Raw genomic sequence first — 72089 nt, forward strand, 5'->3', positions numbered from 1 at the left:
CAGAGGGACCTGGGTGCCCCAGTGAATCACAAAAGACTAGTATGCAGGTACAGCAGGTAATTAGGAAACCTAATAGAATGTTATCATTTATTGTGAGGGGAATTTAATGCAAAAGTAGCGAGGTTATGCTTCAGTTGTACAGGGCATTGGTGAGACCACATCTGGAATATTGTGTACAGTATTGGTCACCTCATTTAAGGAAGGATGTAAATGCATTGGAAGCAGTTCAGAGAAGGTTTACCAGACCTGGAATACCTGGAATGGGTGGGTTCTCTTATGAGGAAAGGTTAGACAGGCTAGGCTTGTATCTGTTGGAGTTTAGAAGAGTAAGAGGTGATTTGATTGAAACATACAAGATCCTGAGGCGTCTTGACAGGGTGGATATGGAGAGGATGTTTCCTCTTGTGGGGGAATCTAGAACTAGGGGTCACTGGTTAAAAATAAGGGGTATTTAAAAGAGAGGCAAGGTGAAATTTTTTCTCTGAGGGTTGTGAGTCTTTGGAACTCTCTTCCTGAAAAGGTGGTGGAAGCAGAGACTTTGAATATTTTTTAAGGCAGAGGTGGATAGATTCTTGGTAAGCAAGGGGATGATAGGTTATCTGCAGTAGGTGGGATGCAGATTTCAGATTACTATCAGATCAGTCATAATCTTATTAAATATTGTAGCAGGTCCGAGGGGTTGAATGACCTATTCCTGCTCCTTGTTCATATGTTCGTATAGTTCCAGGGATGGGGGATTTCAAAAAGGTCAGGGCAGGTGGGTAGGTGGCAGGAAGGCCATTCGCTGGATTTTACAACCCCACCCCCCCACCCCCCGCCCCCCCCACCCTCCCCACCTTCAAACCCGCTGGCTATGGAGCATAGAGTCCATCCTTATGACTCTATGAAGGGTTGAGGTTCCATCCTGCAGGATATCACTGAGATGGGGAGATTAATAGCTAGTGACAGCAAGGTGCAGCAAAGCTTAGATTTTGGAACGCAAGTCTGAGGGAAGGAATGAATGAAGGAAGGAATGAAGGAAGATACGAAGATTCTGAGAAAGAATAATTCAGGACGTAGTGCAATGCAGCCTTGATTTGGACACAACCATCATGTTTTAAAGAGAATGGAAATGGAAGAAAGAGCTTTTGGCACTTAGAAGGATGAAGAAATTTCAGGGCTAGGATATAAGAAAAGTTACTTTGACAATACTCTATAGTTCTTGCTGAGTCTGTTGGTTGCCATGGCACTGTTATTCATTTTAAACATCTATTATATTTTACTATTATGTGGCTCAGTGGATCTAACCCCTGCATCAGAAAGTTGTGGGTTCAAGTCCCACTCAAGGACTTAAGCACAAAAAATCTAGGCTGCCACCCCAGTGCAGCACTGAGGGAGTGCTTGTGCATGAGCAGTTAATTATCTTCTGCTACCAATTTTAGGAAATTTGGTCTACCAGGTGAATGGCACTTGGGGTGCCAGCATAATGCACATCAGGTTTACTGGAAGACCGTTTAGATCAGTGCGCCTCTGTGACCCTTATTGACTGTCTCCTTTCCGTGTGCTGCTCATATCAGTTCGTGAAAAGAAACAAGGAAGATTTCCATTTATATAAAGCTTTTCATGACCTCAGGACGTCCCAAAGCTCTTTACAGCCAGTGAAGTACAGACACTGCAGCAATGTAGGAAGCATGGCAGCCCATTTTCACACAGCAGGATCTCATACACAGCATCATGGTCAGAAATTCTGTTTTAGTGCTGTTGGTTGGGGGCTAATTATTGGCCAGGACTTTGGGGATAACACCACTGAACTTCTTCAAAATATTGCCATGGGGTCTTTTATGCCCACCTGAGAGAGCAAAGAGGGCTAGAGGCCTTCAGTTTAACATCTCACCCAATAAAACCGTCCGACAGTGCAGGGCACCCTCAGTACTGCCCTGGTTGTGTCAGATTAGATTTTGCGCCAAAGCCTCTGGCATGGAACTTGAAGGCACAACCTTCTGACTCAGAGACGAGGTGCTATTAATCTCTTTGTTTATTGTTGTACAATGCTGAAAATGACAGCCGCAAGTAATGTAATGATAGTGGTGGTGAATACACTCATAGCCCAGCTGTTTCTCATCAACAATGGCATCACAAAACAGTATAAAAATTAGAACAATGTGGCCCTAGCAGGAAAGACTGAATAATTTCTCATTTCTCAATTCCTCACAACATGCGGTCTGCAGTTTTTATAAAAGATAAGTTCAAAACAGCCATCAAGCACTTTAATGGTTCCCTGAGCAGGGCCATGCTTCTTTGAATATACAGATCGCAGCTCCACTGATATCGCCAGGCGCCCATGCGATCTTATCTTTGGCTTTGTTGGAGAATCCGTGATCGACGCAATCTCCCCGCCCGTTTTCCCCATTACCAGTTAAAATTGGGGCTTAAGTTAGCGTTTGAGGGTCGCCTGACCGAATTTTGCATTCTCAACAGTAAACTGCTTCAAATGGGATTACAAAGTGAGCTGGATTTGGCAGAGGCTGGGAGTTTGAGGTGGAGTGGCATCATGGCTTTAATTCTGCTGGTTCATCTGTGGCTGGTCATGTCAAACCTTATAAGCCTTGATAATTAATGGCCCAAGGCACAGCAGCGATTGAATGAATAGGACATCAGTTTCAAAAGATTTTGGGAGGAGAAATTTGACTTTGGCCAAACATGTAAGTTTGTTCTTTTGTAATTCATTCATGGGATGTGGGCATCACTGGCTAGGCCAGCATTTGTTGCCCATCCCTAATTGCCCTTGTTCTGAGAGCATTTTAAGAGCCAACCACATTATTGGTGGTCTGGAGTCACATGGAGGCCAGACCAGATAAGGTCCTTCCCTAAAGGGGCATTAGTGAACCAGATGGGTTTTTACAACAATCAATAATGGTTTCATGGTCATCATGAGACTTTTAATTCCAGATTTTTATTGAATTCAAATCTCACCATCTGCCGTGGCAGGATTTGAACCCAGAGCATTACCCTGGGTTTCTGGATTATTAGTCCAGCAACAATCCCACTACGCCAGTTGAGCAAAAGCAGATCCGTCAGCCATTATACATCCCTCCTGATTTTCCTTTTTATTTGGATATAAAATGGGCAGCTGACCCATCACCCGATTTATACTGTTACCCAAAGGTAAAATTATCCCCACCAACTTTTCAGGGTAAATATTTGACATGGCCAAGCATGGAACTTTCAATGGGAAACCAATGTCCTCCACGGCCTGGTATCTCCCTACCTCTGTAACCTCCTCCAGCCCTACAGCCCTCCACGATCCCCGTGCTCCTGCAATTCTGGCCTCACGCGCATCCCCAATTTTAATCGCTCCACCATTGGCCCTAAGTAACCCTCTTCCTAAACCTTTCTGCTTTCCTACTTTAAGATACTCCTTAAAACCTATACCTGTAAACAAACTTTCGGTTATTTGCCTAATATCCCCTTATGTGGCTGGGTGTCCAATTTTACTTGATGTCGCTCCTGTGAAACACCTTGGGGTGTTTTACTATGTTAAAGGCGCTATATAAATGCAAGTTGTTGTTGCTGCTATAGAAACCAGCCCGCTTTCCCCTTCAATTTAAACCGCAAACATCATTGTCGTGTCCAAAGTGGCAAGGTGAAAAATTCCCTTTCACGCATTGTTCTGACCAGGGGAGATGGAATGGACTGGGCAGTTTAGGAAAGGGTTAATTAAACTTCAGCGACACAACACAAGAGCCTCTTTTGTACAGCTACAGCTACACCCAGTGAGGAATCGTCTGCAGAAAAACCACAAGCGTATCTGGAGGGATGGATTCAGAGAAACAGCGGCAACAGACTGCACTCAAAAGCACACAGTTCACCCCACTTGAAAGAATCGCTGCAGGTATTTCTTTAGGCAAAATGATTGATTTAGCCCAAACAAAGACTGCTACTATTGAAGGCGTATCAGAGATAATTGAATGCATTTGCGCCACAAAGAAGTATTTTCATACAAACACTTGGCCAAATTAAGTGGCGTTAAAGAAATAGAGGAGGAGCCCGCAACTTTGAGCGGAATCTCACGTTTGGAAATGTTCTTCCATTGGACACAAACACAGGAACAACCCGAATGCTCTGTGGGTCCTACCCACCGGTGAGATCTTCCTGGAGGCGCTCAATTAAGAGGCTGTCTCCGGGTGGGGCCTTCCTTGTCCACAGCCCGTCGTTGGGGAATGGAGTCCGTGGCTTCCGTGGCCCCACAACCTGCTGCCGGGAGGCCGTCTCCATGACTGGGTGGCTGCCTGCATTCTTCACCCACCTCCAACAAGATCGCCCAGGGGCAGGAACGTGCCGGCCCATGGACCTGATGTCAGCGTTTCCAAGTTTGCTCCCGGTTCCACCTTCAAGCCATCCTCCCTGCGACGGGGAAGATACCGCCTTTTGGGTTTACTTATTGCTAAAGAGATGGATGAATTGAGAAAGAAAAATGGAAGAGCTTGCATTTATAAAGCACCTCATCCTACCTGTAAGAAGTATCGAGGTTCATTTCCTGTGCAGTGAAGTGCTGGGACTATGGAGGCAAATACAGATACAAAGCAAGATCCCGCAAACAAAAATCAGAAGAGTGAGCAGATAATCCGTTTCCACTCTTGGCCGAGGGAGGAATGGTGGTCAAGACACCAGAGAAACCCTTTGCTTTTCTTCCAATTAGATTGTGGGATCTCTGACATCCAGCTGATCCCTGATACAGATGGACAAGACCTAATGTCTGAAAAGAGACCACTCCTGCATGATGGAGTGCTACCGGGGTCATATGACAAATTTGGAAGTGGAGCTTTGAAGTTGCCATGCTCTGGTGCTGAAGTGATCATCCTATCAATCCGTCCAAACTTACACTCAGCTGTTAGCTGCTTTGATAGAAGTCTTTTCCACATATCCAATGCTCCATGGGGAAGAAGTAAAATCCTTTCAACCTCCACTCTTGCCTGAGGGCTTCCCAATTTTGTGCTGGTGTTTTGCGCCAGAGTTTGAGATAGATGATCTAATTACACTCACATTCTCCATGTCCTTCAGCAGTGTAAAAACCCAGATCATATCCCCTTTCAGTTTAGTTCTATCAACCTCTGCTCCTCAATTACAGATTTGAGGCCTTAAATCAACTTTGTTGTTCTTTTTTTATGCGCTTACCAATATATCAATATATTTAGAAGGTAACATGCCCAAAGTTACAAACACGTATTTGCCAATTAATTTTAGTAGGTTTAAAGCATTGATTCAATTATGGAGCACAGAAGGAGGACATTTGGACTATCGGCGTGTGCCAGCTCTTTGAAGGAGCTATCCAATTAGCCTCACTCCCCTGCTCTTTCCATAGCCCAGCAGGCTTTCCCCCTTGAACTATTTATCCATTTTGCAAGTTAATATTCCAGCACCCTTTCAGGCATTGGATTCCAGATCAGAACTACTCACTGTGTAAACAAACAAAAAAAAATTGCTGAAAAAAAAGAGACACGTTAAAGCTTTTTATCTTGCACTCATCAGGACACTTCACAAGAATACCAATATATGGGGCATTGCCATGGCGAATGCTTTGACCAATCAGAGTCAAGCTGCCCGGTTTAAGTTTCAAACAATGCTTGGCAGTTCACTGTCAGTCACCATCACTGGTGCAATCTCCATGGTAACGACTCTACCAATCAGAGTCCACTTGTCAACCAATCAGCACTCTCTCTTCATGCAGTATAAATTGTTGTTTTCCCCTTATATTGGTATTCTTGCAATTGTCCTGATGAGTACAAGATGAAAACTGTTGACATGTCTCTTTTTTTTAGCAATACTCAAATTCTGTTCTACCAAACGACTACATAAAAAAATCTACATCTCCCCTCTGGTTCTTTGGCCAATTATCTTAAATCCATGTCCTCTAGTTACCGACCCTTCTGCCATGGTTTCTCGGCATTTAGATTTTTTTTCTCTCTCTCAGAGGGCTGTTAGTCTTTGGACCTTTCTTCCCCCAGAGACCAGTAGAGGCAGCGTCATTGAATATTTTTAAGGTGGAGATAGATAGATTCTTGACTGACAAGGAAGTATTTTGGGGGTAGGGGTGGGAATGTGGAGTTAAGGCCACAATCAGATCAGTCATAATCTTATTGAATGGCGGAGCTGGTTCCAGGGGCCTGAATGGCCTACGCCTGTTCCTAATTCGTATGTTCCTATGCTTGTTTGTATGATTTTGAACACTTCCATTAAATCTCCACTGAAGTTTCTCTCCTCCCTGTTTCTCTCGTCTCTCCATGTGAAAATGCAGACTAGCCCACCCCAAGCTCCCGTTAAAGGTGTGAACAGCTTGGTTTGAATAGTGTGTATTCTCTTGTTCTATCGGATATTGAGGGGGTTAGTCGAGAGGCTTACGAAATTCACTCCACAGAACCGCGCTATTGAGAAACGGAGCTGAGGTATGATGCGTGCCATGCTTTCAAGGAACTCACCACCTAGGCTCACACATGAAGATTTAGTTCAAAAGGATAAGAAACCAGAAGCTGTCGGCCTGTGATTTCCTGATGAGCACCTTCACCAGGGGGCCCAACTGAGGCATTAGCTCTAAAAAATCAAAAATAAAACAACTGTGACAAAAGCAAATAAATTATTATTTTGTTGTGCATTTTTGGGATTTAGGGGCTGGTAAGAAAGGGCAGTATTTATTGCCCTTCCTTAGTTGCTTTTGAGGAGGTGCTCCTTCTTGAATCACTGCAGTCCATGCGGTGTAGGTACACCCACAGTGCTGTTAGTTAGGGAGGTCCAAAATTTTGTCCCCTTGAGAGTGAGGAGATGGCCGATATAGTGCCAAGTCAGGATGGTGTGTGACTTGGAGGGCAACTTTCAGGTGGTGGAGGTGTTTCCAGGCATCTTCTGCCCTCATTCTAGGTGCTAGAGTTTGTGGGTTTGGAGGCTTGGCAAGTTGCTGCTCTGCATCTTGTAGATGGCACACGTTGCTGCCACTGGGCATCGGTGATGGAGGTGCTACTCTGTTCTGGATGGTGTTGAGCTTCTTGAGTGTTGTGGGAGCTGTACCAATCCAGGAAATTGCAAATGCTTCTATCACACTCCTGATCAGTACCTTCTAGATGGCATAAAGGCTTTGAAGAGTCAGGAGGTGAGCCACTATAAAGATCGAGACTTCAGTGAGCAGAGCGGGGTTGTTAAGAGTGAGACCTTGCTGAGCAGAGCAGGGCTTAAATTTAAGGAAATAGTCTTTTAAATAAATCAACAAAAAGTATGGAAATGGAGCTCAGTCCCGTGTGTTGTACGGCCTGCAGCAAGTGGGAATTTTTAGACACTCCTTGTAGTCTGGATGATCACGTGTGTAGAAAGTGCGACCGGCTTGACCAGCTTGAGCAACGGGTTTCGGAGCTTGAGGTTCAGCTGGAGACACAGCGGTGCATCCGCGAGGCTGAGGGTTACATCAATAGCATGTTTTCAGATGTGGTCACTCCGCAACTTAAGGAAACACAGTCAGAGAGGGAATGGGTGACCACTAGTCAGAAGAAGGGAGGCAGGCAGGTAGTCAGGAAAGCCCCAGAGTGCATCTCACTCAAGAACCATTTTTCTGTGTTGGAGAAAGGTGAAGGTGAAGGTTCCTCTGGAGAGTGCAGTCAGAGCCAAGTTCACGGCACTGTGGGTGGCTCAGCTGCACAAGGGGAGAGGAGTAACAGTGCAAGAGCAATAGTGGTAAGAGACTCTATAGTGAGGGGTGCAGACAGGTGCTTCTGTGGCTGTAAACATGACTTCAGGATGGTGTATTGCCTCCCTGGTGCCAGGGTCAAGGATGTCACAAAGCGGCTCTGCAGGGCATTCTGAAGGGGGAGGATGAACAGTCAGAGGTCATGGTTCACATTGGTACCAACGACATAGTAGAAAGAGGGATGAAGTCCTGCAACAACAATTTAGGGAGCTAGGTAGCAGATTAAAAAGCAGGACCTCAAAGATTGTAATCTTTGGATTACTCCCTGTGCCACATGCTAATGAGTATAGGAATAGGGGGATAGAGAGGATGAATGCGAGGCTGAAGAGATTGTGCAAGAGGAAGGGCTTCAGTTTCCTGGATCACTGGGTCTGTTTCTGGCGAAGGTGGGACCTGTACAAGTCGGACGGATCGCACCTGAACTGGAACGAGACCAATGTCCTTGCAGGGAGGTTTGCTGGTGCTGTTGGGGGTGGTTTAATCTAATTTGGCAGGGGGGTGGGATACAGAGTGGAGGGACAGAAGCTGGTGATTCACAGCCAAATATAGAAGAGAAACTAAGTTAGTCTGGAAGGCAGAACAAATATAGACCTGTTAAGGTACAAGAGAATAATGCAAGGTTGGATTGCATCTATTTTTAATCAAGGAGTCTTACAAGTAAGGCAGATGAATTGAGGGTGTTGATCAACACATGGGAATATGTATTGTTGCTATCACAGAGACATGGTTGAGGGAAGGGTAGGACTGGCAGCTCAATATTCCAGGGTATAGAGTCTTTAGGCGTGACGGAGGGGGTGGGGGAGGGGGTGGGGGGGTGCAGAAGAGGAGGTGGCATTGCACTATTGATCAAGGAGTCAATTTCTGCAGTAAGGAGAGATGGTATCTTAGAAGGTTCCTCAAATTTGTCCATATGGGTAGAACTTAAAAACAACATGGGGGCAATTACTTTGCTGGGAGTGTACTATAGGCCTCCAAACAGTCAGGGGGAGATAGAGGAGCAGATATGTAGGCAAATCTCAGAAGTGCAAAAATGATAGGGTAATAATAGGGTATTTCAACTTCCCCAATATTAACTGGGATAGTCTTAGTGTGAAAGGCTTAGAGGGGGCAGAATTCTTAAAGTGCATCCAGGAGAACTTTTTGAGCCAGCACATAGAAAATCCTATAAGAGAAGGGGTGGTACTGGACCTAATCTTAGGGAATGAAGTCAGGCAAGTGGTAGAAGTGTCAGTGGGGGGGCATTTTGGGGACAGTGACCATAACTCTGTAAGATTCATAGTAGCCATGGAAAAGGACAAAGGTGGACTGGAAATAAAGGTACTAAATTGGGGGAAGGCTGATTTCAATATCATAAGATAGGACCTGACCAAAGTGGGAGGAAAGTCTACATTAGACCAGTGGGAGTCATTCAACAAGGAAATAGTGAGAGTTCAGGGCCAACATGAAGGTAAAGGTGAAGGGTCAGACCAACAAGTCCAGGGAACCTGAATGTCAAGAGATATAGAGGATTGGATAGAGACAAAAAATGAACTAATGGCAGATACAGAGGGCTGAAAACAGCAGAAGCCCTAGCGCAGAATAGAAAGTGTAGCGGGGCACTTAAAAAAGTAATTAGGAAGGCAAAGAGGGGGCATGAAAAAGCACTGGTGGGTAAGATAAAGGAAAATTCCAAGGCATTTTATAAAAATATTAAGGGCAAGAGGATAATCAGGGAAAGTGTAGGGCCCATTAGGGACCAAAGTGGCAATCTGTGCGTGGAGCCAGAGGATGTAGGTGAGGTTTTAAATGATTACTTTTCATCTGTGTTCACTATGGAGAAAGACGATGTAGGTGTAGAAATCAAGGAGGGGGACTGTGATATACTTGAACAAATTAATTGAAAGGGAGGAGGCATTAGTGGTTTTAGCGGACTTAAAAGTGGATAAATATCCCAGGCCCAGATGAGATGTATCCCAGACTGCTATGTGAGGCAAGGGAGGAGATTGCAGGGGCTTTGACACTAATTTTCAAATCCTCTCTTGCCCCAGAAGAGATGCCAGAGGACTGGAGGACAGCTAATGTGGTACCATTATTCAAGAAAGGTGGTAGGGATAAGCCAGGTAATTATAGGCCAATGAGTCTAACATCAGTGGTAGGGAAACTTCTGGAAAAAATTATGAGGGGCTGGATTAATCTCCACTTGGAGAGGCCAGGATTAATCAAGGATAGTCAACATGACTTTGTCAGGGGGAGATCATGTCTAAAAGATTTGATTGAATTTTTCGAGGAGGTGACTATTTGTGTAGCTGAGCGTAGTGCAGTTGATATAGTCTACATGGATGTCAGTAAGGCTGTTGACAAGGTCCCGCATGGGAGAATGGTCAAGAAGGTAAGAGCCTATGGGATCCAGGGAAATTTGGCAAATTGGATGCAAAATTGGCTTAGTGGCAGGAGGCAGAGGGTCGAAGGTGTTTTTGCAATTGGAACCCTGTGATGAGTGGTGTACCACAGGGATCAGTGCTGGGACCCTTGATGTTTGTAGTGAACATTAATGATTTAGACATGAAAATGGGAGGTATGATCAGTAAGTTTGCAGGTGACGCGAAAATTGGTGGTGTTGTAAATAGTGAGGAGGAAAGCCTTAGATTACAGAAAGATATAGGTGGGCTGGTAAGATGGGCAGAGCAGTGGCAAATGGAATTTAATCCTGAGAAGTGTGAGGAGATGCATTTTGGGAGGACAAACATGGCAAGGGAATACAAAATTAATGGTAATCCTAGGAAGTACAGAGGATCATGGGGACCTTGGTATACATGTCCATAGATCCCTGAAGGCAGCAGCATAGGTAGGTAAGGTGGTTAAGGAGGCATATGGGATACTTGCTTTATTCGGCATAGAATTTAAGAGCAGGGAGGTTATGTTGGAGCTGTATAAAACGCTGGTTAGGCCACAGCTGGAGCACTGTGTGCAGTTCAGGTCGCCACACTATAGGAAGGATGTGATTACACTGGAGAGGGTGCAGAGGAGATTCACAAGGGTGTTGCCTGGGCTGGAGTGTTTCAGCTGTGAAGAGAGACTGGATAGGCTGGGGTTGTTTTCCTTAGAGCAGAGAAGGCTGAGGGGGGACCTGATAGAGATGTAAAAAATCATGAGGGGCATAGATAGGGTAGAAGGAAAAAAACTTTTCCCCTTAGTGGAGGTGTCAATAGCCAGGGGGCATAAATTTAAGGTAAGGGGCAGGAGGTTTAGAGGGGATGTGAGGAAAAATATTTTCACCCAGAGGGTGGTTGGAATCTGGAACACACTGCCTCAGGGGGTGGTAGAAGCAGGAACCCTCACAACACTTAAGAAGTATTTAGATGAGCTCTTGAAACGCCACAGCATACAGGGCTACGGGCCAAGTGCTAGAAAGTGGAATTAGAATAGATAGGCGCTTGATGGCCGGCACTGACACAATGGGCCGAAGGGCCTGTTTCTGTGACTATAACTCTATGACACTGGCAGCAGAATACCCAGTCTCTGACCTGCCCTAGTAACCATGCCACATACACAATAGTTCCAGTTCCATTGCAGGTGATGTGTAAACTTTCATTTTGTATACAACCTCATTTCAGCACCTATGCCTGGTTGTGTACCCATGCGCTGGCAGAGTAAGCTAAACTTTATAGTTCAGCAGTGGGACTGTGGATCTTTAGAATGTATCACTGGAGATGGATGAGCCCCAAATTCACAGCTAACACTCTCTGTTAAAAACAATGAGTGATAGTAGACGGGTTATAAGGGGTAAAATAGAATATTACTTACATGCTTGATTTTGATAATGACTGTTATTTCCTGCAGACAAAGAAATAATAATTGCAGGGTTCCTGCTCAGACTCATAATTAGTCTTTGGGCTTTATGTTTGCAAATTGAATTGCAGGTGTATCAGTTTTGTAATTATGATATGAGATCTGAATTCTGAGGCTGGCTCGCAGAAGCGAAAAAACGTGAGTTAATAGGGCCACAGTCACAGGAGGAGGCCATTCAGCCCTTTTGAGTCTGTTCCACCATTCAATTAGATCCTGGCTGAACAGCATCTTAATTCCTTCCACTCACCTTGCTCAGATATCCTTTTACGCTCTGGGGTGGGATCTTGTGGAGGTGACGGGGTCTCAGCTAGAGATCTGTCGAGACCCCCGCGATGCCTCTCTTAAGAAAGGTCCATTGTTCTGCATAGGCATTCGACAGGCCAGCGGTGGGGCCTTCCCCTGGGCCCGAACTCCCACCCACCTAGAGCTGCCGGCTAATCAGAGGCTGGCAGCTCTGTGGAAAGGCAATACCGCCGAGGAGGCGGTGGCTGCTGTCGGCCTGACACTCACCCGAGGCCCAAGATCGTTGCTGGGTTCCAAGAGATGGTGGGGCGGGGTTCATGGGGCGGGGTTGTTGCGGAAAGGGGATTGGCTGTAAAGGCAGAGGATGGCTCACAGCGCCACTACCCCTCTTCCCGACGATCGGGTGCCTCGATCAGACATGGAGTGCCTACGGGGATGAGGGATACCACCAACCCCACAGGAGCCTTTAAGCAACTTCGCACGGGTTTGCTTGTCGGGCTCTCTGCATGGCGAATCTCATGCCCGTAGCCTAGTAAATACCAGTGACGGCAGAATGAGGCCCTTAAATTGGCATTAACGCCCACTTAAGGGCCTCAATTGGCGGCCGGGACGGGAAGGCCGTCCACAGGCCTCGCCCGCCCCCCCACAGATTTAATCGGGGTGGAGGTGAGAGGGCAGTGGGGTCCTCACCCACCCACCACCCTCCTGCCTGACACACATGCAACCGAGGCTGGGTCATGAGGGTGAATGTTCCGGTTGCTCATTCCCAGCACCAAGTTTCGTCTGCTGGGATCAACCTGGGATATCCACTGGTTTTGGGCCCATGATTAAAGTGAATGGACAAAGATCAGGGGCTTCACTCCCATAGCGCCCCGATGAATGTAGTTCCTGGTGAAAGGGTAAACGTCAATGAAAGTGCGATCACGGTGGTGTGTGGGAGGGGGGATGGGGGTGAGGGTCGCCCTTCACACATTCCCATGTCAGTCCCCATCTCTGTTATGTAAACGCTACCATTAATCCATTCATTTTAAACTAATTTATTCCTCCACTGCAACAGGGAATTTGCTAACAAAATGTTAAACATTTGTCTGTTAAAACCAGCCAGCTTAAAATTTAAAATGGAGGTAAAAATCTAAGCCAAGCAGGCTCATTTGAGTATTTAAATGAGCCACTGCCTCCTGGGAATGGTCTGGGACTGGGAATGGTCCGGGACTGGGAATGGTCCGGGACTGGGAATGGTCCGGGACTGGGAATGGTCTGGGACTGGGAATGGTCCAGACTGGGAATGGTCTAGGACTGGGAATGGTCCAGACTGGGAATGGTCTGGGACTGGGAATGGTGCGGGATCTCCTCCCTCAACCTCCCCACCCCAACCTCCCCCCCCCACCACCCCACCCCACCACCCCCACCACCGCCTGCATCCTGCCTCCAATAAAATTTGAAGGGAATGGATTCGAGCCTGGTTGGGATTGAGTTTGAGATTTTTTAACACCTTACTGGAGCCAAACACATCCATTTTGGGGGGGCTAAAGCTTCCCCTTAAATTTCTGTCTGTAAAGCCAAGGATCCTGTATGCTTTTCACCAAATCCTTCTCAACTTGTCCTGTCGGGTTTATATACTTATCCCCGATTCCACTAGTTAAATGTCTTCACTGCAGCGTGACAGCACCCCCACCTTAAAAGGGTCCATGCACAAAAATGCACAAGCTCTTGCCACAGGCTCTGTGGCATTCGTCCTCCTCACTTCAATGGGACTGCGAGATAGAGAGAGAGAGAGAGAGAGAGTTAAATGCCTTATCCGGGGCTTTGCTCCTCTCTGCCACCTTGTGAAATGAGGTGTAAGATCAGATTCGCATTCATTGCATAGCCCTCTCCCATTGCCTTGGCTGTTCAGCAGGACAAACAAACCCTCCAGCTAGGAAGTGACACGTATCACATAAGTAATTCCATCCACTGCCGACAAGATGAGGCAAGGCAGCTGGAAATCTGCTTTACTCCAATTAACAATGACTCCTGCACATTACTCAACCTCTGTCAGCCCAATGCTTTGTTTGAGTTGGCATCTGCAAAGCAAATCGTTTTATCAACAAAGAGAAAGAACTTCTTTTAGCCCTTGTCCAGACTGAATGGCGGCAGATTGACATTATACAAATGATAATAGGCCGGAGCTATTAGACTACATTGCCAGTTAGGTGGGCTATATTTAGCCGAGAAAATCTGCCGGCCGTTCTTTTACATGTGCTTCACCTGTAACATTAGTGGCATGAAAAAAAAAGCTATTTATCTCCCCGTGACTCCGCGTGTGCCACTTTTCCCCATCACCAAGCACGTGTCTGTTAGTTTCGCCAACATCCCAGGATTATCCAGGAGCCTCCAAAAATTAAAGATTAATCTTCGGGGGACACTGATGGCAAGCAAATCACCCAATCAGGGTTGTGGTAATTATGATTTTATGTAATGTGCAGTATACCTTTAAGAAGGATGTCATAAAGGAAGATCACATGATCTTACGTAACCAATAGAGGAGTAGCGCGGGCTACCTCTGTAGTCAGTAGTCCTGAGTTAGTCAGGAGAAGTATGGAGGCGAGGTTTGAGTTGAAAGCTCACAGGTGTAGCTGCTGAATACCTATGTAAATAAACAGAATGTGTTCCACCTAAGAACTGTCTGCTGGTCAACTCTGTCTATTGTATCAATTCGGCCATCCCAAAACAAGCATGCAACCCAGATCCATAAGTCCCAACAAACTGGTGACCAGGATCCAACAAGGGTCTTAACAGAAAATGTTGCGCTTTTCTTGTTCTCTTTCAACACTTTTAAAAAATTTGTCAGGAACATATTGGAGAAGGAAAAGAAAAGAACTCAGATATAATGTTTGACTCAAGAATCAGTCAATCGGGTAAGAGAGAGTTTGTTCACTTATTAATATTTGTGGAGGAGGGGTAGGTCTCCAGAAGGCTGAGCATGTGCAGGAATGGCTGCCACAGTTCAGACTGTGCCACATGAAGTATTTGATTTGCTGGGCCTATAATGCTGGCACTTCTGTGGAAGTTTAATCGATTGTGCAGTACAGCTGGTGTGGTGGGTAGCCTATTAGCTCAGCTGGCTGAACAGCGTGTGTGTGGATCAGATTAACACCAACATCACAGGATTCAACCCCTGGCCTGGCTGAGGTTGACTTGGGGTCTGCCTCCTCTCCCTACCTGTAGTAAAAAAAACAGGTTTCGGTAAATGATCACAAGGACCTGCCTGATGGTATAGTGAAGAACTGATGGGGTAGTGAAGGGTAGGGCCACATGTCCCTCTCTCAGTTGCACCCAATTAAATGGCGAAGCACATTAAGACCATCTCCTGGAACCATCTGATGGCATCGAGCTAGACTTCATTTGGGCAACTCTGCAACAGACATACCACATTCTTACTGGTGATGTGCGGATGAAATGACTTCACACCTCACATGTAGCAATAGCTTGACTTAATTAAAATTAATTGGAAAACATCTCATTCTTGCACACAGCTCGCTATTTTTTGTAATTTTGCAATGAGAAGCGTCCGTGTGACTTCAGTTGCAAAGTAGAAAGTAATTTTGAAGATAACTGAGATTAGTACAGAATATAAAAATAAAAAAAACTCTCAAATTTAAAGGGAACAAAATATACCTAATTGAGATTTAAAACGAAATGCCTTCTCTTGACAGAACCAAGCACAAATTCGGAGAAATAGAATTTTTTTCTTCCTGGAATGAAAATAATTTCTCTTTAACTTTGCCTAAATATTTACTTGTTGCACAATTGCTTATGTTGAGCACGCTATTGGCAAGAATTATTATATTTTAAAAATAGACGATTTTAACTGTCTCACACTGTGACGGTTCTAGCTCCCTGGTATCCCTGTTACCTTCAATAGCTTTCATTGTCATTTTTATTTCTATTTTTTTATTTACTTTTCAACTGGTTTGCTCATTCAGGCCTAATTTGCCTCAGAGTAATGTTCTGGGATCTCTTCATCCATATAATACTATACATGTTCCAGAGTGATGAAGATAACTTTCCTGCTGTCTCTTTACGATTGGCATCTTGTGGTTTGATTGATGGCACTATTTGGCACGGTGTTTTTTTTTGCACAGCAGAGTAATATGGGTGAAGCAGATTGCTAGTCTTCAGTCTTCTTCCAGCCTGTCAGGCAATAATACTTTGTGATGCAGTAGCGTCTTGTCAGCTGAGGCTCCGTGGAAAGCACTCTTACCACTGAATCAAAAGGTTGTTGCTTTAAGCCCCAGGCATTTGTATAGCTCCACTGTGTAGGAAAGTGAGATAGGAAATTCCGGAGCTTAGGGTCGAGGCGACCAAAGGCACAGCCACCCAATGGTGGGGCAAAGAAAACTGGGAGTGCATAAGGAGCCCAGAATGAGAGGAGCGCCGATATCTTGGAGAGATGTGGGGCTGGAGGAGATTACAGAGGTGGAGGGGAGCGAGGCCGTGGAGGGGATTTGAAAACAAGGGTGAGGATTTTAAAATCAAGACATCGACTGGGAGTCAGCGTAGGTCAGCAAGCACAGGGGGTGACAGGTGTACAGGTCTTGGTGCAAGTTAAGTTACGGGTGGCAGTTTTGGATAACCTCATGTTTACAACAACAGCAACTTACATTTACATGGCAGCACCTTTAATATGATATAAAAAAAAAAGGTCCCAAGGTGCTTCACAGCATTGTTATAAAGAAAAATGAATCACTGAGCCCACATCAGGAGATATTTCGGCAGGAGGTCAAAAGTTTGGTCAGAGGTATGTTTTAAGGAGCATCTCAAAGGAAGAAAGAGAAGTATAGAGGCGGTGAGGTTTAGGGAAGGAATTGCAGAGTTTAGGGCCTTGACACCCGAAAACACGGCTACAAATGGCGGAGTGATTGCCTCCCTGGTGCCAGGGGTCAAGGATGTCACAGAGCAGCTGCTGGACATTCTTCTGAGGGAGGGTGATCAGTCAGAGGTTGTGGTCCACATTGGTACCAATGACTTAGGTAGGAAGGGGGATATGGCCCTGCAATCAGAATTTAGGGAGCTGGCTAGAAAATTAGCAAGCAGGACCTCTAATGTAGTAATCTCTGGATTGCTCCCAGTGCCATGTGCCAGTGAGTTCAGAAATAGGAGGATAAGGCAGATGAATACATGGTTGGAAAGATGGTGCAGGAAGGAGGGCTTTAGAATCCTGGGGCACTGGGACTGGCTCTGGGAGAGATGGGACCTGTACAAGCCGGACGGGTTGCACCTGAACAGAGCTGGGACTGAGTTCCTTGCGGGGTGTTTTACTAGTGCCGTTGAGAGGGCTTTAAACTAACTTAGCAGGGGTGTGGGAACCAAGAGAAAATATTAGAGAGGAATACCAGGGTGCACAAAATACTGGGAGGGACAGATAGCACTAATATAGAGAATAGTAAATTAATAGGTAAAGTCAGGGTAAGGGAGAAAGTAACAAAATCTAAATCAGGGTTATTATGCATGCATGTGAATGTGTACAGGCACAGAGTTACAGGCGCAGATTGCTATGTGGAAATATGATGTTGTGACGATAACAGAGGCCTGGCTCAAGGAAGAGCAGAACTGGGCACTAATTATTCCCAGGTACAAGGTATTCAGAAGAGATAGGAAAGGAGGAGGAGTGACAAATATTGGCTAAGGAGAGCATTGCAGTGCTGGAGAAAGAGGATGTCCCTGAGGGTTCAAGGACAGAATCAATTTGGCTAGAGCTAAGGAACAAAAAGGGTGCAATTACATTGCACGGTGTAGTCTATAGACTGCCAAATAGTGAGAAGGATGTAGAAGAACAAATCTGCAGGGAAATTACAGAGAGATGCAAACATTATAGAGTAATTACAATGGGGGACTTTAAATACCCGAATGTAGGCCAGGGCAGTGGGAGTGTAAAGGGCGAAGAGGGGCAAAAATTCCTAGATTGTGTTCAGGAGAATTTTCTACAACGGTATGTGTCCAATCCAACAAGAAAAGACGCACCGTTGGACCTGGTTCTTGGAAATGAGGTGGGACAAGTAGATTAAGTGTCAGTGAGGGAGCATTTAGGAGACAGTGATCACTGTATTGTACGTTTTAGATTGATGATAAAAAAGGGCGAAAGGCAATCCAGAGTAAAATTAACTGGACAAGAGCTGACTTCGATGGGGCAAGAACGGAGCTGGGCCAGATAGACTGGGACGAAAGATTGGCAGGAAAAACTGTAGCTGGACAATGGGCTACCTTCAAAAAAGAATTGGTTTGGGCACAGTCAAGGTATATTCCATCGAAAGGGAAAGGTAGGACAAACAAATCCGGAGCTCCCTGGGTAAAAAAGTAGATTGAAATTAAGATAAAGAAGAGAAAGCGCACTTATGATAGGTGTCAGGTAGAAAATACAATTTAGAACCAAAAGAAATACAGAAGGTTCAGAGGGGAGGTGAAAAAGCATATTAGAGAAGCAAAGAGGGATTATGACAAAAGACTGGCAGCCAACATAAAGGGGAATCCCAAAGTCTTCTATAGGCACATAAATAGTAAAAGGATGGTAAAAAGGCCAATTAGGGACCTAAAACAGAATTTACATATGGACAAATGAGTCATGGCTGAGGTGTTAAAGGAATACTTTGCATCTTTCTTTACCAAGGAGGTCGATGTTCCCCAGGCCATGGTGACAGACGAGGAAACTCTGTCACTAGAAGGGTTCAAAATTGATAAGGATGAAGTGTTGAATAGACTGTCGGTACTTAAAGTTGACAAGGCACCTGGACCAGATGAGATGCATTCAAGGTCATTGAAGGAAGTGAAAGTAGAAATTGCAGGGGCACTGGCCATAATCTTTCAGTCTTCCTTAGGTTCAGGGGTGGTGCCAGAGGATTGGAAAATTGCAGAAATTGTGCCATTGTTCAAAAAAGTTGTAAAGATAAGCCTAGCAATTATAGAAACAGTCAGTTTAACTTCGGTGGTGGGCAGGATTCTAGAAACAATTATTCAGGATAGAATTAGTAGCCACATGGAAAAATATGGGTTGATAAGGAAGAGCCAACATGGATTTCTGAAGGTGAAATCGTGTTTAACTAATTTGTTGGAGTTTTTTGAAGAGGTAACAGAAAAGGTCGATGAGGGTAATGCTGTTGATGTGGTGTACATGGACTTTGAAAAGGCACTTGACACAGTACCACACAATCGACTTATAAGAGAAGGTATTGCTCATGGAATGAAAGGGGCAGTAGCAACATGGGTACAAAATTGGCTGAAAAATAGGAAGCAGAGAGTAATGGTCAATGGATATTTTTCGGGCTGGACGAAGGTTTGTAGTGGAGTTCCCCAGGGGACCCATGCTTCCTGTGATATATTAATGATCCAGATCTTGGTGTGCAGGGGACAATTTCAAAGTTTGTGGATGATACGAAGCTCGGGAGGACAATGGTGTGGGACTTAAAGAGGACATAGACAAGTTAGTGGAGTGGGCAGATAGGTGGCAGATGAAGTTCAATGCGGAAAAGTGTGAGGTGATGCATTTTGGTAGGAAGAACATAGACAATAAAAAATAAAGGGTGAAATTTTGAAGGGGATGCAGGAGCAGAAAGGCTTGGGTGTGTATGTGCGTAGATCATTGAAGGTGGCAAGATAGGTGGAGAGAGCAATTAATAAAGCATATAGTATCCTGGGCTTTATTAATAGAGGCATAGAGTACAAGAGCAAGGAGGTTGTGCTGAATTTATATAAGACACTCGTTAGACCTCAGCTGGAATATTGTGTACAGTTCTGGGCACCATATTATAGGAAAGATGTGAACACATTAGAGAGAGTGCAGAAGAGGTTTGCAAGAATGGTTCCAGGGATGAGAAACTTCAGCGATGAGGATAGATTGGAAAGTTTGGGATTGTTCTCCTTGGAGAGAAGCAGGCGAAGAGGAGATTTGATAGAGATGTTCAAAATCGTGAGGGGGCTGGACAGAGTAGATAGGGAGAAGCTTTTCCCACTCATAAAAGGATCAAGAATGAGAGGGCACAGATTTAAAGTGATTTGCAAAAGAAGCAAATGTGAGAAAAAACTTTTTCGCACAAGAAGTGGTTTGGGCCTGGAATGCACTGCCTGGAAGTGTGGTGGAGGCAGGTTCAATCGAGGTATTCAAGAGGACATTAGATGATTATTTGAATAGAAACAATGTGCAGGGGTACAGGGGGGAAAAGGCAGGGCAATGGCAGTAGGTCATAATGCTCATTTGGAGAGCCGGTGCAGACATGATGGGCTGAATGGCCTCCTTCTGTGCCGTTAAGATTCTGTGATTCTGTGATTCTGTGATTAAAATTGGAGATGGTCAAGAGGCCAGAATTAGATGGGCGCAGGTATCTCTGGTTACACAGAAGAGAAATGGAGCTCTGCCAGTGGCATGGCCAACATTTATCCCTCAACAACACCAGGAAAATAATTTAATTGTTTGTCTCACTGCTGGTTGTGGGATCTTGCTATGTGCAAAGGCTGCTATATGCCCTATATCTGAACAATGACTATGCTCTATAATTGCTTCATTGACTATGAAGCATTTGGGATGTCCTGAGATTGTAAAAGGGTGTTATGTAAATGCAACTCTTTCTCACCTTCATTGTTTTGGAATTTTGTTTTCTTCCCCCAGTTTCCTCCCCCCCCACCCCCACCCCCACCCCCCCACCCCCCACCCAGTTTCCTTCCCCTCTCCCGATGACACAGACTTATGCTGTGAATGATTCAGCAGATTCTGGGGGCACTGTCGTACCTTCCTCAAGTTTTCAATCTTCATGTGGAAACCCAAGGCGCAATGGCAGGCTATTTGACTCTGTCAGGCATCACGACCAACCCCCACCCTGTCCTCAGCTGACAGCCACACACAGAAACTTAGAAGCACAGAACGATGCAGCACAGAAGGGGACCATTGGACCCATTGTGGCTGCATTGATTCATGTGGAAGAGCTATCCTGCACACTCCCCAGCACGAACTTTGCGGGAAGAACTCAAGGGCAGAAATCCAAATGGATATTTGCCCTGTCTTTAACTTAGGCTGGGCTGATGGCTATGTTAGCGCCTCCAGAACTGCTCCAGTTCAAATCAGCTAATAGTGCAGATTGGGGACTCAATATGTGGCCTTCCCAGATCTGCACCACACAGTGAACTGACCAAACGGAGAGACAGATCTATTCCTCTTTGGAGTCGGCGTGCACCTTTTGTCTTTCTAATCCTTAAGATGTTCTCAAGTCCCCAATATTCCAGTTGGCATAGTTAGGTTCAAAAACGTGGCAGTCAACCTGTTTATAGCAACGTTTCACAAACACCGAATTAGGTGAATTAGTGATCAATTAATGTTGTTTTTTTTTTAAAACTGGTGTTGTTTGAGGGATAAATATTGGCCGGAACACCGGGGAGAACACTCTTGCTCTTCAAATAGTGACTTGAGGCCTTCTGCACCCACCAGAGAGAGCAGATGGACCACACAGTGGTGTTCATGCATATTCCTTCCCAGCACGGCTTGCAGCTTCTCTCCCATTAATTAAAATTAATTAAAATGTAACTAAAACTCTGTAAAAAAAAAAACAATCAACTGCTGTAAGGTTACAAATCATTTTGGTGACCTCTATGTGATTAACTGTACAATGCATTCAACTGTGCTCCCCTCTCCCTATAATTTCCTCTCTACAATCCATCACAGAACACACACTCCCCTGTCCAAATTCTAATTTACCTTTCTAGGGCATCTGCATTGGAAGAAGAGAATTCCAACTGTTCAAAAGCAACAAACTCGATTTATTTTTGAAAATAATATTTCCCCCTCCTGCTCCAATATCCTTCCTGTTTAGAATATAAGCACACAGCAAAGTTCAAGGACAGGAACAAGCAATTCAGCCCTTCACACTTGGTCCTTTCAATTAGCAGTGGCGACGATTTGAACCTAACCCTGCCCGTCAGAAACTCACAGGATCGGTGCACCTCTGTCCAATCTCCATTAAAGAATAATATTTTGGTACACTGATAGAAGTGTGCCAGAGTTGGACATTAACTCTGTCTGTAGTGCGCAATGGTTCAATTGTGCTGTGTTTGACTATGTGAGTCTGTTTACTATTGATGCTCACTGTGCTTGATGAGTTAGGCCTAGGTGTGGACACAGACCAAAGTAAACAAAGCTGGAGAAAGATCTGGAAGCCAGAGCTAGAAGCATGTACCAGAAATTTTAAAGTACTGTAAATAAAATTCCTACTCCATGTATTATATTTGTTCATGGGATGTGGGATCATTGGCTAGGCCAGTATTTATTGCCACCTTAAACCGCTGCAGTTCATGTGGTGTAGGAACAACTACAGTGCTGTTAAGAAGGGGGTTCCAGGATTTTGACCCAGCTACAGTGAAAGTACAGTGATATAGTTCCAAGTCAGGATGGTGTGAATTTGGAGGAACTTGCAAGTAGTAGTGTTCCCATACATCTGCTGCCCTTGTCTTCTAGGTGGTAGAGGTTGTGGGTTTGGAAGGTGCTGTGGAAGGAGCCTTGGTGAGTTGCTGCAGTGCATCTTGTAGATGGTACACATTGCTGCCATTGTACAGTCAGTGGTGGAGGGAGTGAATGTTTAAGATGGTTGCCAATCAAACAGGCTTCTTTGTCCTGGATGATGTTGAGCTCTTTGAGTGTTGTTGGAGCTGCACTCATCCAGGCAAGTGGAAAGTATTCCATCACACTCCTGACTTGTGCCCTGTAGATGGTGGACAGAATGTGAGGAGCAGGCAGTTGAGTTACTCTCCGCAGAATCTCCAGCCTTTAACCTGCTTTTGTAGCTGCAATATGGCTGATCCAGTTTTGTTTCTGGTCAATGATAACCCCCCAGGATGTGAATAGTGGGGGTTCAGTGATGGCAATGCCATTGAACGCGAAGGTGAGATGGTTAGATTCTCTTTTCTTGGAGATGGTAATTGCCTGGATACTTCGGTGGTGCAAATGTTACTTGCCACTTGTCAGCCCAAGCATGAATATTGCCCAGGTCTTGCTGCATATGGACATGGACTGCTTCAGTATCTGAGGAGTTGCAAATGGTGCTGAGCATTGTGCAATCATCAGTGAACATCCCCACTTCTGACCTTATGATGGGATGAAGGTCATTGATGAAGCAGCTAAAGGTGGATGGGCCTAGGACACTACCCTGAGGAACTCCTGCAGTGATGTCCTGGAGCTGAGATGATTAACCTCCAACAACCACAACCATCTTCCTTTGTGCTAGGTATGACTCCAACCGGTGGAGAGTTTTCCCCCGATTCCCATTGACTGCAGTTTTGCTAGGGCTCCTTGATGTCACACTCTGTCAAGCGGCCTTGATGTCAAGGGCAAGTCACTCTTCCTTACCTCTGGAGTTCAGCTCTTTTGTCTCTTGAGCGAATATTGTACATTTCTAACTGAAATTAGCGTCAGCCTTTCAGTGATAGATATCTGACAATACTCTTCACAACTCAATTTAGTGTTGACTTGCTGGGAAATACTTTAGGCAGTTCAGAACTTGTATTTTTTGATGGTAACAGTTTTGAATTCTCCATTTTGCTTTTCCCTGCCTGGCACCCATGTAATATCTCAACATCCTCACTGGACAAAAGCATCCACTTTTGTTGGGTTATGATTCCATGGATATCACCAAGCCTCCAGCACCCTACTGGCACAACCATTCACATGTGCTTTTGCCAAGCCATTCGATCGTAGACTGCGGGAATGGAGCTGGAGTCAATTGCGTTCTCACTTGGTGCCTCAAGCACTTCCAGTAAGGGGTTAATTACCAGGAGGGTTTCATTTTCTTCTCTGAGATTTTGTGATTTCCCCCCAGCCTCTAATTAACAAATTATTACAGAAATTATCTTCGATGCATAATTTTTGCACGGTTTATATTACTAACAGTGTGGTCAATATAATTAAGTTTGACATTTAATTAACAAAGCAAGATAGATAACTGCTAATTAATTCAGTGATTTCGCCCTCACAGGCTCAGAAGCTCTGATTTGAACCTGACCCACATGGAGGAAAATGAGCAAGTCCGTCGTCCATTTTACACACTGCCCCATTGAAGCCTGTGGCCTGGATTTTTTGCCCTCACGTTGGGCGCGCAGTCGGTAGAATTCCTGGCTCCGCAAACCTGACTTCTATTAATGTGGCCCCCAACGTCAGATTTTCGGTCCAGAGGGGTACAGGCTGTAATAGGTGTCAGCGGGCAGATGACCCCGACTCGCTCACTTGATTCCTGGGATGAGGGGGTTATCCTATGAGGAAAGGTTGGGCCTGTGTTCATTGGAGTTTAGAAGAATGAGAATGATCTTATTGAAACATTATAAGAAGACCCTGAGAGGACTTGACAGGGTGGATGCTGAAAGGATGTTTCCCCTTGTGGGACAGATTGGAACTAAGGGACACAGTTTAAAAATAAGGGGTCTCCCATTTAAGACAGGGATAAGAAATCTTCTCTCTCAGAGGGTCGTGAGTTTTTGGAATTTCTTCCCCAGAGAGCAATGGAGGCGGGGTCATTGAACATTTTTACGGCTGAATTAGATAGAACCTTGATTGACAAGGGGGTCAAAGGGTATGGGGGTAGGAAGGAAAATGGAGTTGAGGCCACAACCAGGTCAGCCATAATCTTATTGAATGGTGGAGCAGGCTCAAGGGGCCGAATGGCCTACTCCTGCTCCTAATTTATCAGTTCGTATGTAGCCTGGAAGTACTGTGGGGTCCAAGGCAGCCTGGGTGTGATGAGCGACTTAGGCGCATGTGAAAAGTAGGCCTTCAGAAAGGCCCATTTGAGAGGTTTGTCATCCATGGTGAAGTCCCTGTGCTTTAGAGAAAAAGTCTTTGACTTGGCAGCTAGGTGAGTTAGAACTTTGTAAATGTTGCCCAACTATTAGCTGACCCTGGAATGGATGGCCTATCGTGGGCTTTCCTTGGGGAAAAATTGACATTGCCGCTGCCTATTCACGGTCTACGTTACTGAAGCACTAAAACCAAGGAGTGAATTCACAAAACACAGCTGTGGAAATGGCATCATCTTGGCACCACTACCTGGTAAAGGTAGTCTGCAGTCACTGCCATAACTTAGTGGACGAATGATGAACAGTGCTGTGATAATTATTCCATCCATTTACCCTCTTGCTGCCCTCTATCAGGATGCACCCACACAGTTGAGCCTTGACCAGGTCTCTCACATCTGCATAAACGCAAAATACTGTGGATGCTGGAAATCTGAAACAAAAATAGAAAATGCTGGAAAAACTCAGCAGGTCTAAGAGAATCTGTGGAGAGAAAAACAGAGTTAAAGCTTTGAGTCCATATGACTCTTCTTCAGCTTTGACTACTGTTAGACCTGCTGAGTATTTCCAGCATTTTCTGTTTTTCTCTCATACCCGCACACTGTCATGGCATAACAGTGTGACTAAGAGGGAGTAAACCAGGATGTCTGTCTGTGGGTGTGGAGCACAGCACGCTACCTTGGAGTCATAGCCGCAAAATACATGGCACCAAAGCACTTGTGCAGAGCCATTTTCTCCTCTGCACCTTACAGTAATCATTGATGATATGGTCAAAACGTGTAATGCATATAAGCACACAAAAGTGAATGAGAGCATTGGGAGCTAAATGGCTCCCCGACCCTTTTCGCCTGACATCGTATTGACAGAACGTCACACAGAGGAGACGCTGGGGAAGTGCTGGGTCCAGCTGCCCCACGCTTCACAAATCGGGAGCCGCAAGTTCTAGTCGAAGAGGTCCAGAGAGGAGAGCAGTCCTGCACCCTGCTGGCCAATGTGATCCACCACAAAGAAGGTCTGAATTCAAATTGTGAGGGGAGCAGGAGACCACCAGAGGGGTATAGACAGAGTAAATGCGAGTAGGCTCTTTCCACTTAGGTTAGGAAAAATAAATACGAGAGGACATGGCTTTAGGGTGAAAGGGGGTTTAGGGGGAACACTAGGGGGAACTTCTTCACTCAGAGAGTGGTGAGAGTGTGGAACGAGCTACCATCTGACGTGGTAAATGCGGGCTCACTCTTAAGTTTTAAAAATAAATTAGATAGATACATGGATGGGAGATGTCTGGAGGGTTATGGACTAGGTGCAGGTCAATGGGACTAACGGAATAATATTTCGGCACGGACCAGAAGGGCCGAATGGCCTGTTTTCTGTGCTGTAGTGTTCTATGGTTCTATGGTTCTATGGTTCAGGCTAATAGCTATTCAGCTCTGCTCTCACACAAAACCTGGTCACCTGGTGCCATTGAAGGAGTCTTGATGAGTTGCTGTAGTGCATCCTGTAGATGGTACACACTGCTACCACTGTGCTTCGTTGGAGGCGGGAGGGAATATTTAAGGTGGTGGGTGGGGTGCCAATTTAGCAAGCTGCTTTGTCCTGGATGGTGTCGAGCTTTTGGAATGTTTGGAGCTGGACTGCTCCAGGCAAGTGGAGAGCATTTCATTACACTCCTGACATGTGCCTTGTAGATTGTGGACAGACTTTGGGGAGTCAGGAGATGAGTTTACTCACTACAGAATTCCCCAGCCTCTGACTTGCTATTATAGCCACAGTATTTTTATGGCCAGTTAAGATAGAGAAGTTTATTTATTCTTATGTTTGGAATTCTCTACTCCAGGGGTTGGTCAGTCAATATACTCAAGGCCGAGATTTATAGATTATTGCAAACTATGGAATATGGGGATAGTGTGGGGACTTAAGTTGAAGTAAAGTTGAACTTATAGTGTGGGGACTTAAGTTGAAATAAGTTGAACTTATTGAATGTTGGATCAGACTCAATGGACCAGCTGGTCTGTTACGAGCTCAATGAATACAGTGCTTCTTGTACTCTATCTTTATTAGGACTGAATGCAACATGGCTGCTCCCAGTCAGTGCCTCATGGCTGAGGTCACCTACGGTAAGCCAGTTAGGACCTTTAGTACATGATTGCCTTTTAGTTGAAACATGGCCTAACCCTGTTCCTATTTTTGATGTCCTTATGTTCTTAAATGCTTGCGAGGAGCAAGATGAATTTTTTTAATTCTTTCATGGGACATGAGTGTTCCTAATAAAACCAGCATTTATTGCCCATCCCTAATTGCCCTTGAGAAGGTGGTGGTGAGCCGCCTTCTTGAACCACCACAGTCCACTTTGTGTGGGCACACCCACAGCGGGCCTATAATTCCCAAAGCTGTCCACCACACCTCACCTCCTGTCTGGCCCTGTTGTAGACTACTTGATTGATCACAATGATTAGTCAGCTCTGTTGTTGTTGTATTATGTGACTAGCAGGATGGTAGGCAATAAACTAAATGGACTATATATACAGGTTTTTATGCCCAGCACATTCCTCTGAAGGAGACAAAGGGCCTGGAATGACGAAGAGCCTCTCCGTTGTTCCAAAAATGGCAGACTTGCCCAAAAATCAGGAGCTCCACCTCCAAACATGGCACCAGCCATATTCATGGGGACGGGTCACATTTTGTCTATGTGTATTCTGCAGAGGCATCTGCCCATTTAAATCAGTAGCTGCACCCTCTCATATGCGATTTTGGTCGCAGATTAGACCTGATAGGAGCAGGTCTGAACTTTGTGGGTTTTTGTTTTGATATCCAGTGTATCCTTTTGGAGAGGCGCAGTGACCATTTTTGGAATTTGCTTTAAATTTGAATTAACTACCCCAGAACCCTTAGTTCTAGCCGTCTGGCTTCAACCCAAGGGAGTAGGAGGATGGGGCTGCTGGGCTTGCAGGGCAATTTTTTTGCCCCTGCTGACTCATGCACCGAGCTGCCTGGAAGAACTTTGAGCTTGAGAAAGGTGCATTGCGCTTTGTGCAAAGGAAGATAGAAGATGGGCATGGTGCCATCAAACATGGAAGCCAGTCAACGTGAGCAGCTGGAGGCTCGAGGGAGGGCGCAAGGTCAGGAAAAAGAGACTGCTGCATGCGCACAAGGAAGGAGGAGGAAGAGGAGAGGCAGGGGAACCAAATATACCCTGTGGAAAGGGTGTACCGATCTTGGACAACATGCCTCAATGTGACAGAGAGCCAGTGCCGACGGCAACTGAGGTTAAACCGTGAAGTGGTCGCCAACACCTGTTGCATGGTCCAGCAACAACATGAATCACACTGTGTTGACTCCCATGCCCTGCCAGTGGCTGTACAAGTAACCATTGCCCTCAATTTTTATGCCTCAGGCTACTTCCAGGGCTTAGCAGGAGACCTGTTTGGTATATGCCAGTCAGCAGCACAGAGCTTCAGTAAGGCAGTAACTGAGGCCATGTTTGCTCAGGTGGAGGTGCACATTAGTTTCTCTGTTGATTTGGCATCTCAGACGCAGAGAGCCACGGGTTTTTGCCCAATTAGCAGCCTCCCCTCAGGTGCAGGATATATTGATTGCACCCTTGTCGCCATAAAGGCTTCAGCTCAGCATTCGGACACCTTCGTCAACTGAACGTCCTTTCATTCAATCAGCGTCCAGATCGTTTGCGGCCACAACAAGGTTTTCCTTCGAGTGCGTGTAAGGTTCCCCAGTAGCTACCACGACACTGGGTTAACTGCAGGCCGATTGGGTCCGATTTGACTAGGGCCAATCCTAGCGGGACTTCTCCTGTTGATGGTCTCACTCCCGATTACACCGTCTCAATGAGGATGTTTAGCTTAATTTTATGCTTTGGTTGCATGTCAACTGCCCTTGTGCTCAATCCCTCTGAGCAGCTTGATGGGGCGTCTTTGATTGGTTTCTGGTGCATGTGATAACGTGTTCCAAGAATTTATCAGCTCCTTTCCGCAGGAAATTTAAACAAAATCTTAAAGAATCTTAGATCGTACATGCCAATACCAGGGCGGATCTCAATCCCGGGGTCATTGTGATCTCTGATCCCAGGCTGGAAGAGGGGGAATGTTCCAATCTCTAATCCTGCGAGGATGATCCCATCTCCGATCTGGTGGGACTCCTGATGGCGGGGTGAGGATTGTCAACGATCACAACGTACACTTTAGATCATGGAGGTCCAGGGGGGAAATATCCAATTGCGGGCAGGTGAGAAGGTAACTTTACAGGCCAGGAGAACCACTCCTGCCATTTAGGACCAAGAGAAAGAAAAATCTATTCTCCATTCCTGCTCCCCTTGGCCCACCAACCACATTTACCTTTTCCACAAAACATTCTCACCTCCCTTTAACTGTCGGTTCTCTCAATGACTGGGAGCTCAGACAGCCAGAGTTTAACTTGGAATGCATGAACATACGCATTAGGAGCAGGAGTAGGCCATTTGGCCCCTCGAGCCTGATCTGCCATTCAATAAGATCACAGCTGATCTGATTGTGGCCAGAACTCCACATTCTGCCTACCCCCGATAACCTTTGACTCCCTTGTTCATCAAGGATCGATCTAACTCTGCCTTAAAAAATATTCAATGACCCTGCCTCCACTATTCAATGGGGAAGAGAGTTGCAAAGATTTATGACCCCTTGAGAGAAGAAGTTTCTTCTCACCTCCATCTTATATGGGAGACCCCATTATTTCTAAACTATATAATTAAATTAAATCTGAAAATGCAGCCTCGTCACATTTAAGTGACCAACCCATCCCTTGGGAGTTAATTGGCTGCCTGCCCTTTTTTCCCTTAAAGATGGAAATGGGCTGGTTCGGGTCAGGTTTGAGATTATTTACATTTTCACATCTCAACCATCCTAAGCCCACATTTTTGTAGGAGAAGGAAAAATTCCCAACAACGTTTCCACGGATTAATTCTGAATTGACCCCCTTCAAGTATAGGCCACGTACTCTGTTACCATTCCCCTGGACAAGTTGAATCAGTTTGTCATAGCCCACATTATCTAACCCCTTTGGAAACCTGAAGAGCAGCAACCATATGCCCTGTCATTGCCTGTTTCCTTACTAAATAAGTGCAGTAGCTCTGGGTTATTTCCCCGATGGACATTTGCGCAGCTGGTTCACAGGCAATACTGATTCCAAATGTACAGTCACCCCTCCTCCATCCTGCCCCATTGGCGTATGAACAATTGTGAGCTGCGAGTGTGCGTTCCTCTTCTGTTGCCACCAAGGTGCGGACACCTTAGCACTAAACGAAGACAGGCTTTAAAGGGAAGGAAAGATGGGAATGAGACTAATGGGATTGCTGCTTCAAAAAGCTGGCACAGGCCCCATGGGCCAAATGGCCTCTTTCTGTGTCGTGCCATTCAAAGAAATGTGTAAGATGGCCAGGGGGGCAGTCTAAATCTCAGGAGGGTTGTAGGATGTGAGCTCATAGCACAAAGGAAATGACATCGGGCTTAGGGACACGTGAAAAATTTGACACTGTGGAAGGGTTTTGAAGTTGATATTTTGCATTAGCAAAAAAAAACACACAGCTGCCATTGGACACTCAAAAGCCGGGTGATGGAACACGCTTAACGCATTAAAAAGGCACAGTTTCAGAAACAAAAGCTAATCTCATTGTGCCCACCTCTAGCATGAGTATTCTGTTTGGACTGAATCAATTTGCATTCCAATCGCATTGTGATGGCGGAATGAATGGGGTTTGGAAATAGATGTGGGCAGAAGTACATGTATGTAATATAAACATGGCACTTGATGGAATTTGAATGAGGCAAGGATAAGAATGAAAGCTTGGTAACCATAGCAATGGGTATGTGCAGCCGGCAGCAGGTGCTCGGAGACAGGTCGCAATTGAAAGCTGCAGAAGCGGGATTCTCCTCTGAATAATTAACTGTTTATATAGACAATTACATTCAGATCGCTCAGTGTTTTCAAAAGCTAATTAATCTTCTTCAAGGCATTTCATGGAAGGTTAATTATGACTTACAAAATGGAGGCAACATAGACTTACAGCAGATTGATTTCTTGTTACTGTCTCAACGCATCCTTCTCTCACTGTATTTCCTGATTGACAACGTTGTTGTTATGTACTCATAGGCTAATTTCTCAGATTCTCAAGCGGTTGGCAAAACAGGGCTACATCCCTGGCAGCATGAACCCAGCCAAATTAGCCTTGAACTTCCACATGGAAAAATCAATCAGTATGCATGTGTAATAGAAGATACATATGAGTATGCAGTGCCTTTTTTGCTGTATTTTAGTTGGATTTACAGTGTTTACATAAGAAACAGGAACAGGAGTAGGCCATTCGGCCCCTCAAGCCTGCCCCGCCATTCAATAAGTTCATGACTGATCTTCCCCAGGCCTCAACTCCTCTTTCGTTCCAGCTCCTCTAATTCCTCAATTCCTTTGATATTTCAAAAATCTACCTACCTCCTCTTTAAATACTTTCAGTGATCTGGCCTCCACAACTCCCTGGGGTAGAGAATTCCAGACATTCACTACCCTCTGAGAGAAGAAATTCCTTTGCATCTCAGTTTTAAATGAGTGTCCCCTTATTCTGAAACCATGTCCCCTAGTTTGAGATTCCCCCACTAGTGGAATCATCTTTTCAACATCTACCCTGTCAAGCCCTCTCAGAGTCTTGTACGTATCAATAAAGATCACCCCTTATTCTTCTAAACTCCAATGAATAAAGGCCTAACCTGTTTAGCCGTTCTTGATAAGTCAACCCCTTCATCCCAGGAATCAGCCTAGTGAAACTCTTTTGAACTGTCTCCAATGCCAGTACGTCCTTTCTTAAATACGGGGACCAAAACTGTGCACAGTACTCCAGGTGCGGCCTCACCAACACCCTGTATAGTTGTAACAAGACTTCCCTATTTTTAAACTCCAACCCCCTAGCAATACAGGCCAAAATTCCATTTGCCTTCTTAATTACTTGCTGCACCTGCATGCTAACTTTTTGTGTTTCATTCACAAAAACACGCAGATCCTTCCATGCTGCATTATTTTTGGAGTCTCTCTCCGTTTAAATAACAGTCTGTCTTTTGATTCTTCCTACCAAAACGCATGGCCTAACACTTTCCTCCATTAAACTCCATCTGCCGAGTTTTTGCCCACTCACTCAACCTGTCTATATCCCCTTGCAAATTCCTTATGTCCTCATCACAACATGCCTTCCCACCTATTTTTGTATCATCAGCAAATTTGGATACATTACATTCTGCCCCCTCCTCCAAGTCATTAATATAGATAGTAAATAATTGAGGCCCTAGGTCCTTGTGACACTCCACTAGTTACACCTTTCCAACCTGAAAAAGACCCATTAATCCCAACTCCCTGTCTCCTGTGTGTTAACCAATCCTCAATCCATGCTTAAACATTACCCCCAATACTGTGAGCTCCTACCTTGTGCCTTTTATATGGCACCTTATCAAATGCCTTCTAGAAATCCAAATACACTACATCTACTGGTTCCGCTTATCAACTCAAAGGGCTCTAGCAAATTTGTCAAACATGATTTCCCTTTCGCAAAACCATGTTGACTCTGTTTAATTGTGTTAAGCTTTTCTAAATGTCCTGCTATTTCTTCCTTAATAATGGACTCTAGCATTTTCCCAATGACAGATGTTAGGCTGACTGACCCATAGTTTCCTGCTTTTTGTCTCCCTCCCTTCTTGAATAGCAGCGTCACATTAGAGGTTTTCTCATCCACTGGGACCCTCCCGGAATCCAGTGAGTTCTGGAATATTTTGACCATTGCCTCCATTATCTCTGCAGCCATTACCTTTAAAACCCTTGGATGCTGGCCATCAGGTCCTGGTGACTTGTCTGCCCTTAGTCCCATTAGTTTGTCAAATACTTTGACCCTCTGTTACAAGGTCATTCTTCGCTTATCTGATATCTTTGGGATGTTTATAGTGTCCTCTGCTGTGAAGACTGAAGCAAAATATTGGTTTAAGCCATCTGCCATTTCCCTGTCACCCCCTTATCAATTCTCCAGTCGCATCCCCCAAAGGTCTAATGATCACTTTTGCCACACTCTTTTTCTATGCCTGTTGAAGCTCTTGCTTGACCGGGATAAATTTTTGTTGAGCGTTATGAAATATCTGCTTAAATGCCTGCCACTGCTCATCCACTGACCTTCCCCTTAGTCTATTTTCCCAGCCCGCTGTAGATAACTCTTTCTTCATACCTCTGTAATTGCCCTTATTTAAGTTGAGGACACTGGTTTGAGACTCGAGTTGCTCACCCTCAAACTGAATTTGAAATTCTACCATGTTGTGATCGCTACCCCAGAGAGGACCCTTAACCACAAGATCACTTATTAATCCTACATCATTACACATTACTAGGTCTAAAATAGCCTGTTCCTGGGTAGGTTCTGCAGCATAGTGCTCTAAGAAACAATCCCTGATGCACTGTACAAATTCATCTTCCATGTTACCTCAGCCAATCTGATTTGTCCAGTTAATATGCAGATTAAAATCACCCATGACAATTGTAGCACCCTTTTTACACACCTCTATTATTTCCCAATTTATTCTTTGTCCTACAGTGAGGCAACTCTTTGGGGGCCTATAGACGACTCCCATGACTTTTTCCCCTTGCTTTCCCTTATTTCCACCCAAACTGATTCCACATCACAATCTATTGCACCTATATCACTACTCACCACCGCAGTGATACCTTCCTTTATTAACAAAGCTACCCCACCTCCCTTTCCTTTTTGCCTATTTTTCTGGAACATCGAATACCCTTGAATATTGAGTTCCCAGCCTTGGTCACCCTGCAACCACATCTCTGTAATAGCTATCAAGTCAATCCATTTATTTCTATTTGTGCCGTCAACTCATCTATCTTGTTACAAATGCTGCGTGCATTCAGATAAAGAGCCTTAAGTTTTGACATTTTACCATTATTACTCATTCTGGTTCTAATTTCTGCTGCACTCTTCTGCTTATATTTTCTGCTCCTTCCTGTCACACTTTGATAATCGCTCATCTCTTCATTACGCTGCACCTCTGCTCTCTCTTTTCATTTTGATTTTTTAAACTTCTCTTCAATTGAACCCTCCCCCCAGCTAATTAGTTTAAAGTCCCATCTACAGCCTTAGGCATACGATTTGTCAGGACATTGGTCCCAGCATAGTTCAAATGAAGTTTGTCCCAATGGAACCGCTCTCTCCTTCCCCAGTCCTGGTGCCAGTGCCCCATGAATCGGAACCCATCCCTCCCACACCAATTTTTGAGCCATGCATTTACCTCTCTAATCTTATTTACCTTACGCCAATTTGTATGTGGCTCAGGTAGTAATCCGGAGATTATTACCCTTGTGGTTCTGCTTTTTAATTTAGCCCCGAGCTGCTTGTAGTCCCTCAGCAGAACCTCTCCACTAGTCCTATCTATGTCGTTGGTACCTACGTGGACCACGACAATGGGATTCTACCCTTCTCACTCCAAGTTCCTCTCCAGCCCAGAAGAGATGTCCTTAACCTTGGCACCAGGCAGGCAACACAGCCTTCGGGACTCTCTGCCTTTGCTGCAGAGAACATTATCTATTCCCCTAACTACGCTATCCCCTATTACTACTACATTTCTCTTTTCTCCCCCCACTTGAATGGCACTCTGTACCATGGTGCTGCGGTCAGTTCACTCATCCTCCCTGCAGCCTCTGCCCTCGTCCACACCGGGAGCAAGAACCTGGTAAAAATTGGACAAGGGCACAGTCTGAGGCTCCTCCAAAGCTGCATTCTGGATCCCTATACCTGCCTCACTCACAGTCACACCCTCGTGTCCCTGACCACAGTCCAGATTTGATGTAACTAATCTAAGGGGTGTGACTGCCTCCTGAAACACAGTGTCCGGGTAGCTCTCCCCCTCCCTGATGTGTCGCAGTGTCCGCAGCTCAGACCCCAGCTCATCAACCCTGAGCCGAAGTCCCTCGAGCAGCCAACACCTGCTGCAGATGTGTTCACCATGGATCGCACCGGCATCCACCAGACCCCACATACTACAGCTGCAACACATCACCTTCCCAAACATCTCTATTCTATTTCATTAGTTAATTTGGGTTTTAAATATTTTAAATTCGAATTTCTTAACTGTACTCTTCAGCTGTAATAATGTCTCCTGATTTAGACCACTTAGCCAATCAAAAGAGACACAAAAGAAATACCCACCAATCACCTACTTGTTTCTCCCTGACAGGTAGAAACAGGTTGAAGGGGCTCTCTGCCGCCGGATTTTATCTCACACCACTGCTGCCCTTCTCACGCAGGTCCACTCTCCTCGCACTCTTTTATCCTGTGTCTCTGCCGCTCTCCTCGCACTCTTTTATCCTGTGTCTCTGCCGCTCTCCTCGCACTCTTTTATCCTAAGTCTCTGCCGCTCTCCTCCCGCTCTTTTATCCTGTGCCTGTTCTCCTCGCGCTCTTTTATCCTGTGTCTCTGCTCTCCTCACGCTCTTTTATCCTGTGTCTGCTCTCCTCGTGCTCTTTTATCCTGTGTCTCTGCTCTCCTCCCGCTCTTTTATCCTGTGTCTCTGCTCTCCCTGTGCTCTTTTATCCTGTGTCTCTGCTCTCCTCCTGCTCTTTTATCCTATGTCTCTGCTGCTCTCCTCCCGCTCTTTTATCCTGTGTCTCTGCTCTCCCTGCACTCTTTTATTCTGTGTCTCTGCTCTCCCTGCGCTCTTTTATCCTAGTCTCCGGTCTCCTTGTGCTCTCAAAGATCATGCATGTAAACACAACAGCCACCTTGCTAGCAGCAATTCATTCCAGAAATCAGAGTGTTGTTGGAAATGCCGACATTTATTGCCCCTCCTTAGTTTCCCGTTGAGAAGCTGGTGGTGAGCTGCCTTCTTGAACCACTGCAATCCATGTGGTGTCGTAGTAAGTCAGTTACAAATTAATTATTTTTGATGGTCTTGGCTAAGAGTGAAGAATTGTCCTGGACGCCAGGAGAATGTTAATCAGCTCAATGTGATTGTATACTGGATGAGCCTAAGGCAATCGTAGAAGATGTTTTCCTGATTTTTTTTCTGTAACTGGCCTTTAATCAGTTTCTTTGCCTCTCCCAGGAGAAATATGACTTATGGGTGAGTGGTGCATTATGTTTATTGTGATGGACAAAATAGCACAGCTGTGTAAGGGCAGCCTGGATAAACTAGTGGGCTTTTCGCTGCTTATCATAAATAACTCTAGGTCTTCTTTGAAAAGTGCCATAGAATTGTAGAATAGTACAACACAGAAAAGACCATTTGGCCCATCGAGTCTGTTCTGGCTTTGTCATAGAGCAAACCAGTTAGTCTCATTCTTCTGGTCTTTTTTTTGCCAAATTCTCTAATTCCTTTATCTTTTAAGTACTTGTCCGAATCCATTTTGAAAGTGGCTATTGCATCAGTTTCCACCACCCAATCAGGCAGTGCATTTCAAATCCCAGTAAATCTTTGACCTAAAAGAAATTCCTCATGTCATCCTGGTTCCTCTGCCAATCACCTTGAATCGGTTCCATCTGGTTATTTCAGCCAATAGAAGCTGTTTCTCTCTATCGAAATCCTTTGAGATCTTAAACACTTCTATCAAATCTCCTCATAACTTTCTCTGCTAAGGAGGAAACATCCAGTTTCTTCAGCCTATCCACATAACTGTAATCTTATATCTGGCACCATTCTATCAAATCTCTTCTTCAAAGCCTTTGTGTCCTTCCTAAAGCATAGTGCCCAGAATTGGACACAATACTCCAGGAGCCAAGCTAATGTTTTAAATAAGTTTAGCAAAACTTTTCTGCTTTCATTCTCTGTGCCTTTATTTATAAAACCCAGGATACCATGCGCTTTATTAATGGCTTTGTGAACCTTTCCTGCCATATTCAAAGATTTGTGTACAAACACCCCCGGTCTCTTTGTTTAAAACTGTATCATTTAGCTTGTAATGTATGTTCTCATTCTTTCTACCTGTCATGGACAGAATTTAGGTGTTCCCTTTCACTGCCTGTGATCAGTATGTTTGTGTAAGAGCGGTATGTTTTCTTACCCTCAGCGTGAGAATCCCAATTAAATAATTCCAGCAGCAAGCCTTTTGTGAGTTAAAAATCAAAGGTTATTTATTATCAAACACTTGCCCTGGATTTTAAAACATGACATCTCACTCATTCATCTCACCCTCCCATGCACACAAAGAATAGATGCAGAGGAAGGTAAAACAATACACTTGCAACTTATAAATATCTGAGTCTCTGCTGTAGCAGTCTGTTATTTCTTAGATACAGGTGATGCTTTAAAGTTGAAATGAAAGTCCAGTGAAGTGAAGGGTTCTCAGTGAGCTGCGCGGTTTCTTGAAGTTGAATATCCAGGAGGTTGGTTCTCAGGTGAACTTAAAGTTGGAACAGGTTTTGGGGTGGTGTGGAGACAGTCCATCTCCCACTTCCAAGATACTTCTGTTTATTATCTTGGCTGTTTTGATGACTTGCTGCTGATTCAATGGCTTTCGGTGGTGTTCTCTCTCTCTCTCTGCAAACAGCTTATGCTGTGTTTTTTTTTTAAAAAGCAGACAACCAAAATGGTTTCCCTCATCATATGACTTCTACAAGTCCAAAGTCCTTTTTCCAAACAAAGGATGATGTGTCTGTTTATTTCAATCATCCTGTGTTACCCTTTGTCACCTTGAGAATTTGAGACAGCCAGTGCCCTTGTGTTTGAATAGCCCCTTCAATTTGAAATTGCCCTTTTGAATTAGTTTCAGGAGGGGGCATAGATACAACATCTGTCTGGAAGGTTCCTTTTGCCTGCTCTTGAGGCAGAGGTATGGTTTCAATCCACGGAAGAAGCAAGGAGTCCCTTGGGTGGCCACCTTTTTCAGCATGTCGTTCAGTTTTTAAAAATATAAAGTATTGACTGAAAGTCCACAATATACATGGCACCAAAAGTGTAAAACCCTGAATTGGCGATCAGGGTAGTACATTTGGTAGTACATTTCGTCAGAGAAATAGCACTTCTGACATACAATACTCCTTCTGTGCTGCATTGGAATATCAGATTACAGTGACTTAGATTTTGCTGGAGTTGGTCATCTTACTCTGTGCCCCATTAGTTAGACTTCAGCCCGCAAATATTTTGTGCCACAAATTGCTGGAAGCGCCAGCTGTTAACAGCGTGGCAAGGTTTACAGGGCAAACTGGGAATTTTGGTAAATGATGGAACCATGTGCCGGTCCACTTAACCAGTGAGGTCTAAGGATTGAGAAAGAAACAAGAGGCATGACTGAGAAGGAAATAGAATGAGCGAGAGTCAAATCAGGTACCAAAAGAGAAATAGAGAGAGGGAAAGAAAGATTGGATTAAGAGAGTAAAAGTGACAGAAAAGAAAAGGAGCAAAAAGATAAAATTTATAACTCCATATTTTTTAACACCTCTAACAAGTTACTATCTGTAGGAATGAAACTCCACAGTTTAAATCCTTCCCTTTCAGGGCCAGAGAGTTTGATTGGCAGTACAGGAATATAATTCTTATAAAAAAGGAGCCCTAACGTTGTGTGAAGAGGTTTTTTTATTCTTTCACAGGATGTGGGTGTTGCTTGTTAGGGCAGTGTTTGTTGCCCATCTCTAATTGCCCTTGAGAAGGTGGTGGTGAGCTTACCTTCTTGAACTGCTGCAGCCCATGTGGTGTAGGTACACCCGCGGTGCTGTTAGGGAGGGAGTTCCAGAATTTTGATCCAGTGACAGTGAAGGGATGGCAACATAGGTGTGAGTCAGGATGGTGTGTGTCTTGGAGGGAAACTTGCAGGTGATGGGTAACGACTTTAGTAGGCAGGTAATGTTTCAATTTCTTGAAACTCGTGGGGAGGTTGAGGATGAGATGCCACTTTTGTGAGGCTAAAAATTTAAAATTTTAACCCCTTATCAACATCCTGGGGGTTACCATTGACCAGAAACTGAACTGGACTAGCCATATAAATATTATGGCTACAAGAGCATGACAGAGACTTGGATTGCTGCAGCGAGTAACTCACCACGTCACTCCCCAAAACCTATCCACCATCTACAAGGCACAGGTTAAGAGTGTGATGGAACTCTCCAATTGCCTGGATGAGTGCAGCTCCAACAAAACCCAACAAGCTTGCCATCATCCAGAACAAAGCAGCCCACTTGACAGGCACCCCATCCACAAACATTCACTCCCTCCAACACCAACGCACAGTGGCAGCAGTCTGTACCATCTACAAGATGCATTGAAGGAACTCACCAAGGCTCCTTAAACAGCACCTTCCAAACCCACGGCCATTATCATCTAGAAGGACAAGGGCAGCAGACACATGGGAAAACCAACACCTGGGAAGTTCCCCTCCAAGCCACTCACCACCTGACTTCAAAATACATCACTGTTCCTTCACTGTCGCTGGATCAAAACCCTAGAACTCCCTCCCTAACAGCACTGTGGGTGTACCCACACCACATGGACTGCAGCAGTTCAAGAAGGCAGCTCACCACCACCTTCTCATGGGTAATTAGGGATGGGCAATAAATGCTGGTCTAGCCAGCAACACCCACATCCTGTGAATGAATGGAAAAAAAAACAGCGGAGCAGAACGAATTGTCCAACAATTTGTGGTTATTCACAAATTGTGGGGCATCTATCCCTCAGAACAAGTTGCTGGTGATTGACAGATGAATATAGGCGAGTGCCATTAAACTCATTGTTATCCTGAAAGCAAAACCTTGACCAATATTGGATCAAGTCCTGGAGGTTGTACCCAAAACCTGTTGAGTCAGAGTCAAGGGTGAAACGACAAAATAAAGCGGACACTTACCATGGTGTTCATTAAGCAGGTTAATGGTTGATTATTAAATAGAATGTTTTGATCCCATGCAAGTCTTTTCAAAATTATATATCTCTATAAAGATACCCATTTCCTTCACTCCGTGGCATTATGCTAACTCTTGCAACTACATGTGGACCATTAGTACAATTGCATCACTGGCCGTTCTTGGAGGACTGCTGGAATTTTGACTTTAACGGTTAATCAAATGCAGAGGATATTGGGAATAAAATAGACCCTGGGGGTTGGATGCCTTGTTGAATCTTTTGTATTTTAGATGGAAAGGGAACTTTGAATTGGTTTCAACTTTTGTAAACTACCACAGTGAACTGCAATATGTTCAAAACAGTTGGCCCTTATTGGAAACTAAAATATGGGAAAAATAGCATTCTGTCTCTTTTTATTCTCTCTCTTATCCAATCTTTCCCTCTCTTTATTTTACTGATTTGTACTTGATTTTACTCTAATTCACCCCATTTCCTTGCCCATCATTCCTATGTTTCTTTCTCAATCATTAAATCTCATTGGTTGAGGACACACTATTGGTTCTGCCATTCACCAGGACGACAGCATGTCCCTCAATGTTATAAAATTAGTTGATGTTCAGTGCGGCCAAGTTCCAAATGTAAGGGAGATCACCTCTTCAACAGCTAATCCTCGATTATTGGGCAGTCAGATTGATCTACCGATATGAAGTCATTAATGAGCCATAACTTTTTCCAATTTAACACTGGCGAAAGCAAGGTCATCCTTTTTAACTTCTTCCAAAATTGTAACCAATCCATCCCTTCGTTGTCTGTATTCTCAGTTTGAATCCAATGCTGTGAATCTCTGCTGTCACGTTTGCTCTTCAGCTGAGGTTCAAAGCTTCTCACTCCCATCAGCGAACTAGCTTAGTTCCAGCTTTGAGACATTGCTGACCTTGCCCCTTACCTCACCTCGCTGCCACTGAAGTGCTCACATTTGATACCTCGAAGCTTGGCCTTTCCATAACTTTCATCACCGGCCTTCTACTTCAGAAGGGTGGACTTCCCACCCTTTATCCCTTCCAAAATGCCCTGACCTACACCCGGCCCTTTCACCTATCACCCCGTCCTCACTGAGCTGCACTGGCACCGCCCCCCCCACCCCAATTCCAGCATGTGCCGGCCATTCTTCCTATGCTGGTCCACTTGTACAACTCCCTCCCTGCCTGAGATGAAAGACCATTGACCAGCAACGTTAACTCAGTTTCACTTTCCATAGATACTGTCTGATTTGTTGAGTATTTCCAGCATTATCTCTTATTTCATAGTTACAGCATCTGCAGCATTTAATGTTACACATCTGTGTCGTACCTTGCGATGTTAGTTTTATTAAAGGTGCTAGATAAATACAGTCTGGTCTGGATGAATTGAGACTCAGGATGATGGAGATGTTAGATATTTGTATTAAGTAGCTTTGTTGTAAACAAACGCTTTTACTAAATTGAAAACACAATCTGTGCTATATTTTCCTGTCAATTTATATAATAAATCAATTCAGTTTCCTGGAAAGGCTTTGGGTTTTAAGTAAAGAGTGTAGATTTTATTTTTACTGCAGCTTTTTAGACTTAACAAAGTACTTTAGTTACTGTTCTTTTTAAATGACTATAATCTCATCTATCTTACCTCTGCCCATTCCTTCCATTACCGCCCCTAACTGTTTTTCTTATGCTATTTATCAAACGTTTCACCTCTCTGAAAAACTTTGTCATGTTATTTTTCTTATTAAAGGTGTTTTATAAATGCAGTTCGATCTGGATCAATTAAGCTGATGGCTCAGGGAGGACAAATGTTTTTAACTGTAGCTAAATGTAAGATCTTTGTATCAGGACAAGTTTTATCAACGTGCAGTTGATAAAAAAAGCTTCCTTTAGCAGGCGTGAAGAGTGAAAGGAATCTGATTTTCTTTATTGATCATTTATTGTTAATTTCTCCTCCATGTCAATCAGTTATATATTAATAAAGATAATCAGGTGGGAAGATATCGAATTATCTGACGACAAACTTGAGCCAGAGTACAGAGAGAGAAGCTACCCCCTGCCTCGTGTTTGATCATAAGTTAACTGGCAGTCAGCTTTAATTCCCTCAGTGAGCTATTAGTTACTAGTCTGTTGTTGAATTCCTCTCTGCATCATGTAATTCTTCAGTTGATATTTCTTTCTAATTTGGTTAAATGACTTCGGACAGGAATCTGATGTAAGCACAGTAACCAGTGTTTAAAAGCAGTCTAAAAAAAGAAATTAAACCCCATATTGAGACAGGTCATTGCTAGTGCCCGGAGAACTGTCTCAACTCGAAACACCAGGAGTGGCCTAAATAAAAAAAAAAGAATTGTCTACATTTTCAAACCCCAAGAGGACTTTGTTTTCATTTACAGCCACCCTCTCTCCCACAACCCCACCCCACCACCACCCCAACCCTAGCTAATGTGGCCTAAAGTCATCTCTCAAGGTGCCACAGTTAATATTCCTTGGCTAATCCTACTCAAAAAATTATCATTCTTGTGGCCCCCCTGCCCTCCCACCGCCGCCATTGTTGACTGAGTCAAACCGACTGAAATGTGCTCTACATAGGAGCAAATATCATTTGACTGAGGTTCATCTTCAAAATCTGATCTCAGAGGTGTGAAGGCAGTGCACGAATGTTGTACATGCCAGGTTGCACGGCTTTCATTTAAATAATGCTCAATTTCTTTGCAACAAATGTTAATGTGCTGGTTTGCTGATTGGGAGCTAGCGAGAAGCAACACTCATTGTTATTACAAAAACAGAATTACCTGGAAAAACTCAGCAGGTCTGGCAGCATCGGCGGAGAAGAAATCAGTTAACGTTTCGAGCCTTCATGGCCCTTCGGCAGAACTGAAGCATAGTTAGGAGAAGGGAGAAATATAAACTGGTTTAAGGTGGGGGGGGGGGGTGGGGGTGGGGGTGGGGGGGGTGGTGAGGGGGAGAGACGTTGAGGGTGTGGTGATTGTGGAGATAAGCAGTGATAGGAGCAGCAGATAATCAAAAGATGTCACAGACAAAAGGGTCAAAGAGGTGTTGAAGGTGGTGATATTTGTCTAAGAAAAGTGCTAATTAAGAATGGAAGACAGGATATTCAAAGTACAGCTCTAGTGGGGGTGGGGTGGAAAGACTAACGAGGTTTTAGTTTTAGATTTAAAAATAATGGAAATAGGTGGGGAAAGAAGAATCTATATAAATTATTGAAAAAAAAGGGGGGGAGGGGGGGAGAAACGGGGTGGGGATGGGGGGAGGGGGTGTTTAAGATCTAAAGTTGTTGAATTCAATGTTCAGCCCGGAAGGCTGTAAAGTGCCTATTCGGAAGATGAGGTGCTGTTCCTCCAGTTTGCGTTGGGCTTCACTGGAACAATGCAGCAAGCCAAGGACAGACATGTGGGCAAGAGAACAGGGTGGAGTGTTAAAATGGCAAGCGACAGGGAGGTTTGGGTCTTTCTTGCGGACAGACCGCAGGTGTTCCGCAAAACGGTCGCCCAGTTTGCGTTTGGTCTCTCCAATGTAGAGGAGACCGCATTGGGAGCAACGAATGCAGTAGACTAAGTTAGGGGAAATGCAAGTGAAATGCTGCTTCACTTGAAAGGAGTGTTTGGGCCCTTGGACGGTGAGGAGAGAGGAAGTGAAGGGGTAGGTGTTGCATCTTCTGCGTGGGCATGGGGAGGTGACATAAGTGGGGGTTGAGGAGTAGGGGGTGATGGAGGAGTGGACCAGGGTGTCCCGGAGGGAATGATCCCTACGGAATGCCGTCAGGGGGGGTGAAGGGAAGATGTGTTTGGTGGTGGCATCATGCTGGAGTTGGCGGAAATGGCGGAGGATGATCCTTTGAATGCGGAGGCTGGTGGGGTGATAAGTGAGGACAAGGGGGACCCTATCATATTTCTGGGAAGGAGGAGAAGGCGTGAGGGAGGATGCGCGGGATATGGGCCGGACACGGTTGAGGGCCCTGTCAACGACCGTGGATGGAAAACCTCGGTTAAGGAAGAAGGAGGACATGTCAGAGGAGCTGTTTTTGAAGGTAGCGTCATCAGAACAGATGCGACGGAGGCGAAGGGACTGAGAGAATGGGATGGAGTCTTTACAAGAAGCGGGGTGTGAGGAGCTGTAGTCGAGGTAGCTGTGGGAGTCGGTAGGCTTGTAATGGATATTGGTGGACAGTCTATCATCAGAAATTGAGACAGAGAGGTCAAGTAAGGGAAGAGAAGTGTCAGAGATGGACCATGTGAAAATGATGGAGGGGTGGAGATTGGAAGCAAAATTAATAAATTTTTCCAGGTTCCGACGAGAACATGAAGCAGCACCGAAGTAATCATCGATGTACCGGAGAAAGAGTTGTGGGAGGGGGCCGGAGTAGGACTGGAACAAGGAATGTTCCACATACCCCATAAAGAGACAGGCATAGCTGGGGCCCATGCAGGTACCCATAGCCACACCTTTTATTTGGAGGAAGTGAGAGGAGTTAAAGGAGAAATTGTTCAGTGTGAGAACAAATTCAGCCAGACGGTGGAGAGTAGTGGTGGATGGGGATTGTTGGGGCCTCTGTTCAAGGAAGAAGCTAAGGGCCCTCAGACCATCCTGGTGGGGGATGGAGGTGTAGAGGGATTGGACATCCATGGTGAAGAGGAAGCGGTTTGGGGCCAGGGAACTGGAAATTGTTGATGTGACGTAAGGTGTCAGAGGAATCACGGATGTAGGTGGGAAGGGACTGGACAAGGGGAGAGAGAAGGGAGTCAAGATAACGAGAAATGAGTTCCGTGGGGCAGGAACAGGCTGACACGATCGGTCTGCCAGGACAGTTCTGGTTGTGGATTTTGGGTAGGAGGTAGAAGCGGGCCGTCCGAGGTTGGGCGACTATCAAGTTGGAAGCTGTGGGAGGAAGATCTCCAGAGGAGATGAGGTCAGTGACAGTCCTGGAAACAATGGCTTGATGTTCTGAGGTGGGGTCATGGTCCAGGGAGAGGTAGGAGGAAACGTCTGCGAGTTGACGCTCAGCCTCCGCGAGGTAGATGTCAATGCGCCAGACAACAACAGTACCACCCTTGTCAGCGGGTTTGATGACAATGTTGGGGTTGGACCTGAGAGAACGGAGTGCAGTGAGTTCAGAGAGAGACAGATTAGAATGGGTGAGAGGAGCAGAGAAATTGAGACGGCTAATGTCACGTCGACAGTTCTCAATGAAACCAGTTCTCCTCTACATTGGAGAGACCAAACGCAAACTGGGCGACCGTTTTGCGGAACACCTGCGGTCTGTCCGCAAGAAAGACCCAAACCTCCCTGTCGCTTGCCATTTTAACACTCCACCCTGTTCTCTTGCCCACATGTCTGTCCTTGGCTTGCTGCATTGTTCCAGTGAAGCCCAACGCAAACTGGAGGAACAGCACCTCATCTTCCGAATAGGCACTTTACAGCCTTCTGGGCTGAATATTGAATTCAACAACTTTAGATCTTAAACTCCCCCTCCCCCCATCCCCACCCCGTTTCTCCCCCCCCCCCCCTTTTTTTTCAATAATTTATATAGATTCTTCTTTCCCCACCTATTTCCATCATTTTTAAATCTAAAACTAAAACCTTGTTAGTCTGTCCACCCCACCCCCCACTAGAGCTGTACCTTGAGTATCCTGTCTTCCATTCTTAATTAGCACTTTTCTTAGACAAATATCACCACCTTCAACACCTCTTTGACCCTTTTGTCTGTGACATCTTTTGATTATCTGCTCCTATCACTGCTTATCTCCACAATCACCACACCCTCAACGTCTCTCCCCCTCCCCCCCCCACCCCCACCCCCCCCACCTTAAACCAGTTTATATTTCTCCCTTCTCCTAACTATGCTTCAGTTCTGCCGAAGGGCCATGAAGGCTCGAAACGTTAACTGATTTCTTCTCCGCCGACGCTGCCAGACCTGCTGAGTTTTTCCAGGTAATTCTGTTTTTGTTTTAGATTTCCAGCATCCGCAGTAGCTTTTAGCTTTTTGTTTTTATCTCACTGTTATTAGCTGTTATCAGCTGGTGCTTACAGCAATTCGTGGCACAAAATATTTGCAGGCTGAAGTCTAACTCATGGGGCACACGGTGAGATGCCCAACTCCAATAAGATCCAAGTCACTGTAATCTGTTATCCTAATGCAGTACAGAAGGAGTGTTATATGTCAGAAGTGTTATTCCTCTGATGAAATGTACTATCAACGCCCTGATTGCCAGTTCAGGGTTGCACACTTTATGGTGTCATGTTCCCATATATTGTGGACTTTCAGTCAATACTTCATAATTTTAAAAACTGAAAATAAAGGCTGCAAAAGACGGCCACCCAAGGGACTCCTGGCTTCTTTTGTGGACTGAAACCACTCTCCTGCCTCAAGAGGGAGCAAAAGGAACTTACCAGGCTGATGACGTATCAATGCCCATGGCTACACCACGGCCTGGAAGTTCCCCCCACAAGCCACTCACTATCCTGATTTGTAAATATATCGCCGTTCCTTCACTGTGGCTGGGTCAAAATCCTGGAACTCCCTCCCTAACAGCACTGTGGGTGTACCTACACCACATGGACTGTAGCAGTTCAAGAAGGCAGCTCACCACCACCTTCTCAAGGGCAATTAGGGATGGGCAATAAATGCTGGCCCGGCTAGCAAAGCCCACATCCCGTGAATCAATAAAAAAAATTGAAGTTGGAGGAGTTGGAGTCTCTAGTCTTTGTTGATATTGGGTGAGCTGCCACTCCATCACTTTCTAACTTCTACTTTTATCATGGAATTCCATGAGGAAAAGGAACTTTGGCCTCTTATTAAAGCAATCATTCATTAGGATGCGAGCATTATTGTGAATGCACCAGAGCTGAATTGCTTCGCTCAGTTTAAAAGCCAAGCTGCATCATGAAACAGTCGTCCACTGTGTTGTCCCAAACCAGCTGACAGTCACAGTGATCTCTTGTGTCACAGGATGTGATTGAATACGCTTCACAGAGGGAATGTGCCCCGACTGTATCGGATTCTGGAGGCAGTCAGTCAGCTGATTAAACAGCCACTTTCACTGTCCACACGCAATGTGTCATTGGTGGTCTGTACATAGCCCCTCTCATGGAGTAGGAAGGGCATAGAGTCACTGGAGCCAGAATGAGCAATGAGCAAGTTGTAAGGTGAAGTGATAGAAACGCTCAATGCTGGACAGTGTCAAATAGCAGTGCATCACATTGTTCTGATTCATGAGCTTTGCACCACCAGGAACCTTATCAAACAGAGGAGATGGTCAGCACCACCAATCACAATTGTATCTCGACTAACATGACAATGCAACGTCCAATATTAAGAAAGGATTTCAACCTGATTTAGTGCTGTATTGTGTCACTCAGGATGTTCCACAGAATTTTGCAGGCAGTGAATTGCTTTTTGTAGTATGGTGTGTCACACTCCCTGGGGATAGTGCGTTGCAATATCGGGCCCCACTGCTTCCTCAACCACGACAAGTGTGAAAAAAGTTTGATCAACCCACCTAATTCTTTAATTTAGGTTAACAGAATACAAGCACCAGGTTTGTAAACTTAATAAGTGAATAACTGTTTATTGAACAAATTGTCTTTAACCAGTGGCAAAAGAAAGAAATATGAACTGCTAATTTCTAACTCTATAACCTAAACTCTCCCCCTTCCTAAATATGCACACATACAAGACACATAAGACACACAAAAACAGGGATTTTAGGGGTGGGATAAAACGGATCAATAGCACCAATTCTGGAGTACAGGGTTGATTTTGATTGATGTCTTCCAAATTCCTTTCAGTCCTTTGTTGATAAAATGAGGTGGTCTTCCAGCATTTTCAGTCTTTAGTCCATTGGTTAAGCACTTGCCTTTCAATGTCTCTAACAGTGACTTTCCCCTTTGCCTCTTTAAAAAGGATGCTTTAAAAGGACGGTTTAAAAAGGTTTTAAAAGGGCCCGGAGAGCGGCGGGGACTTCAGTTTGAAAAGGGCGCGGAGAGTGGTGGGGTTTTCAGTTTGAAAAGGGCGCGGAGAGCGGCGGGGATTTCAGTTTGAAAAGGGCGCGGAGAGCGGCGGGGATTTCAGTTTGAAAAGAGTGCGGAGAGTGGCGGGGATTTCAGTTTGAAAAGGGCGTGGAGAGCGGCGGGGACTTCAGTTTGAAAAGGGCGGGGAGAGTGGTGGGGATTTCAGTTTGAAAAGGGCGCGGAGAGTGGTGGGAATTTCAGTTTGAAAAGGGCGCGGAGAGCGGCGGGGATTTCAGTTTGAAAAGGGCGCGGAGAGCGCCGGGGATTTCAGTTTGAAAAGGACGCAGTCCGGGAAAAAGATAAAAAGCAACTGTGACATCACAGGAAGCTAGTAATTTGATTGGCTGGTAAGTGCTCAGTCTAAGGGACAGTGTGTGAGAAACCAGCTTAGGTCAGGCAAGTTAAGGTAGATCTATAAATAAAAAGAACTAAAACTTTAAAATAAAAAAACAATATTTGAAAACTTCAAAATTAAAATCAAACTATAAAGATAAAAAAAGCTACAAAAACAAAGTAATTTAAACAAACATCTAAAACACATGACTTGTGGTTTAGAAGCACGTAACCTTTAGTTGTCAGTGGTATGAGCATTCAATAAACACAGTAAATTGCAGCATAAATAGGAAGAAAGTAATTAAAGTAAATTAACTAAATAACATATGTCAGGATGGCAGGACAGGTGTTATGTTGCAGCTGTGGGATGTGGGAGCTTTTGGATGCTAAGACGATCCAAGACAAAGGAAGTGTAAGCAGCTAGAGGAATTCCGGATCAGGATTATTGATCTGGAAGTCAAAATGCAGACACTGCGCAACATAAGGGAGGGGGAAAAATACTTGGATACTTTGTTCCAGAAGACAGTCACACCCCTTAGAAGAGGGTCATCTGTTTTGGTCAGCAGTGAGGGACAGGGGGATGTGACTGTCAGTGAGGCAGGTAATGGGACCGAGCAGACAGTAGGGGAGGAGCCTCAGGCTTTGCAATTGTCAAACAGGTTTGAGGTGCTCACAGCCTGTGTGGTTGAAAGTGAAGTCTGCAAGGTGGATGAGCTGACTGGCCATGGCATTGTGGTACAGAAGCCATTCAAGCGGGGGGGATCAAAAAGGAATGTAGCAGTAGAAGGGGATAGTACAGTGATGGGGATTGACACTGTTCTCTGCAGCAAAGAGCAAGATTCCAGACGGCTATGTTGCCTGCCCGATGCCAGCGTTTGGGACATCTGCTCAGGGCTGGGGGTGAACTTGCAGTGGGATTGGGAGGATCCAGTTGTCGTGGTCCATGTAGGCACCAATGGCATAGGTAGAATGAGGAAAGAGGTTCTGCAAAGTCAGCTTGAGGAACCAGGTAACAAATTAAGAAGCAGAACGTCAAACGTAATAATCTCTGGATTATTACCTGAGCCACGTGCAAATTGGCATAGGACAAATGAGATTAGAGAGATGAATGCGTGGCTCAAAGACTGGTTTGGGAGAAGTGGGTTCTGGTTTGTTGGGCACTGGCATCTGTACCGGGGAAGTGGGGCCTGTACTGTTGAGACGTTTTATACCTGAACCATGCTGGGATGAGTGTCCTCGCAAATCGCATAGCTAGGGAAGTAAAGAAGATTTTAAGCTAAACAAGAGGGGTGAAGGATCGAGCTTGGGAAGAGGTAACAATTCAAGGTGTAGAGTCAAGACAGGAGGCAAAATAATAATATGAGAAATGAGTGTCAGAGAATGGCAGGAAGGGACAGAGAGAAAAAGACTAAGAATACATCAACAGTCAAGACTAGATGTTACAAATGTAACAAAAAGACAAAACTGAAGGCTGTCTATCTGAATGCATGTGGCATTTATAACAAAGTAAATGAATTGATGGCCCACATTGAAGTAAATAAATATGATGTGACAGCAATTACAGAGATGTGGTTGCAGGATGACAAAGATTGGGTCCTTAACATTGAAGGGTACATGACATTCAAGAAGAATAGGAAGCGAGGTCAAGGTGGAGGGGTAGCACTGTTAATCAAAGAGGGCATTGGTGCAATAGTTAGAGATGACCTTGGTTCGGGAGATCAGTGAATTGCTTTGGGTGGAGATGAGGAGTAGTAGGGGGGGTGGTCTACAGGCCCCCTAACAGCCACAGTGTAGGACAAATTATTCAAGAGAAAATATTGTGTGCTTGTGATAAAGGGAGAGAGAGCAAGTTATAGAGATATGAGGAGAAAAAGCCAGTTAGGTATTATTGTAGAATGACTGAAATCTTATACACACAGAGGAGAGAGGTTTTAGGTCTTTTCCCTTTCAGGCTAGGAGCTATTCCGCTGCACTGCTCTCACACAAACCTTGGTCACCTGGTCAGGAGCCAATTAAGATGTTGTTACCAGGCAGTTCCCAATAGACCAGACCACTCCTCAGCACCATCCTGTCGTTCATGGCACAGAATAAAGGCACCCCTACACAGCAGCGACCACAACATGATTGAATTTTACATCCAGTTTGAAAGGGAGAAGAGTGGGTCTAAGACTAGTATCTTAAACTTAAGTAAGAGCAACTATGCGGGGATGAAAGCTGAGTTAGCTGAAGTGAACTGGGAAACTAGGCTGAAAGATAGTTCAATAGAGAAGCAGTAGCAGACATTTAAGGGGATATTTCAGAGTATTCAGAATAAGTACATTCCTACTATAAAGAAAAATTCTAAGGGGAAGACCCACCATCCGTGGTTAACTAGAGATGTTAATGAAAACATTAAACCTAAGGAAAAAGCATACAACTCAGCAATGATGAGTGGCAGGACAGATGATTGCACAGAACATAAAGAATGGCAGAGAATGACTAAAATCAGAAGAAAAAAATTAGAGTATGAGAGAAAGCTACCTAGAAATTTAAAAACAGATAGCAAGAGTTTCTACAGGTGTTTAAAAAGGAAAGGAGTAAGTAAAGTGAGTGTTGATCCTCAAGAGAGTGACAGTGGGGAGTTAATAGTAGATAATAAGGAAATGGCGGAAGAAATGAACAAATATTTTGCTTCTGTGTTCACGATAGAGGATACAAAAAACATTCCAGTGATAGGTACAAATGAGGAGGTGAACGGGAGAAAGGAACTTGGTGGAATTGAGATCACTAGGGAAACGATTCTGTACTTGGATTTCCAGGAGGCATTTGGTAAGGTGCCACATCAAAGATTATTACAGAAAATAAAAGTGCATAGTGTAGTGGGTGATATATTAGCATTGCCAGAAGATTGGCTGGCTGGCAGAAAGCAGAGAGTATGCATAAATGGGTCTTTTCTGATTGGCAAGATGTGACAAGTGGAATCCCACATGGGTCTGTACTGGGGCCTCAACTTTTTACAATTTACACCATGACTTCGATGAGGGGAGTGAAGACACAATAGCTAAATTTGCAGATGACGTAAAGATAGGTAGGAAAGTATGTTGTGAAGAGGACATTGGGAGGTTGCAGATGGATATAGATAGGTTGAGTGAGTGGGCAAAGATCTGGCAAATGGAGTTTAATTTGGGAAAGTATGAAGTTGTTCACTTTGGCAGAAAGTACAAAAAAGCAGAGTATTACTTAAATGGAGAACGGCTGCATAATTCTGAGGTGCAGAGGGACCGAGATGTTCTAGTACATGAGTCACAAAATGTTAGTATGCAGGTACAGCAAGTAATTAAAAACGCTAATGGAATGCTATCCTTTATTACGAGGGATTGCACATAAAAGTAAGAATGTTATGCTTCAGTTATACAGGGCATTGGTGAGACAACACCCCGAATACTGTGTGCAGTTTTGGTCTCCATATTTAAGGAAGGATGTAAATGCATTGGAGGCGGTTCAAAGGAGGTTTACAAGATTGATACCTGGAATGATTGGGCTGTCTTATGAGGAAGGGTTAGACAGACTAGGTTTGTTTCCACTGGAGTTTACAAAAGTGATGGGTGATTTGTTTGAAGGATACAAAATCCTGAATGGCCCTGACAAGGTGGATGTCGAAATGATGATTACCCTTTTTAGGACAGAGATGAGGAGAATTTTTTTCTCTCAGAGGGTTGTACAACTTTGGAATTCTCTGCTTCAGAAAGTGGTGGAGGCGGGGTCATTGAATATTTTTAAGGCAGAGGTCGATAGATTCTTGTTAGACAAGGGAATCAAAGGTTATCAGGGTTAGATGGGAATGTGGAAATCAAAACACAAGAAAATCAGCCATGATCTTATTGAATGGCAAAGCAGGCTCGAGAGGCTGAACGGTGTACTCCTGTTCCTGTTTTTTGATGCTCTTATGTTCTCCTGACAGGAGTTTTCAGAGAGAGACAACAGGTTTTGCAGACATGAGAAGAAAAAGCCAGCTAGATAATATTGTAGAATGACTGAAATCTTACAGACACAGGAGAGAGAGGTTTTAGGTCTTTTCCCTTTCAGGCTAGGAGCTATTCCACTGCATTGCTCTTGCACAAATCTTGGTCACCTGGTCAGGAGACAATTAAAATGTTGTTGCCAGGCAGTTCCCCATTAGACAAAACTCCTCTTCAGCACCTTCCTATCTTTCATGGCACACTCTGTTTCAGGACAGCAACATTGTACATATCCCTCACACTGTTCCAATGGACATGCCCTTCAAACTGCAGCCATTGTAATTTTAATCAACAGGTCCAACAGAAATAAAAAGATATGTTCTTTGCCTTCACCCTTAAAAGAAATGAAACACTATTTCAAAATGCATTTCATCACAAGGTATGGACAACAAAACATGAGACTTCCATTCATCCTTCCTCCCCTTTATGCAAACTTTTACAATCTTCAACATTTCTTACCCCTTCAACTTATTTTAGTATTTTACACCCGGAGCAATGCATTTGCGATTGCATTATCTTTGCCGACAATGTGAACAATCTTTACATCAAATGGTTGAAACAATAGACTCCATCTAAACAATCTCATATTTCGAGTTTTTAAACTTTTTAATGAATGCCAGCAGGTTATGGTCAGTGTGGATTAGCGCTTCTTTGTTATCGTGTCGGACATAAACTTCAAAGTGTTGAAGAGACAACAACAATGATTGAGTTTCTTTTTCTACTGTAGGGTACTTCCCCTGATATTGATTTAGTTTCTTGGAAAAGTGCCCCACCGACTTCTCTATCCCTAATTTATCATCTTGTAATAGGACTGCACCTACGTCACTAGCATCAATTGCCATTCTAAAAGGTTTGGTAAAACCAGGGGCGGCCAACACTGGTTCATTTATTAAGATTGTCTTCAGCTTTTCAAAGGTTGCTTGGCATTCTCCTGACCATAACACTTTTGCCTGTTTTCTTAACAAATTGGTGAGTGGTACAGCTATTGTGATGAAGTTAGGCACAAACTTCCTATAAAACCCACACATTCCCAAAAACCTCATGATTTCTCATTTAGTTTTAGGAATTCTGTTAGAGCATTCACTTTTGCTGTTCTTGGCAACACTTGCCCTAGTCCTATGATCTGACCTAGGTAAGTTACCCTTGCTTTTGTAAATTTGCTTTTGGCCAGATATATGACTAAGCCAGCCAACTGCAATTACTTAAACAGGTCCCCTAATTGCTTTACATGTTCTTCCCATGTGTTACTATATATTAAGACATCGTCTAAATAAACCACACAGTTATGTACTTCAGCTACAACTTAATTCATAAGTCTGTGGAATGTAGCTGGGGCATTTTTAAATCCAACTGGCACAACTCGACATTGATACAATCCACTTGGTGTAACGAAGGTGGACATTTCTTTAGCCCTTGATGTTAATGGCACTTGCCAGTGTCCCTTCAATAGATTAAGTTTAGAAAGAAATGAGGCACTGCCAACTCTATTGGTGCAATCTTCTAACCGAGGAATCGGATACGTATCTGTCTTCGTTACTGCATTCACTTTCCGGTAGTCTATACAAAATCTATTTGATCCATCTGGCTTAGGAACCAGCACTACCGGTGAGCCCCAGCTGCTTCGGCTGGGCTCAATCAATTGTTTATCCAGCATCTATTGGATCCCTGTTTCTACCTGAGCTTGTTTCTCTGGGCTCAGCCAATAAGGATGTTGTTTTATCGGCATTGAGTCTCCTACGTTCACGTTATTTCTAGCTAACGTAGTGCATCCAGATGTATCCCTACAAATTTCCTTATACTTCCTAAGTAATCTTATTAGAGCTTCCTGTGGTCCTTTCTCTAAATATGAAAACACAGTGTCTAACTGCCCCAGTATTGTTGTATTGGCTAGTCGAATTGTAGGAGGCTTGCTCTGTGCATTGTCTACTTCTCCCTCTACCTCTCTTACTGTCTCTGTCATCCTCCATTACTCCTACCACCTGGTATACTTGCTCTTTCCCATCATCTTCCCTGTAATGAAATTGTTTCAGGATGCTTATGTGACAAAACCGTTTCTCCTTCCTACACTCAGGAGTACCTATCAGATAAGTCACTTCACTAACTCTCCTAACTGCCTTATAGGGGCCACCAAATTTCGCTTTCAGGGGTTCACCCTGCAAAGGTAATAATGCCAGTACTTCATCCCCAGCCTGGAATGTTCTAGTTGTAGCATGTTTGTCTGCTCGTTCTTTCATTTTTGCCTGGGAAATTTTTAAACGCTCGCATACTACTTTATACGCTCCTGTGAGTCTTTCTAGAAACAGGGACACGTAATCCAACATGGAGGATTTGGCTTTCTGCTTTCGGAAGTTTTCCTTAATCACTTTTAATGGACCTCTTATTTCATGACCATAGGTCAATTCAGACGGACTAAATCCAGTAGATTCATTTGGAGAATCTCTGGTAGCAAATAGTAAGAAGGCTAATCCTTTGTCCCAGTTCAAGGCAATATGTCTTAATCATGTTTTTGAGAGTCTGGTGGTATCTCTCTAAAGCTCCCTGTGTCTGTGGGTGATAGGCAGTAGACTTTATTTCTTTGATACCCAAAATGCTGATTATGTCCTGGAAAATTTTAGACATAAAGTTGGAACCTTGGTCAGATTGTATTTCAATCAGTCGGCAACAATGAATGAAAAATTGAGTTAACTTTTTCACTACCACCTTAGCTGTAATTGTCCTTAAAGGAATAGCTTCTGGAAATCGGGTTGTCGTATCCATAATTGTAAGGATATACTGATGTCCTGCTTTCATTTTGGATAATGGTCCTATATAATCCACTAATAGCCTACTGAATAGTTAATCAAAAAAACTGGTATGGATATTAAATGCTCTGGTTTGATTACATGTTGAGGTTTACACACTACCTGACATGTATGACACATTTTGCAAAATGGTCTTTTTCACCGTATCATAGTCCCTAGGAACCTCCTCTGACAGTGAAGCATAAATTTCCTGTGCTCTACCTGTCAATTTGCCCTGCATGGACAATATCCAGTTTTCCTTTGGCCAGTTCATCTGTTTAACTATCTTCTCAAATGAGATAAGGAATGCTTCAACATCCCTTTCCTCAAACTTTGGAAGATCTTGTACAAATTTAAACATCTCCCCGCTGGGTTCTGATCTGGAGATAAGTCCGGCCTCACCTACTGGTGCCTCTTTTATTGACTGCCAGCATTTTAAACTGGAATTCTCAGTCTCTCTCCTTTTCTGTTTCCTGCCTGTCTAACCTCGCCATTTCTAACTCCCTTTGAAATGCTCTCTTTCTCTCTTTCCTTTTCTTTTTCTGCTGCCTCCATCTCAATTTTTTTTCATTTGCAACTGAATTTGAGCCCATTCCAATGAACCACCCCTTGGAGAACTCGATCTCTTGGATATTCCTTCCAACTTCAAATGCGGTGCCATCTCTTCCATTACCCCTGCCTTCCTAGCCTTGGCAGGCAATCCTACTCTTAATTTACTTGCCAACTCAGTTAACCTGGCTTTTGGGATCCCTTGTAAAATTGTCAGGGGCGTCTCTTCTACTTGCAGGAAAGCTTTAGCAGTTTCCAGTGGTATCTTATTTTTGATGGTACAAAACCTGGTGTTCCCTCTCAGCTTTTATTATTTATCAAATCTACACACAAATCATCGTCGTCTTTTGTCCCAAAATATCCCGCAGCCGAGCCCCCAAACTTTGTCACGATTCATTGGCCCGAGGCGGGACCAATGTGAAAGAAGTGTGAACAGCCCACACAATTGTTTTATTTAGGTTAACAGATTACAAGCACCAGGTTTGTAAACTTAATAAATAAATAACTTTTTATTGAACAAGTTGTCTTTAACCAGTAGCTAACTTCTAACTCTATAACTTAAACTCCGCCCTTTCTTAAATCCCTGTACACACACATGCAAGACACACATGACAGACAAAAATGTGGATTTTCAGGACGAGATAAAACAGTTCAATGGCACCAAATCCGCAGCACAGTGTTCGATAGGTTGATATTGATCGATGTCTTCCAAATTTCTTTCAGCTCTTTGCTGATGAGACGAGGTGGCCTTTTAGCACTTTCAGTCACTGGTTGAGTGCTTGCCTTTCAATGCTTCTTCCCCTCTGCCTTTTGACAGGGGTTTTCAGAGAGAGAGCAGGTTATAGAGATATGAGGGGAAAAAGCCAACCAGCTATTATTGTAGAATTACTGGAATCATATGCACATAGGAGAGAGGGGTTTTAGGTCTTTTCCCTTTCAGGCTAGGAGCTATTCTGCTGCACTGCGCTCACACAAACCCTGGTCACCTGGTCAGGAGCCAATTAAAACATTGTTCCCAGGCAGTTCCCTATTAGACCAGTCTCCTCCTTGGCACCATCCTACCTTTCATGGCACACTCTGTTCTAGGACAGCAACGTTGTATATATCCCTCACACTGTTCCAGTAGACATGTCCTCCAAACTGCAGCCATTGTAATTTTAATCCACAGTCCAACATAAATAAAAAGATATGTTCTTTACAGGTGACTTATCTTTTCCAATCTCAACAGATACTTCATACACAGCAAGACCCCAGAGATGTATTGATCTCTTCTTTTGTGGTGGTGTTTGCTGAGGGATGAATTTTGGCCTGTTGAGTTATAAGGTTGTGAATTCATGTTAAAATTCAGCACTTTAAAGCCTGTATATGAAATTCCTCTGCCCATACTGGTAACAAAGAAGTTTTTCTGATTATGTCAAACATGTTTTTTACTAATATGGCACAGATCGATTTCAACCATAAATCTCTAAAGATACAACAGCAGTTTAATGAAATCATTAGGAATCTATAAGTTATAAGAAGACACATTGGGCAGAATTTAATGTTGGTAATGAGGGTCTCATCTGCTGCATGGAGAATCACCAGGACATACAAACATACGAACAAGGAGCAGGAGTAGGCCATTCAGCCACTCGAGCCTGTTCCGCCATTTACTATGATCATGGCTGATCTGATAGTAACCTGAACTCTGCATCCCACCTACCCCCAATAACCTATCACCACCTTGCTTATCAAGAATCTATTCATCTCTGCCTTAAAAATATTCAAAGACTCTGCTTCCACTGACTTTTCAGTAAGAAAAGAAGTTCCAAAGACTCACGATTCTCTGAGTGAAAAAATTTCACCTAACCTGTTTTAAGTGGGAGACCCCTTGATTCCCCCACAAGATGAAACATTCTCTCCACATCCACCCTGTCAAGACCCCTCAGATTCTTATATGTTTCAATCCTCTTACTCTTCTAAATTCCAGCAGATACAAGCCTCGTCTGCCCAACCTTTCCTCATAAGGCAACCCATCCATTCTAGGTATTAGTCTGGTAATTCTGCTCTGAACTGTTTCCAATTGGTCACCTCCATTTGGGAAGGCCCACTGGAATTAAGTGCAAATTAGACATTTAACTCGCCAACATAACACCTTACCTGGGATTTAGGAGCACAGGGGCACAGCTCATGCCCTCAAGAGCTTTCAGCCAATCAGAGGCTGGCAGTTCTCCATTGTCCATCAGTGCCAACAGAGGCAGTGACTGCTGCTGGTAATGTGCCCACCAGGGGCCTAGAATCACTGAGAGACCCAGACCACAGGTAATTGAGGGTGGGTTGGGGGTAACGGGGAGGGAGTTCACTGGTATGCAGGGCAGGAAGTCAGGAGAAAGGGCAGGGAGGCTGCTTTCAGTGGAATCCTGCCACTTCCCATTGCCTGTTCCCTTGATCAGGCACTGACTGATCAGTGTCGTAAATGGTCAGGCTAGTGTCTCAAAGGGGCAGGCTAGTATCTTACAGGACAGGCTAATGCCTTAAAGGGGCAGGCCAGTGTCCTCAAGGGCCCCCCCCCCCACAACCCCTACTCTCCCCCCCCCGAGAAGCTCACACGCAAATCGGGCACATTTCGCTTTTCAGGCTCCCTGCTCCACCCTGAGGCCCTTAAGTGGACATTAATTTCCCGTTTAAAAGCCTTAATTAACGTCTGGGTTGAAAGGCCATTCACAAACCTTCCCACCCTGGGGTTAATCGGACGGAGATGGGGGGGCGGTGGGGTTCCCACCTGCACTCTTCTGCCCAATGAAATGCCCCCAGCCTCCAAACTCACCACTGGGGAACAATAAATTCTGCCCCATTATTTGTGAACAATGGAATGGTTAAGAGTCAACAGCGTGCTTTGGAAACAAAGAAATATTATCATGAACTTTGAAACACCTGAAGTAATCCACATGCCATTGTTTTGAATTGTAGGGGTTGCGGTAGGTGGCCAAGCCTTTTGAGCGTAGCGAGATCCTACAAACAGCAATGAGATGAGTGGCCACTTGCTCTGTTTATCACGGCATTGGTTGTACCTGCAATGTTAGCTAGCACATCAGTTGATAATGAAGAGCTGAGAATAGAATGATCGCACTTGTATAATGCGGGCTGCTTGCCAGTGGCAGTGTTAAAGTGAAACCAGATATTGGAATCCAGATATCAAACCATTAATATTTATGACTGACCAAGTGTCCACGCTGTCCGTGGTTAAAATCAATGTTTCATTCTCCTGCCTTTCAATTAGGTTTGAGAAAAGTCCGCATGTTTTATTATAGCAACTCAGTTTAATTGATATGCTTACCTGGGGCAAGCTGGAGGAGGTGGGGGTTGAAGTTCAACTTGGCACCCAGATGTAAATCTGTCATTGTGGATAGTCTACCTGTGAGATAAACCTAGCCACTTCTCATTTCTCTTTATGTTGGAAATACACCCTCTTGGTTTAAACATACCGTGTCAGCCATGCTTCCATTGGTTGCGTTCTCAATTCCAAGGCACAAGGTTGTGGGTTTAAGTCCCACTTCAGAGACCTGAGCACATAATTTAGTCTGCTACTCTAGTGCAGTACAGAGGGAGTGCTGTGCTGTTGGAGATGCTGTCTTTCAGAGAGACGTTAAACTGAGGCCCTGGCTACTCTCTTATAGTTGGACGTAAAAGATCCCACGGAACTATTTTCAGGAAGAGCAAAGGAGTCGTCCCCAGTGTCCAGGCCAATATTTATCCTTCATCCACACCACCAAAATAATACAGATTATCCGGTCAATATCCCATTGCTGTTTGTGGGATCTTGCTGTGTGAAAATTTGCTGCTGTGTTTCCTACATTACAACAGTGACTGCACTTCAAAAGTGCGCCGTTGGCTGTAAAACACTTTGGGAAATCCTGATGTTGTGATAGGCACTATAGAAATGCAAGTTCCTTCTTTTTGTACTGCAGGATGCTGAGAATTGGCCATTGAAGAAAAGATTTGTTCTGCACTGTTCTTGATCTGGTAATCAGGGGTCAGGTTGTGATTTTGAACTGTAGCTACATATAACATCCTAAACTCCAGAGGAACCCACATTAAGGCTGGTGCCTGTGGTGACCGCACTCGGAATGGTTAACAACACTCTCTAGAAGGGGATAGCACTCAACTATTTGTATGATTGCATGGTTTACCAGTTTAAGTAATTGAAGACCACAATAATTAACAAATAACACATATCGTACACAAAGTGATGTTTAAGGAATGGCATAGTTGAAGAATAATTAATACATATAGGATTTCTAACAAGTATCATTGGCCAAGCACAAAGCGTTACATAAAAATAACAGCTACCGGTAATTATATAGGGACAGCTAAGGTGCATCTCCGGGCAAAAAAAATGACATTGAGTTTAAAAAAAAGAGGGTATTTTGCCAAAGGAGTAAGCTTGGGGGTTCTTAAAAGTAGAAATGCAGAGAGATTCGGGGAAGGAATTCCAGAGTTGGAGCATAGGCAGCTGAAGGCATGGTCAACAATGGTTGGAAGGTCATGGGAGGTATATGCAGGCAATGAGACTTCAGTAGGTGGGTATAAGTGAGCTATGATATCATCCAATCTAAATGAGAAGCACTCATATCCCTGGAGAAAGCAATAGAGATATAATGAGGGGAGGAGTTTTAATCCCCAAAAACGGGTGTGTTTGGGTTGGGTGGCATGTAAAAATTCAAAATAATCTGAAACCTGAACGCAAGCCACCCCAAATCCACCCACTTCTAATTTTAACGGAGGTGAGATCGGGCTGGGGAGGGGGCGGGATGGAGCCACTTAACAAATCCACTGTCAGGGGGCGGATTGTTCATTTAAATATCTTAATGAGGGTGCGTACCTCAGGTTTTATCTGGATTTTGGATTTAATGCCGGTTGGCTGGATTCCCCTAGCCTCAGGAAACCTGACAGCTGAATGGAACTGGTGGGCTTCCCCCATGGCATGGGCCTCCCACCACCCCAGGTAAAATACCAACGGCGGTAAGGTGAGGTACTTCAGTGGCTCAAGGGCTGGTGGGCTGCCGACACCTCCCCCATACCTCCGTAAAATTCAGACAGGTCGAGGCCAGGCAGGTAGGTGGCGGGCAAGCCACCTGCTGGATTTTAGGAGCACCCCTGCCTTCAAACCCACTAACAGGGGAGTGTAAAACCCAGCCCTGCCTACCCGCCATTAATCATCCCGAATTAGAGGGTTCCATTTCCACATTCAAGGGAAACCAAGTATGAGTCGCAAACTTCAATGCCATTCCTTTTGCACGATTCATCTTATGGGAGTAAAAATGAGTGAAAAAAGGTGTCATTTGAATGTTAAAGGATCAAAAAACTAACAAAGGTCCCTAACAAATCTTCCAGAGCAGAAACTATTTCTCGTGCCTGGCTATCATTCTTTAAAATAACACAGCACGGATTATCCATCGTGTTTTAAAATAAAATGTCAAGAGCTGACACTGAAAATGGGATGCTTTTTTCCAGGCTGGTGTTTGCTTTGGTCCTCGTCCCAGAGTTGCAGTCCAGCAGTCACTGACTTGCTTTTGATAGCCTAACCTGCTAAATACAACCACACGTCACGGACAAAAGAAGGAAAGAGCTAGCATTCATCAAGCACCTTTCATGATTCAGGACGTCTCAAAGCACTTTACCATCAATGAAATACTTGTCACTGTCGTAATATAGGAAACATGGCAGCCAATTTGCGCACGGCAAGATCCCACAAACGGCAAAGTGATGATGCTGTATTTTGTGAAGATGGTTGAAGGATAAATATTAGCCAGGAGACCGGGGATAGCTCCCTTGCTGTCCTTTGAAATAATGCCAAGGGACCTTTATATTGGTTTAACATCACACCCAGAAGACAGCACCTCTGACAATGCAGCACTCCCTCAGTACTGAACTGGAAATATCAGCCTAGGTTTTTGTGCTCAGGTCTCTGTCGCAGGGCTTAAACTTCAGACTCAGAGGCTAGAGTGCCGTCATCTGAGCCCTGACTGACACACAAATCCTTGATCATAATGATTCACATTTTTGACATTGGGTCATGTAAAATCAGATAATCAGAAAATTCAAAGATAAGAAAAAAAGCTATTGGGTCCCATAAAATATTTCCAGTCCGGATTCCAATATTCCCGGTCAAGCTCCAAACCATGTTTGCAGGCCAGTTTATGCTAACAATGTTTCCCTGGCAATGCCCCTGGATTTCCTCCAATACTTTATCTCACCATTGCAGCTGATGATCTTAACAATAGGCCAGGCCAGGACTGGCCTGCTCTCTGCTAACCAAATAATACTCTCGGCTGGAATCCAAGATGGGTCGTGTCAGGACTAAGACGGTCAAGAAAGCTGCCCGAGAGATCATTGAGAAATATTGCACCCGCCTTGGCAATGACTTCCACACCAACAAAAGGATGTGCAAGGAGATTGCCATTATCCCCAGCAAGGTAATAGAATAAAGGCAATAATAGAATATAGGCAGGCATAAGTGCGTATTTGAGAAGAAGCATAAGGATGGAACTTGCCATCAGCTTCAATGTTCTCAGCGACGTTGGATGCCACAGGCTCTGTTTTCGCTGACCCCATGATGCTGACAACCATCTCCTCCACTGGTGTCTCAGACGCATGTATCCTTGACCCCTGCCAGTTCTGCTCTACTGCCGTCTACTGTGTGCCACTTTGGCCACGCAAGAGAGAGGAAAGAATGTAAGTGATCGTGCAGCAGTGTATTTGGGTGATGTGCATCCCATAGCTGAATAGCTGGAGATACGTGGAACAGTGGGAAGTGGCTGTGAGGCTGGCATTAAAGGTGGGTGCGAATCAACCTGTAGTCATAGAGCTATTGGCTGGTTTCAATCAGACATTGGCAAAGTCTATTAAGTAGTCCACTCGTAGATATTTATAAATGAGGGTGAGGATTTTAAATCAGTGGATGAGGAATAAAGAGACAATATGGATGGGATTGATGGGTCAGGGGACAGGGCTTGGGCGGCATAGTTTGGACAAGTCATTGGAATTTGCATGAGGTGAAGATCATGAGGCTACTGAGGAAAGTATTGGGGAAATCAAATGTGAAGATAAGAAATGAATGGGTAAGGATTCCAGCATTGTGAAGAGGTGAGGTAAGGGGTGGATGGTTTTGGGTCAATGGGGAGGGTGAACTTGAATAAGTAATGGTCAGCAGCCTTGGTAATAAATGAAGTGTCAGATTTGAAGCTGAGTTGAAGGCCAAATAGGACATCAGGTTCTGAGTGAGACCTTCCTAGTGTTAACAGGATTCAAGCCAGTGGGTGAAGCAGAAACCAAGACAGAGGGCTTTTCTTTACTGAGATAGTTTATTGGCTTGTTCAGTCTCACAGATTTCATCCCACACCCCTAGTGTCCCAGCTACCCCTTATTTATATGTGCTCAAATACCCATCAATGGTTTCTCTTAACAATAGTGTAAATGACATTAGCAAACCTTGACAATGTAAATGATAAGACATTGAAACCTACCCCTATAAAATTGTGAGTGCTGTGTTAGGTCCTGAGGAATCATTCTACTGGTACCTGGTTTACCAAAGATCATACTTGAAATTTTATTAATGCAGAAGATGTCTCCAGTCATAGCTGGAGCTATCACTTATTTAAGAATAGCTTTGATGTCAGATTCTAAAACGGATGACGTTTTGTTCTTGCCTACGTCAGTGATTGACAAATTGTGGCCTCTCAAAAAACAGACAAGCTCATCGGTCCTAACGACCTTTTGCAGTTCCTTACATCCATACACTATACTTCCATCAATGGAAATCAGATAAAACTCTGCAGGATAATCAATTTTGGGACATAGGCTGCTCTTAAGGAAGCAGAACTTTATCAAAATCAGACAGCTTAGCAGGCCCATCATTTCAGGTTGAACGTATTTGAAGGGTGCAGAAGTTCAGAACTCCCGTTGAGTAATCTAATTTCTCAATCCAGACGGAATCATTTCAGGGCAATGCCTGCTTGGTGAATAACGGCATTTAACCAGTGGCACCCTTAATCCATATGTGATTTATCATTTGCTTAACAGGACTGTCAGTGCAATGCACCTCTGCAGAGGTGTTTCAACAGAAGGTGGAAACTTGATGTTTCTTTGCCTGTCTGTCCACAGCTCACTGACAGAAATCCCCTCGGGTGCCTCAAAGAAGCTGGTTGATTGACAATGTAGGTGTTTCTCAAGCAATGGGCATGCGCTTTTTCAGAATCGTTGATTTGCAAGATAAATAAAATAAAAGATTGCATGATGGCATTCACACTTTGATTTAATTAATCTGCAACCCCCCCACCCCCCACCCCCCCCCCACCGCCCCCAACCCACCCCCACTCCCCAAATCTAACTATTTACCCTTTTGCTTGAAACAATAATCTCGTGGGAAGCATTGCTACAGATTCCTGAGCTGAGATCAGCCAGCTCCCCTCACATACCTATGCACATAGAATATGCATTTTTCATGGAGAAAGGGCAGGAAAAGCCACAGACCTGCCAATGCAGAGATATCCGTGGCCCAAACCGACAGGTAAAAAATAAGCTATGAATTCTTTTCCGCAGAACGATAGAACCTTACAGAGGCCATTTGGCCCATTGGGCACGTGCCAACTCTTTGAAAGGGCTATCTAATTAGTTCTGCTCACCTGCTCTTGTCCTCGTAGCCCTGCAAATTCATCCTCTTCAAATATGTATCCAGTTTGGCCATTTAAAGTTAATATTGATTCAGTTTCCAACACCCTTTTAATCAGTGCATTCCATATGTTGCTGCCAGAAAGGAATTTCTCCTAATTTCCCGTCTGGTTTTTTTGCCAATTATCTTAAATTTGCACTCTCTGCATGACAACCTTCCAGCCATCGGAAACAGCTTCTCCTTGTTTGTTCTATCAAACCCCTCGTGATTTGAAGCAGCCCTATTAAACCTCCCCTTCGCATTCTCTATTCTATGGAAATGGCCCCAGCATCGCTAGTCTCTCCACTAGAGAGGATGGTGTTCCCGCCTGAAACAGATTGGAAAAACATAAATTTGTCTCCGTCAGTGATCGAAATAAGTGAGTTGCTGGAATGGTGTTGCTCGTGGAAATTATTTTTGGCTGATTATTTAGAAAGAGAAAATTAATGATTCTTGGCACTGCACCATGTAATTTTGTTGTGCTGTTAAGGTGTGATTAGCATCTTGTTTTACACGCCAAGAAATCCTCTCCTGTTCGCTCATATTATAGTGTTTAACTGTCCCCTTGTACAGCAAGTATAATTCTAGGCTCTAAGTAATCCCCACAGCAGGACTGGTGTTTGTGGGAGTTTTCTGTATGCAAATTGGCTGCCATGTTACCGATAGTACAACAATGACTACACTTCAAAAGCACTTCATTGGCTTTTGGGGAGTCCTGAGGTTGTGAAGGGCGCTACATAATTGCAAGACTTTCCTTTTTGTGTGCTCTTTCTACATGCAGTTCCTTGGTAATACAGAAGCTGAATCTTGCTGAAAAGAGAGACATATTGCTGAAGCTTTTCATCGTGCACTCATCAGGACCAAATTTCAAATGATCACAACATTTTATACTACAGGATAAAAGGGTTCTGATTGGTTGGCAAATTCTCTCTGGTAGGTTGAGGTGTTGCCATGGAGAACACAATGAGGCTCCCCACGCTTCCGGGTGATCCTAAAAAGGTGCAAAGCTTGAACATGTCACTTGTGTTTGCAGAGAATGGGTCCCTGCAACATGACTGTATGTTCCCCATTGCTTTCTCCATGGCAATGTATTGGCCAATTAGAGGTGATTTGCCAACCAATCAGAACCATTTTATCCTATTGTATAAATTGCTGTGATCGTTTGAAATTTGGCATTCTTGCATTTGTCCTTGTTATGATATGGCAGGTGATGTTTGCCAGGCTGACCAAATCCCAAAGGAAAACTTGGCCATGTTATCACAATGATTTTGCAATTTGTTTTTTTTTTAACAAGAAGGTTTGCGCACTGAGGTCAGAAGTAATGAATCCACTACTATCTTTGGAAAAGTTAAAGATTAAAGTAAAACATTTATCAACAAAAGAAAAGAAAAATTAAACACACAAGACTACAGTTACACAGTTATATTTAGTTTTATAATAGTTCCCACAAAATTTCTATTTCCACTCCCAACTACACACCCCTTTTGGCAATAGTCCAAATAGATTCATAATGTATAAAACACCCAGAAATATTACCACAAGCACCCACTGTTGCTATAAGGGAGGTATCTCACAGATCCTCTCTCCCTCTTACTCGACAATGGAATTCCAAAGGCTTTTAACACAATGACAGAAAATGCTGGAAAAACTCAGCAGGTCTGTGACTCTTCTTCAGTGTCATAAGGACTCGAAACGTCAACTCTGTTTTTTTCTCCACAGATCCTGTTAGAGACCTGCTGAGTTTTTCTCGCATTTTCTGTTTTTGTTTCAGGTTTCCAGCATCCGCAATATTTTGCTTTTGGCTTTTAACAAAACCTTGGTTACTGGAACAGCAAACTTCTCCAGGATGGCCAGAGGCTTTTTCCACAAGTCTGTTTCACACAGTGCACCTTTCAAAACCTCACATGGCTACTCCTCATACAGCTTTCCATCTTTCTTTAAATATATTTCTCCCTTTTGATCTTTAAATCCCATTTTTTCAACCTTTCTTTGGAAGTTACTATTCATAGAATATAAAATCTTCCTTGTTGTCATTATGGTCAGCACTTCTGGGAAAATTAAACTTAATAACTTTGCCATATTTATTTTGTCAGTTGTAAACAAACAACTTCTCAACTTATCTACAAATGCAGATTCCATTCATATTGTATCTGCTGAGAATTCATCCTGGCTTACCCATCTACATTTCAAATGCCTGTTTTACACCTAATCCTTTTTGATGATTCCAATCTTGCAGTCTGACTGTCTGCAGTTTAATTAAACTAGACACACAGACAAGCATACATAAACACAATCCCCATAAGTCTGCCATAGTACCCCACTGTAATATTAGGAAACAAAATGATATTTCTTTAACATCCTAATGAGTGCAAGACAATTGGAATCTGCCAGCTCCAACATTAACAGGAGGAGGGGAGGCTCCACAAATAACCCATCCTCAGTGATAGGGGAGCCCAACAAGTCAGTACAAAAGACAAGGCAGAAGCATTTGCAATCGTCTTCAGCCAGAAGAGCTGACCGAAGTCGACCGAAGGTTCGCAGCCTCACAGAGACAAAACCCTCCCACTGGTCTGCAGTGACACCAGTCTTTGGCAATACAAACCACTCTCACCTAAAAATCAGAATTTGTGTGTTCAAGTCCTCTTCCAGATTTTTAAGCACAAAATATAGCCTTCTCGAGGCAGCACTGCACTGTTAGAGGACCTGTCTTTAAGAAGAAACATTAAGCCAAAGCCCATCTGTTCTCTCAGCTGGACTATGCTGCCATTTTGACGAAGAGCTGGGCATTTTGCCCGGTGTCCTTGCCAATGTTTATACCTTATACCTTAATCAACATCACTAAAGAACAGGTAAACTGGTTAATGTCATATTACTGTCTGTGGGAGCTTGCTGTGCAAAAATATCAGCTGCTCTTCCTACATTGCAACTGTGACTTGAAAAGTAATTCATTGTCCACCAAATACTTTGACTCACCCTGAAGATGTGAAAGGCGCTATATAAAAGGAAGTCTATTTCTTTTAACACCACAGAAATATGAGTAAAGAACATGAATACAGAAACAGAGCAAAGTTTCACAGGGAAGACTGTGTTATTTGGAATGCACTGTCCGAGAGGCTGGTGATGCAGATTCAGTGGTAATTTCCAAAAGGGCATTGGACCAATACTTGAAGGAGAAACATTTGCAGGGCTAAATGGAAAGAGCAGGGTGAAGGTGGATCTAAAGTGGTATCTCTTTCAAAGAGCTGGCACTGGCATGATGGGCCTAATGGCCTCTTTATGTGTTGTATTATTCAACAATTCTAAGACTGATGGACAGGATATGTATTCCCTGTGCCTGAAGATTGGCACTTACACCAGCTGATGGATTACATCCCAGTTTGAAATAGAATTAAAAGTGCAATGGCACAATCTTGTGGTGTCCCACGATAGCATAGTTACAACTGACTATAAGTAATAAATCTAATAGTAAGGAGCTTGCATTGTCAGCTGGTCATCTGTCAACTCGTGCAGTTGATGCAGGGCATAAGTCATACATCAATGACGCCAAATTGAGCCAAAAAATATTCACCAATATGCAGTGAGAATTGCAACAAAAACTGTTAATATCACTCTGAAGACAATCTGGCAATTCTTTCCAAAAATGGATTAATAGTTGGTGAAATATCACAGTCTGCAGTCAGCTTAGGACTTTTGCAATTTATAATACACAGGTATAACATTGTTGTTATAGCAGTCATACATCTGATGCTATTTAGCTTTTTCTGCAGCTCTTTTAGTCATTCATTCACAAGCAGCACTTGCCATAGCAGTGAAATATTATGTATCATTTTATTTTTTAACCCTCCTCGTTCAAATGATTCCTCAATTGGCAGGGTGCAACATTGCCCTGGAAAAAAATGTTTTTCCTGAAAGAACTACTTCAATAATTGGGTAGCATCTTCTCACTAAGAGACAAATAATTGAAGTTCCACACTGATTATATGCTTTAGATGGAATAACTGCAATCATTCATTTTTTCTATTCATTCATGGGATGTGGGCGTTGCTGGCTGGGCCAGCATTTATTGCCCTTGAGAAGGTGGTGGTGAGCTGCCTTCTTGAACTGCTGCAGTCCATGTGGTGTGGGTATACCCACAGTGCTGTTAGAGAGGGAGTTCCAGGATTTTGACCCAGCAACAGTGAAGGAGCAGCAATATATTTCCAAGTCAGGGTGGTGAGTGACTTGGAAGGAAATTTGCAGGTGGTGGTGTTCCCATGCACCTGCACCTTTGTCCTTCTAGACGGTAGTGGTCATGAGTTTGGAAGGTGCTGTCTAAGGAACCTCTGAGTTCCTGCCTATATAGTGCCTATAATGTTGAAAAATGTTCCAAGGTGCTACAAGGAGGTGTAATCAGAAGGATACTGAACCAAGGAAGGAGACATTAGGAGCAATAGTAAAAGCTTATTAAAACAGATGAGTTTTAATGAGGGCCATAGAAAAGGATGCAAGAGAAGTGGACAGCTTGAGTGGACAGATTAGTAAGTAGTGGCCTTAGTCAGAAGTTTGTAAGCCAAGCTTCCTCCAGGGACTGGAGCACAGAATCTAGGCTAACAATCTCATGTAGTGCCGAGGAAGTGCTGCCTTTCAGCTCTGACATTAAACCAAGGTCCCATCTACCCCTCTCAGGTAGATCTGAACCATCCAATAACTCTATTTTGAAGAAGAGCAGAGAAGTCCTCCCTGGTGCCCTGGCCAACATTTATCCCTCAAACACCTGGAAAAAACAGATTACCTGGTCATTTATCTCACTGCTGTTTGTAGGATGTTATAAATTGGCTGTCACAGTTCCTTCATCATAACAATGACGACACTTCTAAGAACATAATTAATTGGCTGTAAAGCACTTTGGGGCATCTTGATGTCAAGAAAGGTGCTACCTAGATCCAGTCTTTACTTTTTTTAAGGATTCAAAAGTAAGAAAACTAGACTAAGCAGAGTAGGATTAATTCCATGGTTGCCTTGTTTTTGTCTGCATTTTCTTTAATTTCAGCCCTTGGCAGGACACCACTAAGCCTGAAATGTGGAAATGTAATATGACCCTCCTTTTGGATTCTGAATCACAGGAATTCATGACTAAGCAGAGTGACCTTTATTATGTCGGGAATGGGAATTTCCTCCAATTCCCAAATGACTAGATGGGATTCAGCCAAGGGGCTTTCGCAATCTCCAAACGAGCTAAGTGGCTTAAGTCAGGAAACAGAAAAACAATATATACATTGAGCTGGAAAAGACCAGATTGATTAGCCAAAACTAGAGAAACCATTTGAGGGTTTGGCTCAGCCCCAGAGTTTTGCAAGTATGTCGCAATTCAAGTTAGAATTAAATATTTTGTTCACGCCATCTGCTGCTAAATTCCATACTTCTACCACAAACATGAAGGCTACCTAACAAATTGGCAGTGAACGTGAAAAAGTGCTTTGATTTATGTGACAGATAAAAGCTGTTTAATTTAATTAGATCAAAATCATAACCTAACCCCTTCGCTTGCCATAAAAGCCACTATTTAACTTTATGCAAAAATCTTGCATTAGGCACTTTCCCTACCCAAAATATCAAAAGTGGAAGTAGAAAGTTTGGATGTGCCTCTGGTGGCTTAAGGGATGGAAATAGTGCTGCGGGTGATGCAGACAGCTCCCAGAGCGGGCAAGTTTTCCATGTCATCCTCTAATAATTATTTCCTTCTATGACACATGCATGAGGATTCATTTAGGATTGGTTCCTCCATACTTTGCCCAAAGTACCTTCACTGATTCTATTAACAGAAAGGACCACTAGATCATGGTTAATTATAGAATTTTCCAATTCAAAATTTAATTTTAGCTAATATCTTTCATTAACCTCGACGGAATATTTCCCGATTGGTTTAACCCTGACAGGCACTCAAAGAAATTTATCAGAGTCATTGGATCATATAATGTGGGAGGAGGCTATTCAGCCTATCATATCTGGGCCAGCTCCTTGAAAAACCTACCATTTAATCCTATTCCCACCCACCACCCCCAACACCAGCCCCACCGCCTCAGTTTCCATAGCCCTGCGAACCTTTCCTTTCAAGTCAATATCCAATTCCTTTTTTTGGAAAGTTACGAGTGAAACTGCTTCCTCTTGCATTTCAGACAAAGGCTCTTAGAATAATGAGTGGCTTTGATAGAGGGAACTGGGGAAAGTCTATGACCGTGATTTTCCAGCCCGGGCACCGGCTGGCTCTCCAAAGGTTCCCGCCCCGCCCGCAATGATGCCCCACGGTGTCGGGGCCAGAAAATCCCGCCAATCCTCAGTTTCGGGAGAGAGGGGGGAGGGGTCAATTCCTGGAGAAAATACGAGGGGCTAGATTAGGATCTGGTTTCCTTTCCATAAAGTTGTTGAAGGGCAAAATGTCCCGCCACGGGGAGCTTTAAGACCAATGGATAGTCCTTCCAACATTGCAGTATTTCCTGGTGTCGTTCTAGATTAGATACTCAAATCCTGAGCCTGAGTTTCATGCTTGGAATGAGCAGCAAGTCGGCGGGCCCAGAAGCAGACACGAAATGTGCTTCCACCTGGGATCGGCCGTCCCCCCCCACCCCGCTCCAATTCATGGCCAGCCAGCGTGAAACGTGTGCTGAGAAAGCCTCAGCGCTGCCGAGGGGGACGCGGGAGGAAGGCGGGCGCTGACAAAAGTGAGGGTGCGGGTGGGCGCCTCTAGCGAGCTCCCTGAAGGCAGACAGCTGCTGCGGAGCTGCCTCAGGGACAGCTGCAGACCTAGACAGATTAAATGACAAGAACAGAATGCACCAAACCGTGTCGATGCAGCGCATTCAAGTGCCTGACAGCAGAACTCAAGAAACATCAGTCCCCAGATACCTTTCTGTATTATATTTCACCGCGGACATTTCATCCCGCCCTTGGATGAGGTTTTGTTAAAAACGGTCTGCCCGCCTGCCCGTTTTGCCCGTGCGACAAGCGTGAAATCGTATGGGCAACGTAAAATTGTGGACATTAGGGTTTTTAATGGCCTTAATTGACCCTTTAATTGTCGGCGGGCGTGGCTCCAACTCCCACGCGTGCCCGCCGACCTTAATATTGCTCGCGTTGCGCGATGACGTCGGGTTGCACGCCCGACTTCAATTGGCGCAATTTCAGCTGCATTCAGGTCAGGCGCGCGCCCGCCTGATCAACGTAAGATTCTGGCCCTGGGGTTGAGGGTTAATCCTATAACTTTCTGATTCAGAGGCAACAGTGCTACAACTGAGCCAAGCAGAATAGAGAGGAATCCAAAATATACAATAGTAACAATTTAACCTATCTATATGCTTTTTTACTGTCTGCCAATGGCTTAAAGCTGACTCAAAACCTTCACATGTGAAAGAAATTCATAAAAGTGCATGAATTTGCTCATCATCAATCTCGTGCACTGTGGTTCCATCCAACAAAAGAATAAAATTTATTGAACTATGGCAGAAAGTACCATTTTTGGCATTCAATATTGAGGCCACTGCAAATTTTACCAGAAAACATGACTAACATTTGAAATAGCGGAAGCCACAGGATAGTAAGATGTTCTTGCACATTAACACAATGGGCCAAATGGCTTCCTTCTGTGGGGTAAAGCTACATGGTTTTAAAATTAGGCTTTGGACGGAGGTACATCTTCAGTGCAGTCTAAAGTAGAATGTGAAGGCAACATCGTTAATAAAAAGTAAGAAATTCGATACAAGTTCAAGTGGTCTCCAAGAATGGAGAATTTTAGCTAAGAGGAATGATTGGGTAGGCTGGGATCATTTTCTTTGGAACAGAGGAGGCCGAGGGAGAATTTCATCGAGATGTATAAAATTATAAGGGGCTTAGACAGAATGGACTGTAAGGTCCTATTTCCATTAGTGAAGAGGCAAATCACCAGGGCAGATAGATTTAAAGTAATTTGTTACATACCAGGTGTTGGGGTGTAGCCATTGGCAATTAATTATAAGATCGGATTAACTTTGTGCAAGGCCTTAATCAGGCCTCACTTGGAATAGTGTGTCCAGCTTTGGTCTTCTCACATGGTGGATAGTATTGAGGCTTTGGGAAGGATGCAGAGAAAGGCCACCAGACTGACCCTTGTGTAAAGCACCTCAGTTATGAACCTAGGCCAAAAGAGTTGGGACTGTACACTTTAGACTTAGGAATGATCTGATTGAGGTTTATAATCTGTGATCCAGTTGAAAGTTTGTTCCAACCAAATAAATTAACAGGGCCAGGGGTCACAATATTAAAT

This window comes from Cetorhinus maximus, chromosome 19 (genome assembly GCF_964194155.1).
Source record: "Cetorhinus maximus chromosome 19, sCetMax3.hap1.1, whole genome shotgun sequence".
Taxonomy (NCBI): Eukaryota; Metazoa; Chordata; class Chondrichthyes; order Lamniformes; family Cetorhinidae; genus Cetorhinus; species Cetorhinus maximus.